Consider the following 70,746-nt stretch of genomic DNA (forward strand, 5'->3'; position numbering starts at 1 on the left):
TATGACCAAAGACTTACTATGTTTGCTAAATCAGAAGTCGTTGCAAGCATGTAAACATTAATTTAACACTGTCCAGCAATATAGAACCATCAATTTAATCATAGGAATGAACTGTGTATAATATTAATTATAATAATTATTCATAATCAATTAGATAAATACAGTAAAACCTGTGACTGTTTGTCACTCATGGGGGCCACATAAGTAAGTTCTTTATAAAAGAATTTACCATGTACAATGGTAAATACACTTAACAAAAATTACCCCCGTGTGGGGGTGACGGTCATCTCTATAATGTTATTTACTATCATAATCGATGAACCGTTGCCAAATATCTCCTAAAATGACAGACTACATAGGTCTTGAAAATGACGACTTTGACAACTTTCGTGACCTCGTGACCTTGACCCTGACCTCGAATCCAGGAAAAAAATATGTCGTTGGGTATCACTCACCGACCTCTACCCACATACCAAATTTCATCAAGATCGGAAGTAAAAAGTTTTCTTTGTACCGGGAGGTGTTTTTGACATCTTCCAGGTTACGTGGCGGCCAAACGGGATGGAAATTCAAAAATCTGTCCGGTTAGATACAAGATAATATTTTTTACTATCATAATCAATAAACAGTTGCGGAATATCTTGTAGAATGGCAGACTCGATAGGTTTTGCAAATGGCGATTTTTATAACCTACGTGACCTCGTGACCTTGACCCTGACAAAAGTTATATCGTTGTGCAACACTCATCGATCTCTACCGACATACTAAGTTTCATCAAGATTGGAAAGAAAAATTGTTGACGGACGGACATACGGACATTTGGTCCGGCTTTAATTAGGGCATCTCGGTAGAGATGACCTGAAAATCCGACAGTGTTGTGCACTTCCCCATACATATATCTACTATGTCCCAAAGTTTCAAGTTCCTATCTCAAACGGTGTAGGAGGAGCTATTTTGACCCCCTATCCACAAAGCACCCCCTACCCCCAAGCACCCTCTGATCATCACGTGTTTAAATAAAAAATGTTGTTAAATGTATAACTCATGAATATGTTTGATTTCAAAAGCTATGACATTTTTTTTTTTAATCGACCCCCATGACCCCAACCCCTCTGGCCCGTCCCCGAGGGGTCATATCAAAAATCCAAAAGTGTTGTGCACTTCCCCGTACATATATCTACTATGTCCCAAAGTTTCAAGTTCCTATTTCAAACGGTGTAGGAGGAGTTACAGGGTAAGACAGACCGACGTACGGAGACAATCACAATATTCCCGCTTTTCTTCGAAAGCGCGGGAATAATAAAACTCAGGTGTTTTATTAGACCCTCGCAGCCAGGGAGAGAGAGCTGGGGGCTGCAGTTCACTTGGGTACCTGCACGTTGGAGGGAGGGGTGCTCCGCGGTGCGGCACCTGCCAATAGTCGTGCGGCTCGTGCCCGCGGAGGAACTCGAGTCGAGTAGTCAGAGTCCCAGGGCGAGAATCAGGGTCACGGACAAGACCCAGCAAAACTCCAACGAATGCCCCACGCAGAGCTGCAACGAATCCTCGAACGAATGATCCCAAAAAAAAAAACCAGAGCTGATTTTCTCCACTCAGAACCCTCTTCAGGTGGGAGGGATTTCTCTCCTCGCCACTCGCCTCCTAATTGGACGGTTGTATCGAGCGATCCGCTGGCCGTCCCTCATTGGACAGGAGCACGGTAGGCGGGGCAACTCACACCATTCTGGGGCGGAGTCGGAACTGAGGCGATTTTCGCTCCGCCTCCCTCCTCACCTTCGGCAACATGCGTCATGGCGACGGTGGAGCAAGACGACGGTGCCGTTGTTATTGTTGTTGTAGTTGATATATTAATTCTAACGATAAAATAACTCGTAACGCAAACACGACATTCCCATTGGACAGAAGGACGGGACCCTGACTATAAACACATACTTATCGAAATAACTAAGCTGAGGTACTGCTGTGTGTTTGTGTGCGAATGGCTGCCAGGTCCGTAACAATATCCCAATATCATGAAGATTTGGCGTTTCCACCCGGGCGCCGCCGATCTTTAATACAAGGATGGAAAAAGGACGAGAAATCCAGTCTTTGAAAAGGTTTTGCAGTGAATTAAATTGTCTGTGTGGAGACACATAAGGGGGTTCAGCATTCGCTTTTTTTGCGTGGATTCCTGTTCGTGTGGAGACTTTTCCGTCAACATCACACAACGTTTGCTTGAGACTTTTCGCTATTGTCCCGTAATAACCCATTTCCTTCATCATGACACAGAAGAACCAATCCCTCCTCCAAAACCAAAACACCATCATCATTGCAATCAGCTTCATCATCATCATCATCATCATCATCATCAAAGGCACACTGATTTTACATAGTACTACCCCCACAGTTTTGGGGCCAACCCCACTAAATTTTCTGTGCAGCGTTTGTGCTCCCACCCGTGCGTAGCACCGGAACCTCATCAGTGTCATTTTGAAAGCCCTTTGTCCGAGGTGAATATTTACTTTTAAAGATGTGTACATATGCATCAGGAAAAAGGTCATTGGTTTGGCGTCGTTTATTGTCACATGTCTTTTCCGAAAATCACTCGGGATTGTGAGTTGGAAAGGTGACCGTGATGGACAACAACCTGCTTATGGTCACATATCTTTTCCACATATCTCACGGGATTGTGAGTTGGAAAGGAGACTGTGATGGAAAACAACCTGCTTATGGTCACATATCTTTTCCACATATCTCACGGGATTGGGAGTTGGAAAGGTGGCCGTGATGGAAAACAACCTGCTTGTGGTCACATATCTTTTCCAAATATCTCACGGGATTGTGAGTTGGAAAGGTGACTGTGATGGACAACAACCTGCTTATGGTAACATATCTCTTCCACATATCTCATGGGATTGTGAGTTGGAAAGGTGACTGTGATGGACAACAACCTGCTTATGGTCACATATCTTTTCCACATATCTCATGGGATTGTGAGTTGGAAAGGAGACTGTGATGGAAAACAACCTGCTTGTGGTCACATATCTTTTCCACATATCTCATGGGATTGTGAGTTGGAAAGGTGACTGTGATGGACAACAACCTGCTTATGGTCACATATCTTTTCCAAATATCTCACGGGATTGTGAGTTGGAAAGGTGACTGTGATGGACAACAACCTGCTTATGGTCACATATCTTTTCCAAATATCTCACGGGATTGTGAGTTGGAAAGGTGACTGTGATGGACAACAACCTGCTTATGGTAACATATCTCTTCCACATATCTCACGGGATTGTGAGTTGAGCAGGTGGCCGTGATGGGCCATGTCCTGGTGATGGTCCATTTTTTTGCATAACTTGCGGAATTGTGAGTTGGACAGGTGACCGTGACGGGCCATGACCTGCTGATAGGAGGTTGAGGCTGTTGGTGGGTGGGGGAGTTGTGGACTTTCAGTGGGGGGCCGTGGGGCTTAGGAGTTGTGGTGGTGGGTGGGGGATTTGTGGACTTTCAGTGGGGGGCGGTGGGGCTAAGGAGTTGTGGTGGGGGGAGGGGAGTTGAAGGATTGGAGTGGGGAGGGATTGCTGTCTGACGGTTGGGTGGGGGGTAAGGACTTGGTTGGGAGGCAGAGGTTGAAGACTTGTGGTTTGTGGTGGGAGTATATGTCAGGATGGAGAGTAAAGGACTTGAAGTCACATTTTACATTTCGTGGAAATTTTTTAATTACGGGTCTCCGGTAGTATCTCATATATTATAATGGTCGTTCCTCTGGTTGCCTGGAGTCGTATCAACACGACTGCAACAGTCCAAAACTTTAGGGTCTTCATTGCCGTTTGATTGCTTCGGGATCGACCCGTGGAAAGGCCTGCGAAAGCAATTGGCGACCAGGCAGTAGGTAAAAGCACGCCAGTCACCGGTGATGTGATAAACCACATCGTTACCGGCTAGGAACTGTTGCACTGCGCGAGAGCCATCGCCACCAAAAGTCCACTGAGCTACAGATTCGCAAGCTGCCCTTTGAGAATCTCGTCCGTGAACTCGCACAGTATTTCAAGCCCAACTTGCGATTTCAGAGCTCTGTGATAGCATTGCAGGAGGAGAACAAAGCTGAACTCGAACGTCTGACTGCACAAATTTGTGCGCGATTCATGTAAAGCATGTCGCGACCATGCCCAAGGACATCCAGCTGTCGTGTACACAGCTTCCGCACCACCCAACTGGTCTTTTCATGATCACAACACCTTTCTTGGAAAGCGTTATGGACCTTTCAGCGAACTCGCCACCTACGAATGCCTTTTTGTGTGTTCGTGTATGTATCTGTTGAAAGAAAATAAACTTTGTGAAATACTTTTTGGTTTGTTTTTAATAAAGATTGGAAAATATGAAGACGAGAAGAGACAGCTTCGATAAAGAAGACAGTGGGTGCTAACTTGGTCTCCACGGGATGGGGTTCAGGATGGTTCATTGGTATATCTACAGGGCTAACAATTAGTTAGGCTCATACGTTGACGAGATGCAGGTGTATGTATTGTACAATACACAGTTCATAAATATTGCGAGCGCTCTATTTGTAGATTCAGTGAGGAGATCGAGTGCAAAGGAAGGATGAAGTATCACGTACGAGGCTTTCCTTACACGGGTTACCGGGTTTACAGGTTAACGGTGATAGTGTATCACTGATGCTGATTAGGGAAAGTTTTAGGTGGTTCTGAAAAGAGCCATTGTGGACAAAGAACGGCGGAGCTCTTGAGCCTTGAGTGACGCCACACCGTTTACTTGCCCTGGCTCTTCTTTGGCAGCAGCACGGCCTGGATGTTTGGCAGGACACCACCTTGCGCGATTGTAACGCCGCCAGCAGTTTGTTCAACTCCTCATCGTTGCGGATGGCGAGCTGCAAATGACGTGGGATGATGCGACTTTTCTTGTTATCGCGTGCTGCGTTGCCGGCGAGTTCCAGGATCTCGGCAGACAAGTACTCCAGCACAGACGCCATATATTCATGTGAATTTCAGATCTCAAAGTGACGAAAGAAATACAAACGGATCCGAGGAACACCTCTCATGGTTTTCCGATAGTCGACGTAGATTTCTACCACGTCCGCTCCTCCACGACATCATCATCATCACAGAGTCGGTGAACGTCGACATTGATTTCTACCACGTCCGCTCCTCCACGACATCATCATCATCACAGAGTCGGTGAACGTCGACGTTGATTTCTACCACGTCCACTCCTCACGACATCATCATCATCACAGAGTCGGTGAACGTCGACGTTGATTTCTATCACGTCCGCTCCTCCACGACATCATCATCATCACAGAGTCGGTGAACGTCGACGTTGATTTCTACCACGTCCGCTCCTCCACGACATCATCATCATCACAGAGTCGGTGAACGTCGACGTTGATTTCTACCACGTCCGCTCCTCCACGACATCATCATCACAGAGTCGGCGGGGTGGGGCGAGGCGTCACGATATTTGCACAATGCGGGTATTATAGAAGGACTTGGACAATGCAACTCTCATCAAACACCTGCCACCTGTCCTTTAATCAAGGTAAATTCAAGGTGGTACAGGGAGAAATATAGTTCAATGATAAAAAAAAACTCCAAGACAAAAAGAAACAACCACAAAAATAAATATCAGCAGATATACTCTGACAAATTGGAGAATGACTAAAGAGCAGAAAGATTTATAAAGATCTTGACAGAATAGGAATTGACAAGGAATGTTCTTTGGAATGGATAGCTTAAAAGAGGTTAAATTTGTTGGGATGGAGAATGTGTAATCATAAATGCCCAAGACCAAGGACACAACCAATGCCTTTAAAGAAAATGATGGGATTGAGCCAATCGGACAAGTGCAGGTTTTCTCGGGTAGAAACACAAAGTACCAGTCACCTCCTTTCGGGATGTCAAAAACTCATGTCAGAACACTTGTACACAGGAAGACATGACAGCGTCTGTGGAGTAATCCACAAGTACATCTGTAAACATTTCAACATTCCGGTTCCACAACAATCATGGAAACACAAACCAAATCCGATCCTTCATAATGAGCATGTCGTGATCACGGATGACAAGATGTTGGAGGGAAGGTGCTCCGCGATGCGGCACCTGCCAATAGTCGTGCAACTCGGCCCATGGTCACACGCGTGCGGCTCGTGCCCGCGGAGTTATAAAAGTCCACTGATGATGAAGCGTGTCACACACATGAACATACACGATCCCATCAAGTGTGGACATTGCAAACAACGCACTGCATCCGGACATGGTGCTCAAACACAAAAAGGAAAAGTCATCATTGTTGATGGACGTTTCTGTTCCCATTGATTTTGGACTAAATTCAACAAAATAAATTCAACTAAACTGGATAAAGTAAATATCATTACGGGAACATCACCACAAACGAGCTACAAACGGAAGCTCTCAGAGGTGGAGTGAAAATCTTGATGGAGCCCTTGGAACGAGGTGATGAGAACGAAGTTTCACAATTTGGTTCATGAATCGTGATCCTTCCCCGAAAAGAGGTGAAGATTTTGAGTTGTTCCCACCTTCTGAAACCCACGAATAGAGAAAAAAACACCGACACACACACACATACATATGCACACACATACATACAGACACACACGCAGGCATACACATACATACATACACACAGACGTACATACACACACATACAGACACACACAGACACACACATACAGACACACACACACACACACACACGCACGCACACACACACACACACACATACAGACACACACAGACACACACATACAGACACACACACACACACACTCAGCAAGGACGTTCTTTTTGCTCTTTTCGTTCATGGACGCGGTGAACAGGCCGAAAGGGGCTCAGGGTTGATATTGGTGGGAGAAACGAGCGAAGGAGGGCGGACAGAGCTTTCCCTCGCAGATCGGATCACATCGGGCTCGGCTTTCAGCCAATGGAGAGCGGAGATTGAAGTTTCCACCAATGGTGGAAGCGGTAGGTGGGGCTTAATTCTTCAGCGAATGAGAAAGGTTGTGAGTCAGCCAATGGCAAACGTCTCGCGACGCAAATAAAAACGAACCACCCGATTAAAATCATCTCACTTCCTTTTTCTGCCGTTTCGTTTCCAGTTTGTTGGTGTTTTTCGCCATGGCCCGAACCAAGCAGACCGCCCGTAAATCGACCGGTGGAAAGGCGCCGCGAAAACAGTTGGCGACAAAGGCGGCGCGGAAAAGCGCTCCAGCCACAGGTGGAGTGAAGAAACCACATCGTTACCGGCCCGGAACTGTGGCGCTGCGTGAGATCCGTCGCTACCAAAAGTCCACCGAGCTGCTCATTCGCAAGCTGCCGTTTCAGCGCCTCGTCCGTGAAATCGCACAGGATTTCAAAACTGACTTGCGATTCCAGAGTTCCGCGGTGATGGCGCTGCAGGAGGCGAGCGAGGCCTACCTCGTGGGTCTGTTTGAGGACACGAATTTGTGCGCCATTCACGCCAAGCGTGTCACCATCATGCCCAAGGACATCCAGCTGGCTCGACGTATCCGCGGAGAGCGAGCTTGAACCGCTCTCGTCTCAAGGCTGTGGGCACAGACTCCACCACAACCAACGGCTCTTTTCAGAGCCGCCACACCACAACCAACGGCTCTTTTCAGAGCCGCCACACCACAACCAACGGCTCTTTTCAGAGCCGCCACACCACAACCAACTGCTCTTTTCAGAGCCGCCATACCACAACCAACGGCTCTTTTCAGAGCCGCCACACCACAACCAACGGCTCTTTTCAGAGCCGCCACACCACAACCAACGGCTCTTTTCAGAGCCGCCACACCACAACCAACGGCTTTTTTATAGCCACCACCAACGGCTTTTTTAGAGCCACCACCAACGGCTTTTTTAGAGCCACCACCAACGGCTCTTTTCAGAGCCACAACACCTTTCCTGAAAGTGTAATCGACCTTTCACACAACTCACAGTGAATCAATGACTGATTTATTTACAAATACAGTATTTGGTGAAAAGAAACAAATAGATCGAAAACAGCTTTTTTTTAAACCAAGAATGGAAAAGATCGACAGGAACTTTTGATGAACGAGACGGTGGAGGCTGTGAGTACGATGGGGTTGAGGATGGTTTGATAAAACCTTTTTCAGGACACAATTGGAGTCCATATGTATTGGAATATAAAAGTAAGTGTTTTATATACCAAGTACAGTTCATGTTATGTCGATATGAGCAGAAGATCGAGTACCATGATATATATTATAAACACGTATTGTGTTCAATGTTTTCTCATCCCCTCGGTGATCGATGCGATTTTCACAAGGTCGGTTCTCATCAGCACCTTTCACATTTCAAGCCGAACATGTTATTCAACCGAAAAATCTCGTGAAAACAAAATCATAAAACCCACGATCGACGTCACAATGCTGGTGCTAAATAATACAAGATACAAAATTCAAAACGCCTAAAGCTCCTTCATGAACGAGTTGGTGGCTCTGAAAAGAGCCGTTTTGTTGTGGATAATGACGAACACCACCCCCAGGATGTTTAACCACCGAAACCGTAGAGTGTACGGCCCTGGCGCTTCAGGGCGTACACCACGTCCATGGCGGTGACGGTCTTCCGCTTGGCATGCTCCGTGTAGGTAACGGCGTCACGGATAACATTCTCCAGGAAGACCTTGAGAACTCCGCGGGTTTCCTCGTAGATGAGACCCGAGATACGTTTCACCCCACCACGACGGGCAAGACGACGGATAGCCGGCTTCGTGATTCCCTGGATGTTATCACGGAGAACCTTGCGATGACGTTTCGCGCCTCCTTTTCCGAGACCCTTTCCTCCTTTACCCCGTCCAGACATGGCGAGAACGTTTCAACCCAAAGCGGAATGAATCAAACAACGAACCTTCACGTGTTTATATGGTGAGAGAACCGAGGGTTTCTATTGGTGGAGAGCTTGATATCACCATTTGACCTTTGACCTTTACCTCCGACATTTAATTATTTTATTTGGGATAAGGGACCCGCACGGGTCCTCTTCCTGACCTTTCACCTCTCGCCACGCACTTCGTCCTTTCGCTTTGACGATCTGTCACTGTCCTCGCTCTGACTGTTCTCTTGTAAAATGAGGTTAAAGTTAAACTGTAATTGACGATTTCATTCTGAACACACTTTGAACTGAGGAACTTTGAGAAATACACAAAGAGCGCACACACCGCCTAAATTAGAAATACGCTTCAACGGCTTCAAGTACTCGTCAGATATTTTGTTGATAGTTTGGATTTTTTTTAAAAAGTAAAACTTCTCCTTTTGTTCGAACAACCGACTGTAACCTCGTTGAACCCTCCATTGTTGTCTCTTGCAAATGTGAAGTCAAGGTTCAAAAGCAACTTTTCACTCTCATCACAGGTATATTTACCCTTCACAATCATCACACAGGTATATTTACCTTTCACAATCATCACACAGGTATATTTACCCTTCACTATCATCACACAGGTATATTTACCCTTCACTATCATCACACAGGTATATTTACCCTTCACTATCATCACACAGGTATATTTACCCTTCACAATCATCACACAGGTATATTTACCCTTCACTATCATCACACAGGTATATTTACCCTTCACTATCATCACACAGGTATATTTACCCTTCACTATCATCACAGGTATATTTACCCTTCACTATCATCGCACAGGTATATTTACCCTTCACTGTCATCACAGGTATATTTACCCTTCACTGTCATCGCACAGGTATATTTACCCTTCACTATCATCACACAGGTAGATTTACCCTTCACTATCATCACAGGTATATTGACCCTTCACTATCATCACAGGTATATTTACCCTTCACTGTCATCGCACAGGTATATTCACCCTTCACTGTCATCGCACAGGTATATTTACCCTTCACTATCATCACACAGGTATATTTCCACTTCACTATCATCACACAGGTATATTTACCCTTCACTGTCATCACAGGTATATTTACCCTTCACTGTCATCGCACAGGTATATTTACCCTTCACTGTCATCGCACAGGTATATTTACCCTTCACTATCATCGCACAGGTATATTTACCCTTCACTATCATCACACAGGTATATTTACCCTTCACTATCATCACACAGGTATATTTACCCTTCACTATCATCGCACAGGTATATTTACCCTTCACTATCATCGCACAGGTATATTTACCCTTCACTATCATCGCACAGGTATATTTACCCTTCACTATCATCACAGGTATATTTACCCTTCACTATCATCGCACAGGTATATTTACCCTTCACTGTCATCGCACAGGTATATTTACCCTTCACTGTCATCGCACAGGTATATTTACCCTTCACTATCATCACACAGGTATATTTACCCTTCACTATAATCGCACAGGTATATTTACCCTTCACTATCATCACACAGGTATATTTACCCTTCACTATCATCGCACAGGTATATTTACCCTTCACTATCATCACACAGGTATATTTACCCTTCACTATCATCACACAGGTATATTTACCCTTCACTATCATCACAGGTATATTGACCCTTCACTATCATCACACAGGTATATTTACCCTTCACTATCATCGCACAGGTATATTTACCCTTCACTATCATCGCACAGGTATATTTACCCTTCACTATCATCACAGGTATATTTACCCTTCACTATCATCACACAGGTATATTTACCCTTCACTATCATCACACAGGTAGATTTACCCTTCACTATCATCAGGTAGATTTACCCTTCACTATCATCACAGGTATATTGACCCTTCACTATCATCACAGGTATATTTACCCTTCACTGTCATCGCACAGGTATATTTACCTTTCACTATCATCACAGGTATATTGACCCTTCACTATCATCACAGGTATATTTACCCTTCACTGTCATCGCACAGGTATATTTACCTTTCACTATCATCACAGGTATATTTACCCTTCACTGTCATCGCACAGGTATATTTACCCTTCACTGTCATCGCACAGGTATATTTACCCTTCACTGTCATCGCACAGGTATATTTACCCTTCACTATCATCGCACAGGTATATTTACCCTTCACTATCATCACACAGGTATATTTACCCTTCACTATCATCACACAGGTATATTTACCCTTCACTATCATCGCACAGGTATATTTACCCTTCACTATCATCACAGGTAAATTTACCCTTCACTATCATCACACAGGTATATTGACCTTCACGATCATCACGCAGGGATATTTACCTTTCACTCTCATCACACAGGTATATTTACCCTTCACTGTCATCACACAGGTATATTTACCCTTCACTATCATCACACAGGGATATTTACCCTTCACTATCATCACACAGGGATATTTACCCTTCACTATAATCACACAGGTATATTTACCCTTCACTATCATCACACAGGTATATTTACCCTTCACTATCATCACACAGGTATATTTAGCCTTCACTATCATCACACAGGTATATTTAGCCTTCACTATCATCACACAGGTATATTTAGCCTTCACTATCATCACACAGGTATATTTAGCCTTCACTATCATCACACAGGTAGATTTAGCCTTCACTATCATCACACAGGTAGATTTAGCCTTCACTATCATCACAGGTATATTTAGCCTTCACTATCATCACACAGGTATACAACTCTTTTGGAGTTGATGCTCTTTTAAGAGCCCGCTCACTCCTCAGCATCGCTCGGACCGTCCCGGGGCCCGATCACTTCGGACCGTTATGTCGCTGGCTGGCAACTTCTCTCCGGCTGGCGACTTTGCTGCCGCCTCCACCGACCCACAACTCTGCACGGCACTGCAGGCTTGACAGGACTCCAGGCTCCAAACTCCAAAGTCCGAACTGCAGACTTCAGACTCAACTTGTCTCTCGGCGTTTCAGCCCAGCCTTTCACTATCATCACACAGGTATATTTACCTTTCACTATCATCACACAGGTATATTTACCTTTCACTATCATCACACAGGTATATTTACCCTTCACTATCATCACACAGGTATATTTACCCTTTACTATCATCACACAGGTATATTTAGCCTTCACTATCATCACACAGGTATACTTACCTTTCACGAGCATCACACAGGTTTATTTACCTTTCTCGTGATATGCCGATTTACCTCAATCTCCAATACGTTCACATACCTATCGAATTCCAATTTAAACGTATCATCTGTTTCTGCTGTCACTACCTTTCCAGGGAAGCCATTCCATACATGAACTGCTGTCTGAGTGAAAGTCCCCTGCCTCACTGCCATCTTAACTCTCCTCTTCTTTACTCTCAGGTTATGGCCCCTCGTCATGTCACTGTCTACTTTGCTGAATAAATCATCTGCACTTATTCTGTCTCTACCCTTTGTCATCTTAAACATCTCTATCATATCTAATCGTAACCGCCTCCTTTCTTCTGCATAAAGCCGTTTCCTTCAGCTGCCTGCGGTGAGGGAGTGAGAAACCCAAAGACTCAACCTCATCGCGGGGGATACGCGTTATGCCGAGGAAGATGACTGATCTCATGTCTGACATTGAGGACCTCCATCTATTGTTGAGAAAGCAGGAGCAGCAAGTCTCAGGTCGAGTGACCTGGTTGGAATCCAAATTGGTGACTAGAAATCAGGCCATTGGAGAAGAGGAAGGATTTCATATTGCAAGCGATGATGGATTCCATAACCTTGCTGATGATTGGGAGAAGGCTGATTGGTCTGTAGTTGCAAGGATCTGTTTTTGCTTGTTTTTTTATGCACAGCATTAATGTTTGCTGATTTCCAAGGAGAGGCAGAAGGCCTTGAGCAAAGGAGAGGGTGATTAGAACAGAGAGAGGGTAAGCAGGAGCAGAGGAGCGGGTTTTTAAGGACACGTGGGCTGATTCCGTCTGGACCGGTTGCAGAATCAGAGTCGAGGTTTCACAGCAAGCTCTCCACTTTGTTAGGAGAAAAGGACACAGAGTCCAGGAACAGCTGGGTGTGACTGGGTAAGGTGGGTACAGAAAGCGATGGGTTTGGGACACAAGATTTATAAGCAAACACAGAGTTTAGGCATTCAGCCTTTTCACGTGCAATGTCAGCTATGCCCCCATTTGAGGTAAGGGAGGTGGTGGAGGGGGAACATACATCAGAAAGACTTAACTAGACACCAGCAGGATTTGGAGGAGGGAGGCAGGTTTGAGAGTTTGGACTTGAGGTTAGAAAGACATCGTTTCCTGGCTCTCCTCAGGGTAGACAAGCACTTGTTCTGAACTTTGTGGAAGGAACTGAGATTGCCTTCAATTGGATTTGCCTTCCATAAGGCAAAGGCAAGTTGTTTCAGGACAACTGCCTCGCCACAAGCTTCAGTGTACCATGGGCGGGAGGAAGGGTGTGACAACTGAAGATGAGATGGGATAAATCTGTTCGTGAGAGAGAGCAAATTTCTTTGAAAAAATTCCCAGGACGAGTTGATGTCAGAGAAAGTAAAGTGTAGAAGGAGACCAGTGTAGACGTTTGATGGCTGCTTGAAGTCATTGCCAGTTGGCCTCAGTGAAATGCCAGCCACGACAGCGCTGATGTTGTTCTCTCATAGATGTTTACTTTGACAAGCATGTGATCAGATGAACTGAGGAAGAACAGCAGATGTTTTAAAGCATGACTTAGGCCGAGCTGGGCCATCTCGTGATGCAATCTCAGGCCAATTGTCTAGTTTCTCTTTGAATGCGTTGGCCACAAGAAACTTGTCCCCATAACGTTGTTCGAGTACCCTTTGCATCCTCAAATGCCTCCGCAGTATTGATCGGAAAGTAACCTGCAACAGCCTCTTTCGCAGCACCCCCAGATATTTCTGGAGATAATAGTGTTGTGGATTCTCACCACTCCGGCGTGCGGGCGACTGCTTTCAGCTAATTGCGGCCGCACGCCCACCGACCGTGACAATCCAGTCGCAGCTCTCGGATCCACACCGAAATCCAGCGACTGGTGTGTTTTTAACCACACCACAACCTTGTCAATGCTCTGCCCACACTTCAGGGTCGATCGCCGAATTGTCGATTTACCTAATTATTCGTGCGGACAGACTACCGAGAGGTTGTACCTCAACGGGACTTGCTCAGAAACAAGCCGCTTTAAGCAGCTCTCTCCGTCTGCGATTGCCGAGCGGTTTATTATCGCCAAGCCCTGTTGGACCCGATTATCTTATCGGCTATTAATAACCAGCTGTTTATTCCAAAAGTAATGATGACAGTTCAATGGAGGAAGGGATGTAATGAGTTGGTGAATATTCAAACAATGACATTTATTTGTAATGCAGGCACGTATGCAATGAATGGGGGTAAGGGACAAGACACGAGCAAAAAGACCGACAGCCGTTGTCTATTTACTATATACATGCACTTAACAACAATTCTACTTATCGGACAAGGTGCCACAGACTTCCATGCAAAAACCCAGAAAGAAAAGAGAGAACTGGGCCCGTAGGCCTTTAATGTTCCTCGGAGCTTTGAAGACCGAAGGAGCTGCGCGAGACCGTGCAGGTTACCTGCCACCCTCGTGGTGACTCGCTGGGCCCTGGTTCGGCGACCCTCGGTGTGTCTCGTCGTCAACACGGCAGCTGGTGTAGCGGCGACTTGGTTGGTCCAGGCCTAGCCGTGCGGCCTCGTCGATCAGGCCTGGCCGACGACGCCTCAGAGGAGCCGACGGGCCTTGCTCTTTTGGAGTTGATGCTCTTTTAAGAGCCCGCTAACTCCTCAGCATCGCTCGGACCGTCCCGGGGCCCGATCACTTCGGACCGTTATGTCGCTGGCTGGCAACTTCTCTCCGGCCGGCTGTGGAGCCTCGCGTTGCAGACACACACAAACACAAACACACACATACACACACACACACACACACACACACACACACACACACACACACACACACGGAAAACCCGACAATAACGGATATCTAGCAAATCCCAACAGAAAGGGCTGAAAACATAACCTCCTTCACCTTCAGTGGCGGAGGTAAAAATAAAAGCACTACGGAATCAGGTATGGTTAAGATCAATCACATCACTGTGCTCAAACATATGGGCTATACATTGCAAATATTTAAACCCATCTCACCATAGATAAACACAGCAGAATGGGTTAAAATCAGCTTCGATCCTTCTAGGCACACGCACGAACCTTTCACTTTAACGGCAGCAAGCTATTATCTACCGTAAGGGGTTTCGTAATCGCAGGTTCGTTGGTTGTCTTACGCAGACATAGACTGATAGACACAAGGAGTAGTGTTCGTACAAAGTCCTTGGCCGTTTATTCATTCCCAAAGAAGCTTCGAGAAAGTAATTTAATCACTTCGAAAAGCTCTGAAATCTCCGTGAAATTGTAAAGGAATGATGTTGTTTTGTGACAACACTTCAGAAATTCATTACAGTTCGACTATAAATCAAACGAACAGGAAACAGACCTCAAATGGCATCGAAATACGTTGTGCAAATGGCACGAATGTACATGACGTGCAATGTGTTTACATGAAAAGGTGTACAAGATACTGTTAGGAATCTGGAAGCCATTTGCACACAAACAGACAGCAGCCCCCGCAGTTCAGTTATTTCGATAAGTATGTGTTTATAGTCAGGGTCCCATCATTCTGTCTAATGGGAAATACATGTGTGTGCTGCGAAGTTTCTTTATCGTTAGTTTTTTTTTTTACATCTTGAAGCCGCACAACGCCAACAAATCTTCTTCGCTCATCACCTCAGGGCTGGCTCATCACCTCGGATCATTCAGGGGGAGGGAAGGGGAAAGAATCGTCTCGCTCACCAGAAAGTCGTCCGTGAAGCGAAAACGTCCTGAAATGCGTGCGTGCGTGTCACGTCCGCCGCCAGCACCCAGCTTTGCCGTGCACCCTCTCGCGGGGCAGCCTTGAATGCCAGTCGAAGTCTGGAGGGCACCGATATCATCCGTCGCGGGTTTAGACCCTGGTGTTGTAGGTGATCGACCCGTGCCTCAATCGGTGGTGGCGCTGTTCACACCCACACCACACGCTCGCTTGCCCAAGCACTGGGAAGGACGAATTATTTTGTCGGCGCTTGTCAGACACCCACTTCTTGCTCGCTTCTCTCTCCTTTCGCTTTTTCTTTTACGTCTTTCGCTTTTTCTCCTCACGATTTTCTCCTCACGCTTTTCTCTTCACACTATTTATCTCCTCTTTTCTCCTCAGAACGTACCTCTCGCTTGTTTTTATATCTCCGGGCCGTCTCCGCCGGTCAATCCGGCCCAAGCTCACCCTGCCCCACTGGTGCATGGTTTCCATGACGACCCATGCGCTCAAAAAAAAGGCGGGCGTCAGAGCTTGCGAAAGAATGTTGCTGAGGAAAAATGAAGGCAGGCTTCAGAGCTCGTGAAAGAAATGTGTGTAAACGTGTCTGTCGTAAAGAAAAAAACTTCCAATAAGAGAGGGGATCTATTCTTTGCCCTTCTCAACGCATCACATTTAAAATCCCATTAGACATGGGGATGAGGCTAATCTGAACATGTATTTAAGGAAATAACTGTCTGAGGACCTGGATGTGTGTATGCATTCATCAGACCGGATTCTAAAATCCGTAACACCACCCCTTTCCCTATCCCAGACTCATCCCGAGTCGTCCAACAGCTGGCGACATCGGTTGAATTTTTTTTTTTTAATTACAACATTGCAATTAGCACTACCTTGTGACATGCAGGTGAAGTTACCCCCGACCTCGTACGTTTTAACTCTACCCTTCAGTGTGTGTGACAATTTAAACTGAATATGTCCCACCTGATGCGTTGGGAACAACCTCACTGACACGCAGACAACCTTATGCTGCACCGAAATTGCCGGAATTTTTGAAACTACAACACATAACCGGTGGGCTTTAGTAATTGACACAACTATATACAATTTCTGACCCAGGTCCTAGAGAAATGCAGAAGAAAAATTGTGGAGAGGGGGGAGCACCTGCTGATTCTTGCCACCTTCATGCTCTTCACCAGCACACCTAACAAAATAAACCGGCAGGCCAGTGACCGGCATACAGGCCAAAAACGTTGTGGCCTTCTAAACAAAAATGACCAAGAAGCAGCAACAAGGATTGAGTCACTTCCTCGACAGAGCTGCATTCGTGCAGTTCATGGCCATGGTGATACGTGGCAAAACAAGTGAAGCAAACTGGCATGAGCCTGGTATGTGGCTGGAATGAGCTGGTATAAAGCTGGAATGAACTGGTATAAAGCTGGTATGAACTGGTATAAAGCTGGTATGAGCTGGTAGGAAGCTGCTCTGAGCTGGTATGAACTGGTGGGAGTTGGTGGGAAGCTGGTATAAAGCTGGAATGAGCTGGTGCAAAGGGTATGCAACAAAGGAGCAGTCCATAAGTGTGGTGGCATGCTGCTACAGTAAATGCAGTTCAACAAAATAAAACAAACAAAACCACCATGATAACTGGAACGGTGTCACCTGGCATGAGGCTGCAGCAAGTAACAGTCCACAGAACAAATGTGGGTGGAACACAGGTCACAGAGCAAATGGTGAAGTGAGGTGAGTGATGTCTTGATGTAGAACAGGTGATCCAGCAAGGTGAGCGATGCCTTGATGCAGAAAGGCTTGATGGTCCTGGGGCAGTGGCGAAACAATGCGAAACAGCAAGGCAAAAAGCAAACAGCACGAAAATAAAAAGGTAATCCAGGTAATGCCAAACACCAGGTCTAACCAATCTGGTCAGCCGGTCCCTGGTGTGCACATACTTGGGGCAGTGGCGGTGGTGCCGGGAGAGAGAGCTCGAGGTTGGTCCTACTCGTCCGCACCCATCCGTCTTAACCATATCCACTACCCTAGTCCCCCTCTTTTTACAATTCGTCACGAAGTCTCATCTCCTATATCCCACTATCCCCATTGCCAAATTCGTACCCAATCCCCCCAAGGTTCCATGGGAAGGAAGAGCCGAACTACATGCAATCTTACACTTACATCGCGACAAATCTCGTTCTCGAGTCCGGCAGGAGGGCAAGTCCAGCAGCCGGCGATCATCCCGCCAGTGGATGGTGCGAAGGGGTCTTCATCAATCCTAACTACGCTAATATTGTTGCACTTTTAAACTTTCCCCGGGGTTATACCCTGCCAAGAGGCTTTTGTTAAACTATGGTGTTCTAAAAACCCAAATTCCCATCGCCTACGTGTTGGTGCTCTCACAATTTTGGGCCTTGCCCACCAAATTTTCTTTCTGTGCCATCGCACAATTTTGTGGCTGGGTAGTGTGGCTCCAATAGCAGGTCTGCCCACCTGCATACTCACCATGAGCACCCCCGGGTCACGAGCTACCTCCGAGCTTGCCTGCTCCTCACCCTAACATGGGAGATGCCCTCACTGGCACTCCCCCCCTCGATGCCCACTTGGCATTTCGGCGCCCCGGGTCCCACTGCTCGGACACCCGGTCCCATTGAACACTACACTGGCACGGCAGGCCCCTCTCCTCGGGTACCTGTGTCCACGAATACACTAATGGCCCCCTGGACCTACCTACGGCCTCACCTGGCCGACAAGCCCCCAGCGCCCGGGGTGCCTGCTTCATCCGAACACTGCACTCACAAGCCACACCCCCAGCCAGTCAATTATCTCCTGCACGCTTCACAAAAAAATGATTAAAAAAAAAAACTTTCCATAATCAGCACCAACCGCATAACGACATCCATGTGTAAATTTACCTAATCCCTTTACCTAACTTTAAACTAACCCCCGGGTTTCCTTGGGTGAGATCCACTCCTCCCATTCAATCCTTCACACCATGCATTCTATTACTCACACTCATAATTCATTTATCACACACAAACACATTTCCACTCACCGACACATCATCACCTAACTAATTTCCCCTAACTAACTCGTGCACCCTCGTCTTCCCTTATACTGTTGTGGGCTGGGGTTCGGTGGCGATAAACGACCACCAGGTGCAGCAGCAGAGTCGTCTCCCACCGAACACCCGGAATTAGAAGGTCGTCACCCCGGATAACTCCGGAGTCGATGGGCCACTTAAAAGACCGTGATCGCCAATTCTCTGACGAAGTGGGGTAGGGTCAATATCCAAATTTCAATATACCAAGTACCCACGTCGTCAAATTACCGGGGAAATCACACCCTCGGTCGACTCTGTCCGAACCGAGTCGCAGGTACCGACTCGGATCCGGCGTAACCGAGCAGAGTTACCAGAGCTGCGCCGGTCCCAATGACAACTTACGGCACCAACGGCCTTACTATTTCTCAATACGCACCATGCTAGGCCAATGAAAGAAAACATGAATAACGAACTGGAACATTTAACACGGGGGTTTATTTATAACAATAATCGGAGAGGGGAGCACACAAAGAGCAGAGTTATCCGAATATGAAAATGTAATGTACAATGAACACAGGGCACTTAGACAGTTTCAACTTACAGGACGGCACCACACACACACACACACACACACACACACACACACACACACACACACACACACACACACACACACACACACACACACACACACACACACACCCAAAAGAACTGGACCCCGTCGGGTCTTTATTTCGGCCTTTCAGCTCAGAGGGAAGGCAGGCTGAGGGCACGGGCCTATTTTTGCACCTGTCCACCTCGTGCGGTCTGGTCGAGCTTGTCCGGTGGCGGGACTCGAACCCACCGCCAACAACGCGGCACCAAGCACCAGGGACCAGGGACGATGCAACGGACGCCAGCCAGCACGGGAATGGACCAGATGGGCACCCGAGGGTAGACGACAGCACCAGCAGGCAAGACGAGGCTTCTTCTCCTTCTCTTTCTTTATGACAGGGTGAACCATCTCTTTTTCTTTCCCCTCCCCCGCGGGTCGAGGGCAATGCTCTGAGGTACTTGCCTCCCGATTGGACGAGGGGTTGTCGGGCGACTCGTGGCCCTCATTGATTGGATGAGCTCACGGTGGGCGGAGGGAACCTCACCCCTGTACATGACATGCTGTACATGGGCGATGGATGGCAATGGTGCGAAAACAAAGGATGAAGATTTAAAGATATAACAACTCTGAAGACGACGATGGTTCACGAGCGGTATTTGACGATGTAGATTGTTTCAGAAGTGAAGGATGAGACAATGTGATAATGTTTGGCCAAGTTATAAAAATGATCAACATGATGTGGTTCGAGTGACGGGTTATTAGCTGCAAAATGTCAAAAACCCGGTTTCGTTCAACAACTTTCAAAATTTGACCTTTGCATAACCTCCAAAGGTTACAAACAATGTTGTGGACATTAAAATAAGGAAACAGGATACGTGCTATAGCTTATTGGAGTTAGTTCGTTGAAGAAGGTCAAAAACCCGGTTCAATTCCCACAACTTTGAAAATTTCACCTTTGTGAACTTTAAAGGTCAAAGGTCAAGGATTATGACCTTTGGTGCAAAACTTCCTCTGGAACATTCCAGGAACAATATTACGTCATATTGGCTATATGGCATTTCGCACTCCTCAGATTATCCATACTTTGATGAAATCAGCGTAAAAACAAACTTGAAGGGGGCGCCACGGGCAAGGTGTTCGAGATAGAGCAAAATGGTTTCAAGACTTTAGGTGGGGAATGACCTCAAGATTATGCATAAAAAAATATTGTCATCCAAGGTCTCAAAGTTTGGGTGGTCATATGATTTTTGTCAAATTCGAAATTTTCTAAGTTCATGACCTTGTGACCTTGACCTTGGGACGAAAATGAAAAATGGAGCTCCGTGGGGCTATGCAGGTGCCATTGGGCCAAACAAATACCGAAACCCCTGCCAGATTCGACAAACCCCCTAGAAGATGAAAATTGAAATCGGCTACCCCCTAAAAACACGTGTTTTTGGGGCGTGGCTCTGCCCATAATGGGCGCACCACGCCCATTCTCAGGAAAACACAACTCCATCATGATATAAACCTCCCACCAAAATTTTACCAGGATCAGATCAAAACCCACGGAGCGATGCTCGGGAGAGACACACATTAACGAATATAGTGGTGACTTATTTTTTTTGTGAAAATATTTTTTCACTTTTTTCGTGAACCAAAAAACCTGACTATAAAAGTAACTCTTAGCGCACACACGAAATTCCCATAAGACAGGACAGGACCCTGACTATAAACATACTTATCAAAACAACTGAACTGCGGGGGCTGCTGTCTGTGTGTGTGCAAATGGCTTCCAGATTCGAAACAGTATCACGTGCAAGGCTCTCCTGACTCGCGACACCGGATTTACAGGTAAACGGTTATCGTGTATCGTTGATGCTGATTCAGGAAAGTTTTAGGTGGCTCTGAAAAGAGCCGTTGTGGAGGAAGAGAGCGGGAGAGCTCTTGGACCTCGAGTGAGGCCACACCGTTTACTTGCCCTGGCTCTTCTTTGGCAGCAGCACGGCCTGGATGTTTGGCAGGACACCACCTTGCGCGATCGTAACGCCGCCCAGCAGTTTGTTCAACTCCTCATCGTTGCGGATGGCGAGCTGCAAATGACGTGGGATGATGCGACTTTTCTTGTTATCACGTGCTGCGTTGCCGGCGAGTTCCAGGATCTCGGCAGACAAGTACTCGAGCACAGCCGCCATATAGACGGGAGCGCCGGCACCGACACGTTCGGCGTAGTTTCCTTTGCGGAGAAGTCTGTGGACACGGCCCACGGGAAACTGCAGTCCGGCACGGGAAGAACGTGTCTTGGCCTTGGCTCGAGTCTTTGCACCACCCTTACCACGTCCAGACATGATGTTTTCACTTTACACCCGACGAGGAACCGAAAAATGAACCACAAATAAAACAAGTCAGGACTCACTCACGACACGTTTAAATTACAGAACATCTGAGGAAATACTGAGATGTCGGACTTTATGTAATGGAGATCGGATCAAACGTGGCACACGCCCACTCTGGTTTCATCCAATAGCAGAGAGTCTTGCTCGACCAATACCAGACTGCGTTCCGCCTCCAAGGCGATGTGATCCATTTATTTACATACCCACACCCCTTATAAGAGAAATTCGTTTGGTCGACCCAACGTTCGTTATTGTCTCAGCGATCATTTAAAATCGTTATTTTACCCTCTGCCGGTGATGCCTCCTCGGAACCTCCAGGCAGCTCGAACCAAAGAAGGGATCGAAGAAAACCGCTTCCAAATTGACGAGAAAGTCAAACCGTAAACGCCGCCATCGCAAAATGGGAAAGCTTCGGTATTTACATCTACAAGGTTCTCAAACAAGTTCACCCCGACACGGTGTTTCTTACAAAGCGATGAGAATCATGAATTCATTCGGAAACGACATGTTCGAGCGGATCTCGTCCGAGGCGTCTCGTCTGACACATTACAACAAGCGTTCCACGGGGACATCGCGGGACATCCAGACGGCAGTGCGCTTGGTCCTTCCCGGGGAGTTGGCCAAACACGCCCAAACACGCCGTGTCCGAAGGGACGAAGGCCGCGACCAAGTACACCGACTCCAAGTGAGCTGCTCGGACTCGCACCACGTGGTTATAATCCCAATCCCTAAACGGCTCTTTTCAGCCATTCAAACGTTTCTTGAATTGAATTCGACTTTAACTTCTCGTGTCCTTGGTGGAGGAGCCACGTCACGTCATATGTGAGGTGGTTCATGTGAAAGTCCATTTCAGGTAATAATGTGGATAATAGTAAAAGGTGGAACCGTGATGAACATTAACATGGATTGTTCTTCATGTGGTTTACAATCCCCTCAGTTATCGATACAATCTTTACAAAACCGCGACCCACCACTACCTCTTACATGTGAAGCGGAATATTTGACCCATTCACCTCGTGAAAACCAGAACAGCAATAATAATAAACACCACGATCCACATTACACACAAATAATACAAGATACAAAGTTCAAGACGCCTGAAGCTCCTTCATGAACGAGTTGGTGGCTCTGAAAAGAGCCGTTTTGTTGAAGTTAATGACGAACACCACCCCCAGGATGTTTAACCACCGAAACCGTAGAGTGTACGGCCCTGGCGCTTCAGGGCGTACACCACGTCCATGGCGGTGACGGTCTTCCGCTTGGCATGCTCCGTGTAGGTAACGGCGTCACGGATAACATTCTCCAGGAAGACCTTGAGAACTCCGCGGGTTTCCTCGTAGATGAGACCCGAGATACGTTTCACCCCACCACGACGGGCAAGACGACGGATAGCCGGCTTTGTGATTCCCTGGATGTTATCACGGAGAACCTTGCGATGACGTTTCGCGCCTCCTTTTCCGAGACCCTTTCCTCCTTTACCCCGTCCAGACATGGCGAGAACGTTTCAATCCAAAGCGGAATGAATCAAACAACGAACCTTCACGTGTTTATAAGGTGAGAGAACCGAGGGTTTCTATTGGTGGAGAGCTCGATATCACCATTGGATCTTTGAACTTTGACCTTTACCTCCGACAGTTAATTATTTCATTTGGGAGGATTATGTGCTCTTCGTGACCTTTCACCTTTCACCTCTCTTGCCGCGCCCTTCGTCGATTCGCTTTGACGATCTGTCACTGCACTCACTCTCCCGGTCCCTTGGGGTTGATGGATCCAGAAATTCATGATTTCATTCTGTCCACAACTTGAACTGCAGAACTTTGGTAAATAAACAACGAGCACACACATCACCTCAGTTACAAATACGTTTCAAAGTAATCGAAGGATATTTTGTTGATAATTCAGATTTCAAGAAAAGTAAAACTTCTCCTTTTGTTCGAACAACCGACTTTAACCTCGTTCAACCCTCCATTGTTGTCTCTTGCAAATGTGAACTCGTGAAGGATCAAACACAATGAATGTTCGTGTCGTTCAAACAGTGATTATCACAACCTTTCGCGATTATCACTTCGGTTCATTGAAACATAAGGTAATTGGACACAGGAGAAGGCCATTCGGGCCATCATGCCTGCGCTACATCAACACCAGACCAATTCATGTATTAAACAAATTTTTTTTTTACAGATTGTTTCTTTCCGGGGAGGGGGGGGGTTGGTGGGTGAAGGCGTTTCCACATTGAAAAACACATCATTAACCACACAACCCTTGACGAGATTCCCCACTGGCAACACTCACCACAGATGAACACAATCACCCATCAAGCTGCTAAAATATCTACTTCAGTTCTCCCTCAACTTCCCTCTACCCCCCTATCTCCAAAACTTCCAGGTACCTATCCAATTTCAATTCAAACTTATCGACTGTTTCCGTGACCACGACCTCCCGTCCAGACCATTCCACGCATCAACTACTCCTTGAGTAACAGACCTCTGCCTTACTCCCGTCCAAACCCTCCTAAACTTGTACAAGACCGTTGAAGTTGCTGCATCCTTGTACCAACCTTGGACGTCAGCATTGTTCATCGCCGTGTGCTGTTGGTAACCAAGTATTTTGTCATTCGTGCTGGTCCATGACAAGATGACCTCGATACGAGCCTCGGAAAAGCGGTGTTTTTCTTGTTTGTTTGAATGTCTTGCAAAGGTGACCACAGACAGGTGTACATTCACCTTGAACTTTATGACGTTTAAGTCATATCAAGGAAGGTATTTTCCCTCGTGAAAATCACAGCTTGAGTGAAGAAACGTCTTGGTCGAAGCCCGAGAACGTGTCCGAGTAAGCAATGTAGTGTCAAGCAGATCTTCGATTTGCCGTGTCGGTCCGTGTAACACGACAAAAGGTCCAGAGAATTGAAAAAGTACTTCTCGCCGTTTGCCAGCATGTACTTGTACCTGAAACGGTTGTGCACATTGTGTATGGAATTATCATTCATGTGAATTACAGAGCTCAAAGTGACGGAAGAAACACAAACGGATCCTGGGAAACGCCTCTCATGGTTTTCCGAGCGCCGACGATGATTTCTACCACGTCCGCTCCTCCACGCCGTCACTATAACAAGGGCGGCAGGGGGAGTCCACACACTACTTGAACGATATTCTCGTGATATTTGGATCTTCTTCTTCCGTCATATTGTTATTGCTGCGAAATGCCGGAGACTGTTCCACTTTCGACAGAACCTTTGGCTTCACCTTCCAAGCGAGCCAAGACCAACACTGGCTCTTCGAGGAAGACAAAGAAGCCTGACGGCACCCTATCGGAAAAGATCCTCAAGGTGGTAGGATCGAGCATGGACAGAAAAGGTCTGTCGCTGGTCGCTTCGAAAAAGGCGCTGGCAGCAGATGGCTACGATGTCCATCGTAATGCCGTACGTATCAATACGGCTGTGAGGAGGCTTGTTGCAAGTGGAAAGCTTGTGCAGACCAAGGGAACGGGCGCTGCTGGCTCGTTCAAACTGAACAAGGACGACAGTGCCAAAGTGAAGAGGAGCACCAAAGTGAAGAGCACCAGAGTGAAGAGCGCCAGTGCCAGGAAAGTTGCAAAGACCCCAACCAAGGCTAAAGCGGCCAAGAAAACAACCAAAAAGCCAGTTGTGAAGAGGACGGTACGGAAGGTATCTCCCAAGAAAGCCCAAAAATCTCCCGCCACCTCTTCGAAGCAATCCAGGAAGACATCTGTCAAGGTGAAGAAAAGTGTAAACAAGACCAAGGCATCGAAACCAAAGTCCAAGCCTGCAACGAAGGGGTTAAAGAAGAAGGCGACACTCAAAAAGAAGTGAAGGGATGAGCAGAGAGTCGAGGTGAAGTGTCTCGAGTTCATCCTCGTTTCATTTTCTCAAAACCCACAAAGGCTCTTTTCAGAGCCACCCACAACGTTCGCTTTAAAGGAGCTGATTCGATGGTTCATAAAATCACGAGTGGGGTATGCTGGCACACAACCTGCAACTACTCGGGTGCATCCTCCGTGCACAGATAATTGATATAAGATTAATATATTTCATCAAGTGGTTTGTGTAGGAGATTTATATTCAAGAACACCGGGTTACAATGAATTGAAATCCAAGAGACAAACAAAACTGCAAATTCATCCATAATTTAATGAAACAATTAACAAAACATGGTGTCATGTGACCTAACACCCAATATAGTTAAATATGTGACATTCAAAGTGTGCTCTTTACTAGTACTTAATTAATAAATTACTAATTACTCAAATTGCTCAGTAATCAGCAATATTTAACTCCAAAACTTCATACAGATCATAGGTCAGAAACATACAAATTGGAATCCTTTGTGATTCTTTACAATGGATGAAGCTCAACACGAGCTGAGTCAAAGGCCTGGAGGGTCTGTAACCAAAGGGTCTTTGGTCTATGTGGCCCAATGTATCGCAACAATGGCCCAACAATAAATGAAACATCCCGTTTGGCCTTGACACAGGTCGTGACTTCCGGTCTTTATTGCCCAAAAACAAGCAACAAAGTCGGTGGCAAATCCAGGCTCACGGACAAATCCGCAGGGAAGGCTTGGTGTTGGTCTGGAGGAAGAACGCAGCTTGGTGTTGGTCTGGAGGAGGAACGAGGCTTGGTGTTGGTCTGGAAGTGGAATGAGGCTTGGTGTTGGTCTGGAGGAGGAACGAGGATTGGTGTTGGTCTGGAGGAGGAACGAGGCTTGGTGTTGGTCTGGAGGAGGAACGAGGCTTGGTGTTGGTCTGGAAGCGGAATGAGGCTTGGTGTTGGTCTGGAGGAATAACGTAGCTTGGTGTTGGTCTGGAAGAAGAACGTAGCTTGGTGTTGGTCTGGAGGAGGAACGAGGCTTGGTGTTGGTCTGGAGGAGGTACGAGGCTTGGTGTTGGTCTGGAGGAGGAACGAGGCTTGGTGTTGGTCTGGAAGCGGAATGAGGCTTGGTGTTGGTCGGGAGGAGGAACAATTCGTGGTGTTGGTCTGGAGGTGGAACGTAGCTTGGTGTTGGTCTGGCAAGGGTGTCAACCATTTGGTCACACAAAACACTGCCCAGAGACAACCGAGGAGTTTTGGAATACTCAAGACTTCTGGTAATCTCAGTTCCGAGCTGTTTAAATTTAAATTCCACTGTTTAAATTATTTTACAATTCAAATAAAGTTACGAACTCCGCCCAGAAAGTCCTGAAATTAAATTAAATGAATTCATCGGAATTGAGCACAAACTGCAGAATTGAGCTGAACATCAGTTCTGAATGTGAAAAGAAGTGTCCGGACGTCGCCGGGCGGTGTTGAGTTCGACACCAACCATTGGATAGATATAACGAGAGTAACTCTTGATCTCAAGTCTATTTCATAAAATCCTTCATCTCATCCGATGATGTGACGTCCTGTAATTTAAATAAACGTGTAGTGAGGTGTGACTTGTTTTATTTGTGGTTTATCTTTCGGTTCCTCTTTGGAAGAGCCAGTGCAAGTAAACTGTGTGATCCCACTCAAGGCCCAAGAGGTCTCCCACACTATTCCTCCACAACGGCTCCTTTCAGAGCCACCTAAAACTTTCCCGAAACACCATCAGCGACACACTATCACCGTTTACCTTTACCTGTTAAACCTGGTGCCACGTGAGAGGAGAGCCCAAATACGATGTTTTGTCCTTCCTTTACACTTGGTCTCCTCACTCCGAACACGCAACATTTATGAACCGTGCACTGTACACATACAGTATATGCATCTCTTCAATGTATGAACCCCAGTATTCAATAATTTAGCCCTGACGATATTTAATGGAACCATCCTAAACCCTCGTCACATGGAGACACTGCCAGTCCGTGTCTTGTCCATCAAAACTCCCTCTCCGTGTCTCCATTTATTCCCGTCTTTGTTTAAAACAAACCAAAGTTCTTCACAAATCATATTTCCATCTGATCCATGTACACAAAGGTATTCATTGGTTGTGAGTTGTGTGAAAGGTCGATTACACTTTCAAGAAAGGTGTGGTGGCTCTGAAAAGAGCCGTTGGTTGTGGTGGAGTCTGTATCCACAGTCTTGAGACGAGCGGATCAAGCTCGCTCTCCGCGGATACGTCGAGCCAGCTGGATGTCCTTGGGCATGATGGTGACACGCTTGGCGTGAATGGCGCACAAATTCGTGTCCTCAAACAGACCCACGAGGTAGGCCTCACTCGCCTCCTGCAGCGCCATCACCGCAGAACTCTGGAATCGCAAGTCAGTCTTGAAATCCTGTGCGATTTCACGGACGAGGCGCTGAAACGGCAGCTTGCGAATGAGCAGCTCGGTGGACTTTTGGTAGCGACGGATCTCACGCAGCGCCACAGTTCCGGGCCGGTAACGATGCGGTTTCTTCACACCACCTGTGGCTGGAGCGCTTTTCCGCGCCGCCTTGGTCGCCAACTGTTTTCGCGGCGCCTTTCCACCAGTCGATTTACGGGCGGTCTGCTTGGTTCGGGCCATGGTGAAAAAACACCAACAAACTGGAAACGAAACGGCAGAAAATGAAGTGTGGTAATTTTAATCGGGCGGTTCGATTTTATTTGCGTCGCGAGACCTTCGCCCGTTTGCCATTGGCTGACTCACAACCTTTCTCATTCGCTGAAGAATTAAGCCCCACCTACCGCCTCCACCATTGGTCGAAATTTCAATCTCCGCTCTCCATTGGCTGAAAGCCGAGCCCGATGTGATCCGATCCGCGAGGGAAAGCTCCGTCCGCCCTCCTTCGCTCGTTTCTCCCACCAATATCAACCCTGAGCCCCTTTCGGCCTGTTCACCGCGTCCATGAACGAAAAGAGCAAAAAGAACGTCCTTGCTGAATGTGTGTGTGTGTGTGTGTGTGTGTGTGTGTGTTTATGTCTGTGTATGTGTGTATATATGTGTGTATATATGTGTGTGTGTGTGTGTGTGTGGCCGTGTGTGTGTTTATGTATGTATATGTGTGTGTGTGTATATGTGTGTATGTGTGTGCGTATGTGTGTGTATATATGTGTGTGTGCATATGTGTGTGTATGTGTGTGTGTGCGTATGTATGTGTGTATGTGTGTGTATATGTGTGCATGTGTCTGTGTATGTATATGTGTATGTGTGTGTGTGTGTGTGTGTGTGTGTGTGTGTGTGTGTGTGTGTGTGTGTGTGTGTGTACATGTGTGTTTGTTTGAGTGTATGTGTGTATGCATGTGTGTTTGTGTGTGTATATGTCTGTGTATGTGTGTATGTATGTGTGTGTGTGTGTGTGTGTGTGTGTGTGTGGCCGTGTGTGGGTTTATGTATGTATATGTGTGTGTGTATATGTGTGTATGTGTGTGCGTATGTGTGTGTATATGTGTGTGTGCATATGTGGGTGTGTGTGTGTGTGTGCGTATGTATATGTGTATGTGTGTGTATATGTGTGCATGTGTCTGTGTATGTATATGTGTATGTGTGTGTGTGTGTGTGTGTGTGTGTGTGTGTGTGTGTGTGTGTGTGTGTGTGTGTGTGTGTGTGTGTGTGTGTGTGTGTGTGTGTGTGTGTGTGTGTGTGTGTGTGTGTGTGTGTGTGTGTGTGTGTGTGTGTGTGTGTGTGTGTGTGTGTGTGTGTGTGTGTGTGTGTGTCAGTGTTTGTTATCTCCATTCGTAGGTTTCAGAAGGTGGGAACAACTCAAAATAACCTCTTTTTTCAGGGAAGGATCACGATTCATGAACCAAATTGTGAAACTTCGTTCTTATCGCCTCGTTCCAAGGGCTCCATCAAGATCTTCACTCCACCTCTGAGAGCCTCCGTTTGTCGGTCGTTGCTCCCGGAATGATATTTAAATATTCAGTCAGGGTTTTCTTTATCGTTCCTGTAGCTCATACGATCACTGGTATAATTTCAGCTTTTTCACAGTTACAAGTTCTTTTAACCTCATTTTTCAGATCCTGGTATTTGGTGATTTTCATGATTTCTGTTGAATTTAGTCCAAAGTCAATGGGAACTGAAACGTCCATCAACAATGATGACTTTTCCTTTTTGTGTTTGAGCACCATGTCCGGACGCAGTGCGTTGTTTGCAATGTCCACACTTGATGGGATCGTGTATGTTCATGTGTGTGACACGCTTCATCATCAGTGGACTTTTATAAATCCGCGGGCACGAGCCGCACGCGTGTGACCATGGGCCGAGTTGCACGACTATTGGCAGGTGCCGCACCGCGGAGCACCTCTCCCTCCAACGTCTTGTCATCCGTGATCACGACATGTTCATTAATTATGAAGGATTGGATTTGGTTTGTGTTTCCATGATTGTTGTGAAACCGGAATGTTGAAATGTTTACAGATGTACTTGTGGATTACTCCACAGACGCTGTCGTGTCTTCCTGTGTACAAGTGTTCTGACATGAGTTTTTGACATCCCGAAAGGAGGTGACTGGTACTTTGTGTTTCTACCCGAGAAAACCTGCACTTGTTCGATTGGCTCAATCCCACCATTTTCTTTAAAAGCATTGGTTGTGTCCTTGTTCTCCCACCAATATCAACCCTGAGCCCCTTTCGGCCTGTTCACCGCGTCCATGAACGAAAAGAGCAAAAAGAACGTCCTTGCTGAATGTGTGTGTATGTGCATCTTGGGCATTTATGATTACTCATTCTCCATCCCAACTAATTTAACCTCTTCGAAGCTCTCCATTCCAAAGAACATTCCTTATCAATTGCTATTCTGTCAAGATCTTTATAATTCTTTCTGCTCTTTTGTCATTCTCCCATTTGTCAGAGTATATCTGCTGATATTTATTTTTGTGGTTGTTTCTTTTTGTCTTTGCAATCATTGAACTATATTTCTCCCTGTACCACCTTGTATTTACCTTGATTAAAGGACAGGTGCCAGGTGTTTGATGAGACTTGCATTGTCCAAGTCCTTCTATAATACCCGCATTGTGCAAATATCGCGACGCCTCGCCCCGCCGACTCTGTGATGATGATGATGACGTGGAGAAGCGGACGTGGTAGAAATCAACGTCGACGTTCACTGACTGTGATGATGATGATGTGAGGAGCGGACGTGGTAGAAATTAACGTCGACGTTCACTGACTGTGATGATGATGACGTGAGGAGCGGACGTGGTAGAAATCAACGTCGACGTTCACAGACTCTGTGATGATGATGTCGTGGAGGAGCGGACGTGGTAGAAATCAACGTCGACGATCGGAAAACCATGAGAGGTGTTTCCTCGGATCCGTTTGTGTTTCTTCCGTCACTTTCAGATCTGAAATTCACGTGAATGATAATTCCATGCAAAATGTGCACAACCGTTTCAGGTGCAAGTACATGTTGGCAAACGACATTTTCAATTCTCTGGACCTTTTGCCGTGTTTCACGGACCGACACGGCAAATCGAAGATCTGCTTTGACAGAACATTGCTTACTCGGACACGTTCTCGGGCTTCGACCAAGACGTTTCTTCACTCAAGCTGTGATTTTCACGAGAGAAAATACCTTACTTCATATGACTCAAACGTCATAACGTTCAAGGTGAAATGTACACCTGTCTGTGGTCACCTTTGCAAGACATTCAAAAAAACAAGAAAAACACCGCTTTTCCGAGGCTCGAGTCGAGGTCATCTTGCCATGGACCAGCACGAATGTCAAAATACTTGGTTACCAACAGCACGCGGCGATGAACAATGCTGAGAACATTTTCTTTATCCAAACGTGACCGATCGTTGACCCCCGTTTCTCCCTGTTCTTGTGTCGTGCTTCATGTGAGGTCCTGGTTGTGTCCCGATCTTGTAAACGAAACTGTTGCGATTTCTCATTGACACTTGACTGGTCAAATTCATTGCATGGCGTCCAAGGTAGGTGCAAGGATGCAGCAACTTCAACGGTCTTCCACGGGTTTAGGTGGGTTGCGATGAGAGTAAGGCAGAGGTCTGTAACTCAATGAGTAGTTGAGGCATGACATGCTCTCTCATGAAAGGTCGTGGTAACGGAAACAGTCGATAAGTTTAAATTCGAATTACATTGACACCTGGAAGTATTGAAGATAGAGGGGTATCGGGATGTTGACAGGACATTTAGATAGCATGGATAGATGATTGTGTGCATCTGTGATGAGTGTTGCCTGTTGGGTCTCGTCAAGGGGACTGTGGTTGATGTTGTATTTCCCCATTCCTGGGAAATAATAAAACAACAGAAGAACAAACATTTTGAATTTTCTTTTTTATATGAATTGGTCTGGTGTTGATGGAGCGCAGTCATGATGGCCCGAATGGCCTCCTCCTGTGTCTAATAACCTTGTCTTTCAATGAAACGGAGTGATGATAGCCGAGTGATGATCACTGCTTGAACAACACGAGCATTCATTGTGTTTGAACCTCAACGAGTTGACATTTGCAAAACAACAATCGAGGGTTCAACGAAGTTAATGTCGTTTGTCCGGATAAAAGAAGGAGTCTTACTTTTCTTAAGGAGAATTGCCAATAGCTGAGAGTATCTATCAAGGAGGTGAGGAAGGGCTTTTGCAGAAGATCCAGGTTGGAGTGGAGGAAGTAAAGGAACAACTCGGTAATCTAAGAGAATATAAGGCTCCTGGTCCAGATAATATGCAACCGAGAGTATTGATGGAGGTGGCTGAGCAGGTAAGCGAGATGTTAACGGATATTTTCAATAGATCATTGGAGTCAGGAAAGGTACCGGAGGATTGGAGAGTATCAAATGCAACACCATTATTTAAGAAAGGATCCAGAGAAGAATTGGGAAACTATAGACCTGTTAGTTTGACTTCAGGTGTGGGGAAGGTTTTGGAGTCATTAATTATGGACCAGATGAGGTACCATTTAAATAATTACAAACTAATTAAAGGTAGTCAGCATGGGTTTATCAAAGGTAGTTCCTGTTTAACAAATCTTTTAGAGTTCTCTGAAGCAGTGCCTGATTATGTGGATGAGGGAAAGGCAGTGGACATAGTATATCTTGACTTTGAGAAAGCATTTGATAAGTTACCACATCGGAGGTTGTTAGCCAAAGTGAGGGCTTGTGGGGTGGCTGGTCAGGTGGCTAACTAGACTGCAAACTGGCTTAGTGGTCGGAAGCAAAGAGTGGCTGTGAGTGGGAGGATGTCTTGCTGGGAGGATGTAAGTCACGGAGTACCTCAGGGATCAGTACTCGGGGCATTACTATTCATTGCTTACATCAACGATTTGGATAATGGGGTAAAGAGTAAGCTCTCCAAATTTGCAGATGACACAAGGCTTGGAGGTAAGGTGGATAGCAGAGGGGCTGGTGAACAGATTTTGGAAAGTTTTGATACTTGTTTAGATTGGGCAAAAGATTGGCAGATGGAATTTAACCTGAGCAAGTGTAAGTTGTTGGGGATGGGAAAGAACAAATAAAATAGAGATTACAGGATTACAGGATTACAGGAGAATGCTATCCGTGACGCAAGGGGTAATTTTGGAGCGTGTCACACAGGAGAAGGATCTGGGGATGGTAATAGATACGGGATGTAAGCCGGCAACACAATGCTGGGCTGGTGTGGAATTGCTTTCCCTTTTTACCTTTACATGTAGGTAAAGCAAATCGGGTTTTATGTTGTATTCAGAGGGGAATAATTTATAAATCAAAAGAGGTGGTGTTAACGTTGTATAGGAATTTAGTGAGGGTCACATCTAGAATATTGTGTGCAGTTCTGGTCACCACAGTTCCAGAAGGACATATATGCCACCGAGAAGGTTCAATGCAGGGCTACTCGATTGATTCTGGGCCAAGCTGGACTCACCTATGAGGAGTGGCTGAAGGAGACAGGGCTTTATTCACTATAACAGAGGCGGTTGCGAGGAGATGTGATGGAGATGTTTAAGATAATGAAAGGTACAGATAAAATATGGGCAGATTAATTATTATTCAACAGAGAAGACAGTGATAGGACCAGTGATAGGGTAGCCTGAGAGTAAAGAAGAGGAGAGTTAAGATGGTAGTAAGGCAGGGGACTTTCACTCAGAGATTAGTTAATGCATGGAAAGGTAGTGGCAGCAGAAACAGTAGATAAGTTTAAATTAGAATTAGATAGGTACCTGGAAGTTATGGAGGTAGAGGGGTGTGGGGATGTTGAGAAGATTTTTCGGTAGTTTGAGCATTGCTGGGTGATTGTGCACATGTGTACAGAGTGCTGTTGGTTGGGGTAAGTCCGGGGAGGGTGGGGGGTTGTGTGGTTGATGTTCTGTTTTTAACCAAGCCCAAAGGGGAAGAAGCAAAAATACAAAAACTACAGAAACTAAAATAAAATTTAAAAAAACAACAACAAAAAACAATTTTTCATGTATTTAAAAACTTTTTTTCCATTTTCTTCCTTGGATCTTGTGTCGATAAATGAGTGTGGTGTTCACACAGGAATGATGGGCTGAATGTCCTCCACCTGTGTTACATTTCCTTGTATTTAATATCCAAACGATCAACAAAATATCCTTCGATTACTTTGAAACGTATTTGTAACTGAGGCGATGTGTGTGTTCGTTGTTTATTTTCCAAAGTTCTGCAGTTCAAGTTGTGGACAGAATGAAATCATCAATTGCTGGCTTTGTAAGTAAAACCTCCTTTCGTAAGATTCCGGGTTCATTTGAGTTCGAGTGAGTGTTTCACAAAGCGGAACGAGGAAGTGCGCGGCAAGAGAGGTCAAAGGTGAAAGGGCACGAAAAGCACGTGCGCACAATCTTACCCCCAGAGAAAATAATTAAATGTTGGAGGTAAAGGTTAAAGGTCAAAGATCAAATGGTGATATCAAGCTCTCCACCAATAGAAACCCTCGGTTCTCTCACCATATAAACACGTGAACGTTCGTTGTTTGATTCATTCCGCTTTGGGTTGAAACGTTCTCGCCATGTCTGGACGGGGTAAAGGAGGAAAGGGTCTCGGAAAAGGAGGCGCGAAACGTCATCGCAAGGTTCTCCGTGATAACATCCAGGGAATCACAAAGCCGGCTATCCGTCGTCTTGCCCGTCGTGGTGGGGTGAAACGTATCTCGGGTCTCATCTACGAGGAAACCCGCGGAGTTCTCAAGGTCTTCCTGGAGAATGTTATCCGTGACGCCGTTACCTACACGGAGCATGCCAAGCGGAAGACCGTCACCGCCATGGACGTGGTGTACGCCCTGAAACGCCAGGGCCGTACACTCTACGGTTTCGGTGGTTAAACATCCTGGAGGTGGTGTTCGTCATTATCCACAACAAAACGGCTCTTTTCAGAGCCACCAACTCGTTCATGAAGGAGCTTCAGGCGTCTTGAACTTTGTGTGTAACGTGGAATAAATGGTGTGAATAGCTCGGTTTGTTACTTCAAAAATCAAAGATTTTTCAAGGATATTGGTTTTTTGATTTTATCGTCTACAGGTCCACAATTCCAAACCGGTCGTCATGAAACTTTACTAAGTTGTGGAGGTACTGTAGTCCCAACTGAGAAGCCTCTTGATTTTCAGGGTAAAGGTCATCTTGAGGTCAGGTTTTTAAAAAATAATTTTTCATCCGATTCACTTGAAAATTGAACAAGATTTTCTCATTGCATCGCTGGATCGGGTAAGGAACTTTTTCAAATCAAAGGCCAAACTTCCAACATCAAATTTTAACTGAAAAATCGTCAATTTACATCCGATTAACTTGATAATTAAACGGTATTTCCATAATCCATCACTGAATAGGAAAAACTAATATTTCGTTGTCAAAAGGTCAACTCAAATTCAAGTTTTCAAAATCTTCAATTTAAATCTGAGAAATAATCAATTTTCATCCGATTGACCTGAGCTTTGATTCAGAGTATCAATTTTAATCTTCATGAAACGGATAATTTGATGTATCTATGGCAACGTTTGGAGTGGGGGGGGGGGATTTTTCAAGTGTTGTGCTCTGGATGTCTTTTTCTTATTCTTATTACTTTGGTTTTCACGAGGTGAATGGGTCAAATATTCCGCTTCACATGTAAGAGGTAGTGGTGGGTCGCGGTTTTGAAAAGATTGTATCGATAACCGAGGGGATTGTAAATCACATGAACAATCCATGTTAATGTTCATCACGGTTCCACCTTTCACTTATCTACATTATTACCTGAAATGGACTTTCACATGAACCACCTCACATATGACGTGACGTGGCTCCTCCACCAAGGACACGAGAAGTGAAAGTCGAACTCAATTCAAGAAACGTTTGAATGGCTGAAAAGAGCCGTTTGGGGATTGGGATTACAACCACGTGGTGCGAGAAACACGTGGTGCGAGAAACACGTGGTGCGAGACCGACGTGGTGCGAGAAACACGTGGTGCGAGACCCACGTGGTGCGAGAAACACGTGGTTCGAGTCCGAGCAGCTCACTTGGAGCCGGTGTACTTGTTCGCGGCCTTCGTCCCTTCGGACACGGCGTGTTTGGGCGTGTTTGGCCAACTCCCCGGGAAGGACCAAGCGCACTGCCGTCTGGATGTCCCGCGATGTCCCCGTGGAACGCTTGTTGTAATGTGTCAGACGAGACGCCTCGGACGAGATCCGCTCGAACATGTCGTTTCCGAATGAATTCATGATGCTCATCCCTTTGTAAGAAACACCGTGTCGGGGTGAACTTGTTTGAGAACCTTGTAGATGTAAATACCGAAGCTTTCCCATTTTGCGATGGCGGCGTTTACGGTTTGACTTTCTCGTCAATTTGGAAGCGGTTTTCTTCGATCCCTTCTTTGGTTCGAGCTGCCTGGGAGGTTCCGAGGAGGCATCACCGGCAGAGGGTAAAATAACGATTTTAAATGATCGCTGAGACAATAACGAACGTTGGGTCGACCAAACGAATATTTCTTATAAGGGGTGTGGGTATGTAAATAAATGGATCACATCGCCTTGGAGGCGGAACGCAGTCTGGTATTGGTCGAGCAAGACTCTCTGCTATTGGATGAAACCAGAGTGGGCGTGTGCCACGTTTGATCCGATCTCCATTACATAAAGTCCGACATCTCAGTATTTCCTCAGATGTTCTGTAGTTTAAACGTGTCGTGAGTGAGTCCTGACTTGTTTTATTTGTGGTTCATTTTTCGGTTCCTCGTCGGGTGTAAAGTGAAAACATCATGTCTGGACGTGGTAAGGGTGGTGCAAAGACTCGGGCCAAGGCCAAGACACGTTCTTCCCGTGCCGGACTGCAGTTCCCCGTGGGCCGTGTCCACAGACTTCTCCGCAAAGGAAGCTACGCCGAACGTGTCGGTGCCGGCGCTCCCGTCTATCTGGCGGCTGTGCTCGAGTACTTGTCTGCCGAGATCCTGGAGCTCGCCGGCAACGCAGCACGTGATAACAAGAAAAGTCGCATCATCCCACGTCATTTGCAGCTCGCCATCCGCAACGATGAGGAGTTGAACAAACTGCTGGGCGGCGTTACGATCGCGCAAGGTGGTGTCCTGCCAAACATCCAGGCCGTGCTGCTGCCAAAGAAGAGCCAGGGCAAGTAAACGGTGTGGCCTCACTCGAGGCCCTTAGAGCTCTCCCGCTCTCTTCCTCCACAACGGCTCTTTTCAGAGCCACCTAAAACTTTCCTGAATCAGCATCAACGATACACGATAACCGTTTACCTGTAAACCCTGTGAAAAGGGGGGGGGGGCAGAAAAAGGAGGTGGGAGAGCGAGAGGAGGGAACAAATCGTGGGGGAAGGGAAAACAGACGTTGGAGCGTTTTGCTCGGGGTTATTAACCTGTAGTCCATGGACCCCTTTGTGGTCTGTAGATGGGCTTCAGAGGGTCCGTGAACCAGGCACATAAAAATTATTTAAAATTTATTTTCCCTTGCTTTTTATAAAAAGTTTTAGTTTTTGTCTGTGTACAGGATATGTATTTATTCTTGCTTATGAAGACGAGTATATATCTGTAAGATAGGTTGAAATGGGATGCCACTGAATGTACACAGTCAGGTAACATACAGTCGTCATCGCCGTCAAGTTATGACTTCTAGAATAGTTCCCATCGATAGAAATTGGAAGAAAATGTACCCTGCCCCAGATTTTAGCACTGGCCGCAAGACCTCATGTTTACAGTTTGGTATCGTCGTCTGCACGACCGCCACCAAGTGCCACTCAATAATGAAGTCCTTATTTCTCACTTTCCACAGCTTGTCACGACTCAGGAATCTTCTCATATACTGGTGAGGTTTAATACTTTATCTTACAGTATCTTCATTTCCATGGTTTTTTATACGCCCGATATATATATATATATATATATATATATATATATATATATATATACATATATATATATATATATATATATATATATATATATATATATATATATATATATATATATATGTACGTGTCCATAAAAAAAAATAATAAATAAATAAACCACACAGGCCGTTTCTTCACTCTCACGTGCCCGTACGTGCGTGACCCGGAAGTTCGAAATTATTCCCAGTCGCGATTATTCGCAATTTATTTTTAATACCCAATTATTCAATTTGTGCCAACGTATTTTACCTTTTCGCAATGTCGTGGGCAATGAAAAACAAAAAGAGAAGAGAGAGAAAAAAATTTACTTCCTGGTTCGGAGCATACCAGCACTCTGATGTTCCCGAAATTTATACACCGTCTAATATGAAAACGATCATAACTTGGGCCATTGTGTTTATCTATAAATGCGCATAAGAAATCGAGAAATTATTAAAATACACGAAGTCATCACTCTCCGGAAGTCCGTACGTTGTAACCCGTAATGGGGAACGTGGCTGTGCTTCCCTTCCCCATCGGCCACGCCCACACAACAAAGTGTCTTCCCATTGGTTTGGTAAATAAATGGCCATAACTTGGGAAGCACTTGTCCGATTAATATTAAACCTTGAAAAGGCACATCCTCAGGTCCCCAGCAATATACCTGGCAAGTTTCAAATAGATCAGACCAGAGGTTGTCGAGAAACAGCGGTCACACACACACACACACACACACACACACACACACACACACACACACACACACACACACACACACACACACACACACACACACACACACACACACACACACACACACACACACACACACACACATTGCTGGAATTATAGATAGATTAAAATATCGGTGCGTATTATGTGATACCGGTCGTCCGTCCGTTCCTGTCCGCACTCTAACTCCCAAAGTTTTCAACTTTCACGTTTCATATTTGGTACATAGGTACAGATTGTGGAGACGGAGACTGTGGAGACACATACGTCCGTCATCTAAAGTGGTTGCCATGGCAACCAGGATGCTGTTTTCCATGTCGTCGCACAATTCTGAATATACCTTCTTGTTTTATTTTAAGAGGCAGCTCCATGAAATTTTATCACATGATAGAGGACTTCCTTCTGAATCTAGAAAGTGTTCACACATTCTTGTAGCTACTATATTGGTCAAGATATGAGGGAACATGTGTCCGTTTTAGGGGTCTGAACACCATCATTTTTGCACATCCACGCTAGAAGCTCATTTCAAAATTGAAAGACCAATCGTTAAAGCCTTCACACATTCTGAACTACCCCTCCATTAGGACTTGCATGCAAATTTTTCAGCTTCCTACACCCTTTCTCAGGCCATCAAACAGGCTCCTGCAAGTGGAAAAATCACTCGTATGACAGACAGGCTGTGTAAAATGATTGATTTTCCCGCATAATGTTTTTATTTTAAGAGGCAGCTCCATGAAATTTTAACACATGATAGAGGACCTCCTTCTGAATCTAGAACGTGTTCACTCGTTCTTGTAGCTACTATATTTGTCAATATATGAGTGAAAATGTGAGCATTTTAGGGGTCTGAATCCCATCATTTTTACACATCCATGCCAGAAGCCCATTTTGAAACTTCATCACTTAGAGGCTCCTGCTTTGCACACAATGTACAACATGTATGTTAGAACTGGCATGCTAGATTTCAGCTTTCTATCCCATTCCTAACCCCATTTAACAGGCTCCTGTAAGTGGAAAAATCATTCATACTAGCCGAAACCCCGTCACAGACGGATTCCGTTCATTCATCCACCCTCACCAGGTCACCCACACTCGAGGGACATGGACTAGACAGGGCGTGCTTGCCCCCGCCTACTCATCCCCTGCCCCGTTCCCCCCCCCCGCCATCAATTTGCTTACCCCCACCCAAAAATTTAATTACCCCGCCCCGCCTCTTCACTCCCACCCCCCGTCTCTTGATTCCCCGCACCACTTGCCCCGCCCCCTGTCCACCCCCTCACACTCAACCCCGCCTAATTCATCCCAGCCCCCGCCTCTTTACTCGCTGCCCCCGTCTCTTCATCCCCCGCCCCCGCCTCTTCACTCCTCGCCCCCGTCTCAACAAAAAGTGTTTATTCTGCTTCAGAGTTGAAAGTTGACTCTTGCCACTATGTGCGATGCACTCTTACAGGTACGAAATCTCTTTCAGTCCAGGTCACAGTACCGAGAAAAACGTGACGCGACCGCTAGGAGGAGCACAAAATTGGTCCTTCAGTATTAATATATAGAAGATACAATGTTTCTTGTTACATTTTTGTGTCAAATTCACATTCTGAGGTAGTCAGCATGTGCAGAAGAGGGTTTTACATTGCAGACACTATTTTCGAGGAGTGGAATTGCACCTCTCAGCGGTAACGGTCTGTCGACGACAGACGTAATGACATCAGCGAATGACCGATGATGTCATGACGTCCTGACGCCTCTCAGCAATGACGTCACATCGCCATGTAAACGAATGTAAAACGAAAAGTGGTTATTCTGCTTCAGAGTTGAAGTTTGACTATTGCCACTATGTGTGATGCACTCTTACAGGTACGAAGTTTCTTTCAGTCCAGGTCACAGTACCGAGAAAAACGTGACGCGACCTCCAGGAGGAGCACAAAATTGGTCCTTCAGTATTAATATATAGATGACAGGCCATGTAAAATGATTGTTTTTCCCGCATCATGTTTTTATTTTATGATGATAGAGAACCTCCTGCTGAATCTAGAAAGTGTTCACTCGTTCTTGTAGCTACTATATTTGTCAAGGTATGAGTGAAAATGTGTCCATTTTAGGGGTCTGAATACCATCATTTTTGCACATCCATGCCAGAAGCCCATTTTGAAACTTCATCACTTAGAGGCTTGTGCTTTGCACATAATGTACTACATGTATGTTAGAACTGGCATGCTAAATATCAGCTTCCTATACCATTCCTAATCCAATTTAACAAACTCCTGTAGGTAGAAGGGTCACTCGTGTGACAGGCCGTGTAAAATGATTGTTCTTCCCGCATAATGTTTTTGTTGTTGGAGGAGGCAGCTCCATGAAATTTTGGCACATGGTGGAGGACTTCCATCTGAATCCAGAAAGTGTTCACTCATTCTTGTTAATAATGTGTCGGTGAGGTGTTTTTATTATATATATTTATATATATATATATATATATATATATATATATATATATATATATATATATATATATATATATATCGGGGCGTATTATGTGATACCCGTCGTCCGTCCATCCGTCCGTCCGTCCGTTCCTGTCCACACTCTAACTCCCAAAGTTTTCAACTTTCACATTTCATATCTGGTACATAGGTACAGACTGTGGAGACGGTGTGTCGTGACATACGTTCGTCATCTAAAGTGGTTGCCATGGCAACCAGGATGCTGTTTTCTATGTAGTAGCACAATTCTATATATACCTTCTTGTTCGGGCGTATATTGTGCTCACTTGAGCTCTTGTTCCCTTATACAATTATACTGTATATTCAATTACCCATCAATATATACTGAACAAAAATATAAACGCACCAAGCGATTGTTACTATTTTACCTCGAACTCATTAATACTAAATCTTCACAACAATTTGGTTATAGAATCCATGACAATTGAGCATTAAATTTCAAAGAGTTCCTTGAGAATTCTGGCGACAGTCTTTGCGCTACAACAGCCGACACAACCGAGGTGTCACTGTCAGAGTTCACACAGTCAGTAGCGGGTGTTGGCCTCCCTCAAGCGGTTTCGCACCGTCTGGGCTGAAATGCGCCTGTTATGCAGCCCGACAGTCTCATCGGCAGTCCTCGTGGCCGGTCGGAGTCGATCCCGGAGATGTTGCAGCCTCATGTGACGATCCTGACCGGCGGTGGTCACACGTGGTCGCCGGGCATGTGGGCGGTTCACGGTGCTTCCAGTCTCTCTGAGGCGCGTTCTCAGGCGGCTAATGGTGGAGTGGTGGACATTGAAGTGTGCTGCAACGGCCCGTACTGACGTCCCAGCATTCAGCATGCCAATGGCACGCTCCCTCAAGATTTGTGACATCTGTGGCATGTTGACATTTGGCACCAGTCCACATTTTGGGGAGGCCTTTTATAGGGCAAGCTATAGGGAGTGTTTGTGTCCTGGTCACGCTCACTGACCATCACTCTGTCAAGCCCCATGGTGCTCATGGGAAGGATTACTCAACGTGTGAGTCCACACACTCAGAGTGGTCAATTTCAATGGGAACATCTGTCTTGAGCAAAACAAAGGAACCATTGCTCAAACATATCATCGGTTTGACCATTTTTCCATAATGGCAATCTTGACTTAGATATTTAGGTTGGTGCGTTTATATTTTTGTTCAGTATAATTTTTTCCATCGACCTACGTCACACACTGGCTCTGATTTTCCTTCCTGCTTGTCATGTTTTTATCTGCATTTATTTTCGACATTACAATATACTGTATATCTTTCATCCATATTTTAATAGATAAATAATGCATGAAACTGAATATAAATATTGGGGTACCATGTTTTTCTCCATTTCCTTCCATTCGAAGATAATTACATACCCCATACCCAGGTATTATCATTAATTTGGAGTAGAATCAGTGAGCTTATCTCATATTTCAGGGGACTCTATCTTAATGTATGCTCATGTTGACATATCATGTACCCAGGATGAGTGAACAATTCCTTTGAGCATGCCATTGTTGTTGCCTTTTGACCCAGTCACGAAAAATGTGTTTTTGTTTTGTTTCGTGTGTGACCAGCAGTTGATCCTGCAGATCCGAGATTTAATGAAAAGCATGCCTCAATTATGTTTCGTACACACAGCTGGCCTAAACTTATAAATTTAATTTTTGTTCACTGGTTACTGCTTTCCATATAAATTACGTTTTATTTCTTTTATTATTATTTCTTTTTTTTATATTTTTTTGCAGACCGAGCTTAAGTTGGAAATGTCGACGAAAAAGAAGTACGATTAAGCCTACGTACCCTTTGGTTTTACTTACATCACTGAACGTGATGGGACACAAAAGCCACAGTGTTTCTTGTGTGGCAAGGTTCTTGCCAATGGAAGCATGAAGCCACACAAAGCTGAAGGAGCACCTCACGTCTGTCCATCCTGAAAATACATCGAACAGTGTGGATCTTTTTCGTGCAAAGAAGGGCTCGATTTGAAAAGGTTAGAACTTTGCCAAAACTTGGAATTGCCCCAACACAATAGCCTTGTCTTGAAGCATCCTACAAGGTTGCTTATCGCATTGCCAAACAAAAGAAGCCACACACAATTAGAGAGACTTTAGTAAAGCCATGTGCCCTGGACATGGTCAAGCTGGTTTGTGGATTGGAGCCGAGGAAGAAAATTGAAGCAGTGTCTTTGTCAAATGATGTCATACATGCCAGAATAGTTGATATTTCTTGTAATATTTTGAAGCAGTCATGGAGGAATTGGCAGCTATGCCATTTCCCTTCAGTATGCAACTGGATGAAAGTACTGACATCTCTCAGTGTAGCCAGCTCCTTGTTTTCATCCGTTATGTGCATGCTGATGCCATCAAAGAAGAATTCCTATTTTCTGAGCCCTTTTTGGAAACTACTAAGGCCATTGACATCTTAGAAATGTTGAAAAATTTATTTGCCAAGCAAAACTTTGACTGAAAGAAAAATTTGGGTACTCTGTGCACAGATGTAGCACCTGTGATGCTTGGCAACACATCTGGTTTTACTGCTCTGGTGAAGAAAGAAGCTCCTCACGTCATCGTGACTCACTGTTTTCTACATCGGCATACACTGGCATCAAAGAGTCTGCCAACAATCCTGAAATAAGTCTTGTTTACTGTCGTAAAAGTCGTCAACTTCATCAGAGCCAGGGCTCTGAATCATCGCGTTTTCAAGAGGTTTTGTCATGAATTGGGAGCAGAATATGAAGTTCTTCTTGACCATACAGAAGTTCGCTGGCTTTCCAGAGGACAAATCTTGAAGCGCTTGATGGAACTTAGGGCAGAAGTTTCACTTTTTTTTGAGAGAAAAGAAAGTCCACTCTCGGAACAGTTTGACAGGGAGGAATTCATTCACGGCTTGGCTTATTTGACGGATATTTTTAGCCATATGAATGTGGTAAGTCTTTCGATTCAAGGCCCTGCAGTCACCATTATGGATGCTGCTGAAAACATACAAGCTCTTTTGACCAAGCTGCCACAGTGGAAGAGGAAATTGGAGGCAGATGACGATGAAAACTTTCCAATGCTGGAGGAAGTGATTCTGCAGGATGGAGTCGAGACACAAAGCCCTGTCAATTTCTCTGCAGGCAAAAATGTGCAGACACCTGGAAACACTGCAGAACTCTTTTGAAGGTTACTTCTGCTCAGATGACCTTAAAGTTCAAACGTGGATTCGTAATCATTTCCTTGCTGATATAAACTGTATTACTGATGCAGACCTTTCCAAAGATGACCTCATTGACCTGAGGACAAAGGAAATTATACGATATAAGTTCAACTCGAAGAGTCTTGGAGAATTTTGGTGTTCCGTGACACAAGCCTACATTCGTCTGGCAAAGTGAGCTATGGGAGCTCCAATTCCGTTTGCAACCTCATATCTATGCGAGTCAGGATTTTCAGCACTTGTTTCCATCAAAACTAAAAGTAGAAATTGATTGGATGTCAAACATGACATCCGTGTTGCCTTGTCAAAGACCACTCCACAATTTAATCTTCTTATTGCAGCCAAACAACAACAGCCTTCGCACTGAAATGTACTTTTCAGCAGAATTGGTTTATTTTTTGTTTAATTTGCACAATTTGGATATATTGTTGCGGGGCCGGGTATCGGTGATGAGCACGACCACTAGATGGAGCTGCATGGTCGACTCCGCCGAACACCCGGAATTTATAGGTCATCACCCCGTATAACTCCAGAGCTGTTAGGGTTCCTTATCAGACCGAAGTTCGCCAATATGTCGACCACGTGGGGTAGGGTCGATTGCCAATTTCAATTTACCTAAATACCCACGTCGTCCAAACTACCGGGAAAATTCACCCTCGACGGCACTCGTACGGAACGAGCTGCGAGCGTGCTCGAACCGTGTGCGACCCGAGCGGACGGTCACCGAGCTTCCATCGGTCCAAATGTCCCTTTACAGCAGCAACAGCCTGGCTAATTCTCCAATACGCACCGTGTTAAACCAATAAAAGAAATACAAAAACGAACCGATACATTTAACACATGGGTTTATTGAAAATGGGGCAGGGGGGCACGCAAGCAGAGTTATCCGAATAATAAGAGGCACGTATGTACAGCAAGGCACTTAACAATTTATTACTTGCCAGACTGGTGCCACAAACGCACACACACCCAAAAGAAACGGTGGCCACAGCCTTTATTGAGGCCTCCAGCTCAGATGGAAAGGTGAGCTGAAGACCAGATTCTGCCTCGGACCTGTCCACCTCGTGTGGTCTTTGCGCTGAGTCGAACCGGGCACCAGCGGGAGGCGAGCCGAATCCAGACACCAGCAAGCCGCGAGCGGCCTCCCGAGCTCCGCTCAGCGCTCGTGCCGGCAAACAAAACCTCTCCTTGGTATCTTCAAAGAGACGGCATATACCCCTTCCCGTTCCTATGGGCGGCAGGATCTCCCAATCTCTCCCTTGGTGTTGTCGGCAGAGACGTGGCGTGCAACCCTCGCGGCTCTCGTGGGGGATGGTGTCTCTCAAGCTCTCTCGCTCATGAGGAGGAGGAAGAGGATCTCGGTCCAAATGCGCCGCACCCTTATTCACCCTGTCTCGGGAGGGGGGGGGCCTACTTGCGACCCTCCTTCTCTCACTGGCTGGTTTTGGCGTGCAAATCGCTCTTAGTCTCTCCCATTGGCCAGTTTTGGCGCGCAAAATCACTCTTTGTCCCTCTCACTGGCCAAAACGGGCGGCAAGCTCCTTGATTGGCCCGGGGGCGTGGTGGCGTCATGCGGAGCCCTTTCCTCCTGTCGCGAGATCTGATTGGCCGGGCGATGGTCATCCCACTCGTTGCACGCCGATTGGTTGAGGGCAGCCGCGTGGCTCCTCCTTGATCTCCGCCCACCATGACGTCGGCCAGAGAGAGGCGAAGGAAGCGAAGTGAAGGTGAGGTTGATGCGGTGTGGTCGGCGTTGATGTTTGTGTGTAAAAATAAAAGAAAATCACTAACTATCAAAATAACTCCACAGCGCATGAACATTTAATCACCCATTAGACAAGGGTCAGGACCCTAACTGGCAACATATACTAAGGCCGAGGTCATATTTGCCACGGCGGCCATGGGGTCTCCAAAATCTATGGCCACTAGCAATTATACGGCGGCCGCAGTATTTCCACGGTCACACAATGTAGCAGTCACATATGTTTTTATTTTTCGGGGAGCTGCATGGCGTATTTATAAATTGTGGAGACCGAAAACGTGGGGTTGCCGTACGGTCTTTGATTTGATGTCGCACGGTGACCTTAGGGCGTTCCTGCAGCGGCCATATAATTTTCAAGGCAGACGCAAGGTGCCCGCAAGGCGACCACAGGGGGACCGCAGGGGGGGGGCGAACGTGCAACCAGACGGACGGTAACGAATGGGTTAAATTTTTTTTTTTAACCAGTTTTTTTTTTCGGCTTGTCGAATTGCTACAGCGAAGCTAGAAATGAAAAAAGTTATAACTCCACGTTATAATTCCACGGCGACCCTACAGCCTGTAAAATATAGGCATATGGCGTAGGGCCACCCTGAGGCCACTTCAGAAACTCTGCGGCCGCCGCACGTTTCTGTCAATTCAGAGGGCATACAGCCGCCGTATCCTCGCCGTAGAGCAAATGTGACTTAGGCCTTAGGTCTTAGAAATTGTGGAGACCGAAAACGTGGGGTTGCCATACGGTCTTTGATTTGATGTCGAACGGTGACCTTAAGGGGGCCCTGCGGCGGCCATAGAATTTTCAAGGCAGACGCAAGGTAGCCTCAAGGTGCCCGCAGGGGGCCTTAAGGCGAACGTACGGACGGTAACGAATGGGTTAATTTTATTTTATTTTTACCAGTTTTTTTTTTTCGGCTTGTCGAATTGCTACGGCGAACGTAGAAATGAAAAAAGTTATAACTCCGCGTTATAATTCCACGACGACCTTACGACCTGTAAAATATAGCCATACGGCGTAGGGCCACCCTGAGGCCACCGCAGAAACTCTGCGGCCACCGCACGTTTCTGTCAATTCAGAGGGTGCACGGCCACCGTATCCTCACCGTAGAGCAAATGTGACTTAGGCCTTACCGATATAACTGATCTCTAGAACCTGTATATTGTGCTCTCATGTCTTCCAGATTCACAATATGATTTGTGAAGAACTTTGGTTTGTTTTTAACAAAGAGTGGAATAAATGTAGACACGGAGAGGGAGCATTGATGGACAAAACATTGGGACTGGCGGTGTCTCCATGGGACGAGGGTTTTGGATGGTTTTAATAAATGTCGCCAGGGCTCAATTATGGAATACTGTGGGGTTCATACATTGAAGGGATGTACATATACTGTATGTGTACCATGCACGATTCATAAATATTGCGTGTTCTGTGTTCGGAGTCAGGAGACCGAGTATAAGGCCAAAAAAAAAAAAATGTTGCATTGGCGTAACGGGTCACTGAAAAATAGGGTAGGTCGGTCGGGATCTTTTTTTTTATTTTTTATTTTTTTTCCTAATAAATCCCTCCCAAAATCTCCCCCGGCTCGAGTACCACCCTTTTTGTCGGCGGGTTCTGTCCGAAACACTTCCGGGTTTTTGCGATCGCGATCGCAATCGACAAGATACTTGAAAACGATAGCAAAACAACAAAAATAGCAATAAAATAGGGTCGGCGGAATTTTTCGATAGCAAAAAAACAAAAAAAAAACGTAGGGTCGGCGGAATTTTTAGGGTCGGGCGGGTTACGCCAATGCAACATTTTTTTTTTTTGGCCTAAAGGAAGGACAAAACATCGTGCACGGCCTGGATGTTAGACAGGACACCACCTTACACGATTGTCACGCTGCCCACCCAGTTGTTCAGCTCATCGTTGCGGATGATGAACTGGACCCTTTCCACGACCCTGATCATGTACGATGACGTTTCCACTTTGCACCTGAAGAGGAACCGAAAGATAAACCACAAATAAAACAAGTCATGCCTCACTACACGTTTATTTAAATTACAGGACGTCACATCATCGGATGAGATGAAGGATTTTATGAAATAGACTTGAGATCAAGAGTAACTCTCGTTACATCCAATGGTTGGGGTCAAACTCAACACCGCCCGGCGACGTCCGGACACTTCTTTTTACATTCAGAACTGATATTCAGCTCAATTCTGCTGTTTGCGCTCAATTGCGATGAATTCATTTAATTTATTTAATTTCAGGACTTTCCGGGCGGTGTTCGTAAGTTTATTTAATTTGTTAAATCATTTAAACAGTGGAATTATAATTTAAACGGCTTGGAACTGAGATTAACAGTAACGGTCGTCTCTGGGTGGTGTTTACTGTGACCAAATGGTTGACATCCTTTCCAGACCGACACCAAGCCTCGTTCTGCCTCCAGACCAACACCAAGCCTCGTTCTGCCTCCAGACCAACACCAAGCCTCGTTCCGCCTCCAGACCAACACCAAGCTGCGTTCCACCTCCAGACCAACACCAAGCCTTCCCTGCGGCTTTGTCCGTGAGCCTCGATTTGCCACCGACTGTGTTGCTTGTTTTTGAGCCATAAAGGCCGGATGTCACGACCTGTGTCAAGGCCAAACGGGATGTTTCATTTCTTGTTGGGCCATTGTTGCTATACACTGGGCCACACAGACCAAAGACCCTTTGTTTATGGACCCTCCAAGCCTTAGACTCAGCTAGTGTTGAGCTTCATCCATTGTAAAGTAAACAGGTCTGAAGACGACGATGGTTCACGAGCGGTATTTGACGATGTAGATCGTTTCAGAAGTCAAGGATGAGACAATGTGATAATGTTTGACCAAGTTATAAAAATGATCAACATGATGTGGTACGAGTGACAGGTTATTAGCTGCAAAATGTCGAAAACCGGGTTTCGTTCAACAACTTTCAAAATTTGACCCTTGCATAACCTTTAAAGGTCACAAAACAATGTTGTGGACATAAAATAAGGAAACAGAATACGTGCTATAGCTTATTGGAGTTAGTTCATCGAAGAAGGTTGAAAACGTGGTTCGATTCCCACAACTTTGAAAATTTGACCTTAGTTAACTTTAAAGGTCAAAGGTCAAGGATTATGACCTTTGGTGCAAAACTTCCTCTGGAATATTCCAGGAACGATATAACGTCATATAGGCTATATTGCATTTCGCACTCCTCGGATTATCCAGACTTTGATGAAATCAGCGTAAAAACAAACTTGAAGGGGGCGCCACGAGCAAGGTGTTCGAGATAGAGAAAAAAATGGTTTCAAGACTTTAGGTGGGGAATGACCTCAAGATTATGCATAAAAATATTGTCATCCGAGCTCTCAAAGTTTGGGTGGTCGTCTGATTTTTATGTCAAAATTCGCAATTTTCTAAGTTCGTGACCTTGTGACGAAAATGAAGAATCGAGCTCCGTGGGGCTATGCAGGTGCCATTGGGCTAACCAAATACTGAAACCCCTGCCAGATTCGACAAACCCCCTCGGTGAAGATGTAACTTGAAATCGGCTACCCCCTAAAAACACGTTTTTTGGGCGTGACTCCGCCCATAATTGGCGCACCACGCCCATTCTCAGGAAAACACAAATAGATCATGATTTAAACCTCCCACCAAAAGTTTATCAAGATCGGATCAAAACCCATGGAGCTATGCTCGGGACAGACAGACAGACAAGCCGGTAGGCGGACATGGGTAGTCGCCTACCCAATAGAACCTGACGCGATGGGCCCGTTCGATGTTGAATGACCTGAGGATTAAGCACAAGAAAATTCATGATTCAAGCTTCAAGGGTTAATGCTGCAGATTGTTTTTTCGTTAAAATACCCCCACATTTAGAGGTTTTTCGGCCGTTGCTCGGCAACGGAGGGGTCCGTAGCAACGGTTCTTTCTCACACATAACTAGGACATATCATGAACTTACCATACCAGTTTCATGTATATCTGACTCATAATCTCTGAGATATAACGAACTTCGTTTTTTTTATTGTTTTTGACCAGGGTTCATTCAAAGTCTATCTTCTCCGACGGTTTTCATAGGATCCGGCTGGAAATTTTTGACAATATGCCTGAATGTACTGCCCACAGTCGCCCGATTTTTGATTTTCGAAAAAATAATTTTTTTATGATTTTTCAAAGCTGTTGGGCAACGGTGGTGTCCACAGCAACGGTTCTCATTTTTCACACAACTAGGTAATTGTATGAACCTACCAAGCAAGTTTCGACTCGATCGACTACCCAACAGACAGACAGACACACACACACCAACAATGAATATAGTGGTTGTTATGACTCTTCACCCGGCCGAGTAATGACAGAGTCGAATGAGGGTTTTCGAATGATACGATTTATTTCAGAAGATGGCACTACGCATGCGGAATGCAGCCCAAAGGCCCTTCAGTCAGGTGCCCCCGGACCACATTGAGATTCTTACTTCAAAACAGTTGTATATATAATCACACAAAAGCAGAAATGGGTGTGGACTACAAGTGTGTGCTTAAGGGATAAAGAAATAAAGAAATAAATGCGGCAGTGGGCTTCTTTCCCCCTCCTAGGGGCCCTCAGGAAGTTGGATCAGTCAATCCTCAGATTCGCAACCCAACAGTTCATCTTGCAAACTAATAACTTTCTAAGACTCCTACACCCCTACACTGGCACCTGCTGACAGCAAAGGCGAAACTCTGGTGATGACTAAGAACAGGAATGTGTGGGATATCAGCATACACAGTTTTCCCAAGGACATGCTGTTGTGCAGCTGCAGAGCCATAAAGAGTTATCAAAGACATAGTGAAAACAGCATGATACATTTAAAGCAACATTTTAAAGCAAGGTTTGAATAATACACAATTACAAGCAAGGTTAGAATCCCGACAGCTGATTAACACACAGCTAATGGTCCAAAATATGACCACCTAGCATATCATCATAACAGTTTCCCTCCTTGGTCATATTTTGACCATACCCAGCCACACCTGATACTCACCAACCGAGTGGACCCCTATTTGGTTCCTGTAGCAGCTACCCCTAGGCCCCGTGCCTGCCAAGCGGGATTTGCAAATGCCGTGGATAGCCATCAACATTCCCCAAATGAGAAGTCCCCAACTGCCGGTGGTTCAGGTTAGCTTCTGTTGCCTTTTATCTTGCCCACTGCCACAAGTCTCCCATTAAGTTGTCATATACAAATTTGATGTTAAGTCCACACAATATTAAAGGCACTACAAGTCTATACAATATTAACAGCAACATTATTATTTAGGCAATTATACTCAACACTAATTACAACAATAATATTTACAATATGCAAATGTATTAATGGGTGAGCAGCACTGTGAGCGCTCAAGGCATGGTGTAAGCTCCTTTCTCAACTTGCGCTAGAAGACAAAAGAGTCTCATGAGATGCATATTTACATATAAGGGTCATACAAGTATTTTCCATACATTCCTTCACTATCTGGTATTGTCCATTTTCCACGATTATGCATATGCTAGTCAAAACACTGCCACATCTATCATAAACCTCCATCAGCATTTTACTTGTAGATTTCCTTTCTTTCTTGTTACAACTTCCTGTATCTTCGTGTGTAGTGAGATGTATGAGTCCATGTTTGGCTTACCTTTTCACTTGAAAGTTCGTTGAGTAATCAGTAATACCTGGAAGAGTCTTCCCCAGGGCGCCCTCCGCCAGAACACCTTGTTGGCTCCTCAGCTGGTGGGGGTCGGGTCTGGTTGTGGCCCCATACAGAGGTCCTCGGGGTCTTCCTCCATGAGTTCGCTGTTAATTATTATGATGGCCTGGGTGATGGGTGAGGCTTCACAGCATTTCTTTAGACAAATGGAAATGAGACGTTTGATCAGAAATACTCCAAAAATGATTCCCATGATGATTAGGATTGCTGCCCCTACCAGGCACAGTAACCAGTCTCCCCAGTCATGAAATATAGATCTCCACCTCTGCGTAACCCTCCTTGCGTTCCACTCGATCGCTCGTGAGAGCTTCAAGCCTTATAGGTGAAAACACCTATAAGTGAAATGTGTTCTTCTCTGGGAGGTTACTGTATTTTCACAAGATTTCACAACTGTACTCCAAAAGGGTTCTTTCGGGGCCCATGGAACTTGGGTAATTAGAGATGAGTGTTGACCGCATATGAATCCCTATTTGTGCAAAGTGCCCCCACTGGGTTTTTGTCATGCGTTTTGTTCTGCCAAGCCACTTCTGTCTTTTTCTGCATTTTCTGACGTCCCCCTTTGCCACGGAGGTGTATACGGTTTCTTTGGCTTGAGTGTGTTGCCTAGTGATAGGTCCCCCCCACAAAGGAGTAGTGTCAGTACCAGGAGTTGCATGTTGTGTCGTCAAAGGTTCTGTCACTGTCTCCGTTACTACAAGGTTTACAGCATGCCACTGCACTGAACACTGCAGTCAACTGCAACATAATGACAAGTATTTGTGTAAAAGATTATTTTTAAATGATACCCACCATGACTAGAGCTTGCAGGACTGGAAGTTGCTCTGGATGCGTGGTGAGTGGATGTGAAGGCCAGAGACCTTACTGTACACTACTGTAGATTTTGATCAGGCAAGCATACCTTCCATCCATCTCCTTGTCTGACGGCCTGTAAAGTGTTCTGGTGTTCGTTGCCCCATCTTGTGGTTCTGGGGCGCATCTCAATCTGTTCACCATTCTTCCTAACTCCCCTGCACTCTGTCTGTTACTAACTGCCATTGAGATGTACGGTGTTAGTCCTTCTCTGTGCTTCATTAGTTCGCGCTCTCTGTGGCTTGTTTCACCTCCACCGCCGCTCCTTCCTTCCCCGATCCATCGGTTGGTTGTCATCAGAGAGCGTTTGACGGTGTAATCTCTATGTGCTTTGGCCACGTATTCATAATCCTGCCCTGTTTCATCGTAGTCAACAGTGAGTGCAGTGCAAAGCCAATTCCATTCCTTCCAGATCGATGTCGTTGCTCAGCAGCAACCATTCCTCTACATCCCTTTAATTCCGCTTATGCTTCCCAAATCCAATGAATTTATCCTGACAGATAGAGGCTCATATAAAGACAACAGACATGCTTTTCTGTCCGCTTCCAAACAAACATCTCGACCCTGACAGGCAGAGAATCGAAACGCTCCTCGTCAAGGCCCACGATGGCTGCGTGTTCAAACAGCACGAGCCCCGCCCGTAATTTTTCCCAAAACACACTGCTATCCTCAAGTGCGTAGCCTACCAAACGTCCTTGTTCTTGGATGTCTGACATGTAAACTAGGACAAATGTGTCCAAGAGCCACGTCCTAAAGGTTTTGTCTTCACCAGAATAATAATAAGAACAACGCGGAACTCTTAGAGCCGGCGTTTACTACGCGAGACGCGGCTAAAAGATAAACCCACTTTAAATAAAATCCGTTCCTTGTTCAAAGCATTTAAATCCTCCTTTCCATCTGTTGTAGTAATCAACAATAAACCTTTTCGATCGGCTTTATTCTCACAAAACCCATACGCATCTACAAATAACATAAATATACATAGGGTAAGAATAACAAAAATACAATAACTTGTACACATAATACTGAAGGCAAACTCCATACTCTAATCCCAATTACATTCCTCAGAGTACACCATTCCTAATACAGTATACTACATACCATTACTGTTCCAGCACGACCCTCCACGGAGCACGCGGCATACAGTCATCACCAGCCACCGACCCCCATACACAGTGCTGCCACATCCGCCCAATCTCCGTTGCCGCTAATCACAGTACGGCACTTCATTACCACAACACCATCCATCCTAAATCCCTCGGTCCTGCGCCTCTTCTGCGTCTCGTTTTTTTTTCTCTTTTCCTCTTCCGGTCACGAAGCCCAATCAACAACAACAACAACAACAACAACAACAACAACAACAACAACAACAACAACAACAACAACAACAACAACAACAACAACAACAACAACAACAACAACAACAACCGGAACAAACATATATATATATATATATTACAGCCTTGTTTCAAAGCATTGTCGCTTCCATGTACCGATAGCGCGTGCACTCGCCTCGAAACACAAAATCGAGCGATCCTTTGAAACGTCAATGTCCTTATTAATTAATTTTACCACAAAGCTATCTCTTTAAAATCTAGTTTGTCCACCATATTCAAAATCAGCCGCCTCGAGAAATTCTTGTACATTGCTCCGACAAGCAGGCACATTCACAGCAGGGTGTTAATTGCACTTTCAAGTTTGACAAAGCGCGCTGGGCCCATGCGTGGATTACGTCATCACGCACTCACATGAGCAATACGTCTTATCAGCGCGTTGGTTTTTACCATCAAACTCACGGAACAAATATTTGACGACATCTCAAATACGTTCGTTTTAAATCGGAATTTTACAGAATCCTATGAAGGGCGTCCCCATCTTGTAAAATGTGCTGATCCATTTCGTAAACCCTCACGATAAGCTGTCCTTGACGGGACGATTTCGTGCTTTCGTCGCGCCTGTTAAATCCTATGGCACGTCATGTGACTCGCAAAACCCCATAAAATAAGTTTTTTCCCAGATTTACGAAAGTCAAGCATAAAACATGCTTAATGACCCCAACAATGAAACCAGAATTGAAACTGACGTTAAAACGAACCCGTAACGTCGATCAGCCTTACGAAACATGCAAAGTGGAAACAGAACTGAATTTCAATTTGAAATCAAAATGATGCTCCGTGGAGACCATCCATTTATCACGTACAGTGTTCAAAGCCAAAACAGCATACAGAGTTTATCGGACCATGAGAAAATCCGAACGTTGGTCCATTTGACATCCCATTTGACAAACTGTCTGCTGAAGTGGTTTTAATTATTCAATTCCCCATCCAGTTCACACACACACACACACACACACACACACACACACACTCTCTCAATGACATTTTCCCATCACTGAATTAACAACACGTGCAGAATCGGTCATCATGGTCCTTCCTCCAGATTTGGTGTGCGCAATTCACCTCGTCCAAAGTCTTCACATTGACGATGACGACCAATCATTATCTCCATACAAACATACAAGTTGTTCCACACATACAAGTTCCAGGTTGGAACACTCAACTTACGTCTAACACAAAACTCAACCTTCCCCACCACATTGTATTCACAAATACATCCAAACAGGTAACTTCTACAAACAGCCCTTCTCCTGGCTCATTAACTTTGTGTTTTTTCCCCGTTGGTTCAAGATTCCCTCTGAATCGAATCGCTTACGTCCTGTCTCACTTTGTGACTCCGTTAGCCACGCTGCAAACGCTCTCCAGTGTTTTCCACTTTCACCGATAACTTTAAGTGTTGTTCCTTTGGGTAACTCTATGTTCTTTGCAGAGTTATTCCCCATCTTTTGTTCTTATCTTACCAACCGCCTAATAGCTGTAAATCGTTTCTCCTTTTACACCGGGACCGAGATCCCTTTCGACCCTCCGCCTAATAGCCTCAAACCCAATGAAGGCCTCTAACCTTCCCTCTCTTGGTACAGGATTCCAACCTGTTTCCTCCTTATTTCACACGGATACCTTTATCCTCGACCCTTACCGGTTCTAACATACGGCCTGCCAGCCCTCTTTGTGCCCTTCAAACAAACCGCATTCGAATCACCTCATATGTTTTACCGTTACAGTTCTTGATCCGAGCAGATCCTGGAGCTGCGTCCAGCGGGGCACTGCCCACCAAGTGTACAGTTTTCACCCTAACTAGGGCTCCCTGTCTTAGGTGCCCTATACGTGCCAATTTCACGTACCTTTAGCTGAACCCTTGTGATCGCTGTACACCAAGTGGAGTCCCGCCGTCCACACCGCCAGCATCAGTCGCATCCCCATCCTCGTCGCCAATTGTTATGACTCTTCACCCGGCCGAGTAATGACAGAGTCGAATGAGGGTTTTCAATGAATACGATTTATTTCAGAAGATGGCACTACGCATGCGGAATGCAGCCCAAAGGCCCTTCAGTCAGGTGCCCCCCGGACCACATTGAGATTCTTACTTCAAAACAGTTGTATATATAATCACACAAAAGCAGAAATGGGTGTGGACTACAGAGTGTGTGCTTAAGGGATAAAGAAATAAAGAAATAAATGCGGCAGTGGGCTTCTTTCCCCCCTCCCTAGGGGCCCTCAGGGAAGTTGGATCAGTCAATCCTCAGATTCGCAACCCAACAGTTCATCTTGCAAACTAATAACTTTCTAAGACTCCTACACCCCTACACTGGCACCTGCTGATAGCAAAGGCGAAACTCTGGTGATGACTAAGAACAGGAATGTGTGGGATATCAGCATACACAGTTTTCCCAAGGACATGCTGTTGTGCAGCTGCAGAGCCATAAAGAGTTATCAAAGACATAGTGAAAACAGCATGATACATTTAAAGCAACATTTTAAAGCAAGGTTTGAATAATACACAATTACAAGCAAGGTTAGAATCCCGACAGCTGATTAACACACAGCTAATGGTCCAAAATATGACCACCTAGCATATCATCATAACAGTGGTCACTTATTTTTTCGTGAACCAACAATCACAAAGGATTCCAATTTGTATGTTTCTGACTGATGATCTGTATGAAGTTTTGATGGAGTTTAGTATTGCTAATTACTTAGCAATCCGAGTAATTAGTAATTTATTAATTACGAACTAGTAAAGAGCACACTTTGAATGTTATATATTTAACTATATTGGGTGTTGGGTCACATGACACCATGTTTTTTTAATTGTTTCATTAAATTATGAATGAATTTGAAGTTTTGTTTGTCTCTTGGATTTCAATTCATTGTAACCTTGTGTTCTTGAATATAAATCTCTTTCACAAACTACTTGATGAAATATTCTAAATCTTATATAAATTATCTGTGCACGGAGGATGCACCCGAGTAGTTGCAGGTTGTGTGCCAGCATACCCCACTCATAATTTTATGAACCATCGAATCAGCTCCTTTCAAGTGAACGTTGTGGGTGGATCTGAAAAGAGCCTTTGTGGGTTTTGAGAAAATGAAACGAGGATGAACTCGAGACACTTCACCTCGACTCTCTGCTCATCCCTTCCCTTCTTTTTCAGTGTCGCCCTCTTCTTCTTTAACCTCTTTGTTGCAGGCTTGGACTTTGGTTTTGATGCCTTGGTCATGCCCTTCTTCACCTTGACAGATGTCTTCCTGGATTGCTTCGAAGAGGTGGCGGGAGATTTTTGGACTTTCTTGTGAGATATCTTCTGCACAGTCCTCTTCACAACTGGTTTTTGGTTGTTTTCTTGGCCGCTTTAGCCTTGGTTGGGGTCTTTGCAAATCTCGTGGAACTGGTGCTCTTCACTCTGGTGCTTTTCCTCACTTGGGCACTCTCGTCCTTGTTCAGTTTGAACGAGCCAGTAGCGCCCATTACCTTGGTCTGCACAAGCTTTCCACTTGCAACAAGCCTCCTCACAGCCGTATTGATACTACCGGGGTTACGATGGACATCGTAGCCATCTGCTGCCAGCGCCTTTTTCGAAGCGACCAGCGACAGACCTTTTCTGTCCTTGCTCGATCCCACCACCTTGAGGATCTTTTCCGAGAGGGTGCCGTCAGGCATCTTCTTTCCCATCCCAAACACCTTACACTTGCTCAGGTTAAATTCCATCTGCCAGTCTTTTGCCCAATCCATACAGGTATCAATACTTGCCTGAATCTGATCACCACCCCCTCTGCTGTCCACCTCACCTCCAAGCTTTGTGTCATCTGCAAACTTGGAAAGCTTACTCTTTACCCCATTATCCAAATCGTTGATGTGAATAATGAATAGTGATGGTCTGAGTTTATTTCTTTTATTTCTAAATAAATATAACCCTAACCCTAACAGCCAAGCGAAGCGAAGCGATGAGCAGGGAAGCGCAGCCAACCCTAACAGCCAAGCGAAGTGAAGCGATGCGCAGGGAAGCGTGGCGATGTGCAGCGAGGCGAAGCGCAGCACAGCTCGGCGTTAGTGCGAAAAGGGAAAAGGACATCACAAAATGGGCGAGGTGGGAAAAGGGGCCCACAAGGTGCTCCACAAGTTCTCTCCGAGAGCGGAAAGTGGCAGAAAGTGGCGGTGGTAAGAACAGCTTGGAGGAACAACGACAAGAAGCTTGGAGAAGAAAGAAAGAAGCTTGGAGAAGAAGCTTGGAGATAGTCTTTTTTTACTCTTTTTTTTTTTTTGCTCCTTTTATTTCTCCTGCCCCCGCCCCACCCTTCGCGGCGCTTGGGTGGGGGGAGGAACATTCCAGAGAAATTGGGGCGGGAGTTGGTTTCCAACCGTCAAACTTGTTTACCGGAGGAGAAATTGGGGTGGGGCTGGTTTCGTTGATCCTTTAGTGGCGTGGTTGTTGAGATGGCGTGGTTGTTGTGTGATGGCGGTTGAGACGTGGTTGGTTCAAAATAAAGATAGAACAGAAAAACGGCTATCTCAAAGCGTCGCAGCCCGAATGAATCACAAATTCCCTCGAGACAACGGGTTTGAGTTAACTACACATGTACTTAAGAGATATCTCGCCTACGGGCCCTGAATGGTGGTTTGCGAATTACCACAGTCATAACACTACCCCCTCCCCTTTTTACAGACTCGTCCCGAGTCGCCGAATTTTTGTGTGCCATCATGTGTAAGTTCTCCCCAAATATGTTTTACCTTTGGATCCCTGAGTGCGATATTCAGTGTATTCGTGTCCCCAAAATAAATAACCTACGGGCTGAGTAACTAACTAAACAAAGCCACTCATACAGACGACTTAAATAAATTGCCGGCGCTAAGACTCACATGCCGGGGGCGAACTCATATTTACAATTCACAACTTAACAACTTAACCTTATAATTTACACTATTCCATGGCCCAAGATGGATGGACTCTGTAAAGAGAAAAGTTAGCAGGGAGCCAGGCTGTTCGCACGCAGTTTCTGGCTCATGCAATAATGCAGGTGACAGGGAATGTAGCCGGCTGCACACACGCAGTCCAAGGCCTCCCCCTCTTAACATGGACGCAGTGAACATAATGGCGCATGAGCTGCGCAAATGCAGTCTCCGTGCCAGCTCAAGTGGCACATGCAATGAACGCAACGGCGCATGAGCTGCGCAACGCAGTCTCCGTGCCAGCTCAAGTGGCACACGTAATGAACATAACGGATGGATGGATGGATGGATGAATGGATGGATGGATGGACGCATACAGGGTGCACGGGCTGCCACTGCAGGCCCATGTTGTAGCTGCCAACAGGGCAGTCCTCGCAAACTGCGCGACGATCCTGGAGCACATGGCAAGGAACAAGGGGGGTGAGGGAAATGCAAACAGAATGGGGGCAAAAGATGATGAGGGCAGTAGGCATGGATGGCAAAGGTGTGCAGGCAAGGCATGGCAAAACAGGGCCGCTGCAGCAAACACAGCCGGCAGACGATCCGACCGGCACAGGCCTTTCAGTAAACAGCCAGCCGATGAAGTGGGCCGGCATAGGCCTTGAAGTAACACAGCCAGCCGATGAAGTTGGCTAGCCTTTGCCTTTCAGTGAAGGTTGGTGGAGGGAGTGCGGTGGTGCTGGCCACTCGAAAGGCGGGCTCGGACCTACCGACTGTCTCCCTCCCAACCTATCGCCTTTGCCTGTCTCTGTCCATACTCACCCCCTTAATTTGTAAAACCCAATTTAGCCCCAACGTATTTTTTGGGGTTTTTATTTTTACTTTCACACGACTATAACTCGTCCCCGAACCCCCTTTATCGACTTTGTTCAGCTAACCTATCCTGTCACCTAGCCTACTCCCAACCCCAACGTTTCCTTCCTGGAGGGGAATAAGGGAGAACAAGCGTCCTGTGTCGAAGCCCAATTCAAGCCTCAGGATGGCCTCCTCAGACTTCAGCGATCTAACCCAAAGTGGGTCCAGCGGCCCACAACGAGAGCGAAGGGATGGATGGTGCGGAGGGGTACACTTCCTATCTACCCTAACCATTATTACTTAACTTTTAAACTATCCCGGGGTTTTCAACAAGCGCCTCTCGCTTAAACTATCGGTTCTAACAACCAAGATTCCCGTCGCCTGTGTTGGTGCCCTTGCAATTTTCGGGCCATGCCCCCCAATTTTCTTCCCGTACCCTCACACGGTCTCACGGCTGGGACGCGTGGCTCCCTTGGCAGGAACTACTCTCTGCCGATTCTCCGACGATGGCACCCCCGGGCACTACACTGCCTCCGAGCCTACCAGCTCCCTAAACACCGGGGAGTGCCCTCCATGGCGACTCCCCTGAAACGCTCACGTAGCAGGCTGGCGCCCCGGGCCCCTTTCCGAGGGTCGCCCATGCCCAGTACACTGCCCCCGTGGCATATGGCGCCCCGGGCCCCCACCCACCACGCTATCCCAGCCCCCCATGGGTCCTTGGCCTACCACGGCCAACTAACCCAGTGCCCGGGGTACCCACTCAGCGATACTCACCGTTCGTAGCCACGCTCCCAGCCCGTCAACAGGGCTCCAGCACCCCTCCAAAACAGGTTTCGATTATACTTCCCCACCAACAACAAAACGACCTCCATTTTCCAATTTGTCTAACCCAGCCAACTCGCTCGACACTGACCCCGGGGTCCCTTGGGCGAGAATCACTTCTCCCCCCAATCAATCATCGCACCATGCATTCCCCATTCGCTCCATACACACAGGCTTGCTGGCCTCACTCACTCAACATGTACATTTTCCATTCCATTTCACTCCATAGCTGAAATCTGCCATTCTGCTCACTAAATCCCCTAACTACCTCATGCTCCCACGTCGTCCCTTACACTACAGCACGTTCCTTTTAACCTACGTAGCTAAGCTACGTCCCCTCTACACACTCAAAGTGTGTCACTGTCTTCAAATATCCCATTTTCCAACTTAAATCACAACTAAAATCCCTCCAACTAATCCATTCCACGGGCCCCATGAGGACTTACCCCTGCCCCATGAAGCCGGTCCAGCTAAGCTAACGCATTCCCCTAACTAGTGGTATCCTGTGCCCGGGCCAAGGGGTCTTCCACCCCTTGCCCGGGAATCCTGTTCACCCGAAAGCGAGGCCTGCTTTGCTCAATTTTTTTTTCCTCGCGCAGCACTAGCGCGGCAACTCGCAATCTGCGCTCTTTTACATGACGTCATGGCAGCTGTTAACACACCTCGTCCCTCTTGGACGGTAACATCCGGTAGGGATTCACCCTCCTGCCGGATTCCAACCCTACGTGCAGCCATGACGTCATCCTGAGCATTTCAAAGCAAACCTCGCGTTTCGAGGGGTTCCCCACACGAACACATGTGCTCTGCCCATCCGTGACCTGTGTCGTGCACTCTGCGAACAGAACACACTGCACAGGCCACATAGAGCTTCACACACACACACACACCCGCGTGGAGAACCCATCCGGTCCAAATCCATTATCCAGCCTAACCTTTGTCCATCTGCGGGATCGGCAACATCTACCGCTGGCGTTTACGGTCCGGGCTTCACTCCCGCAAGCGCGCACGTGGCGGCCTCGTGCGCTGCACGGCCCGAACCTCGCGCTTGCCGCTGGGTAAACCCGGCGCGGTGCTCAAAATATCTCCGGCCGCTACCCGGCCTTTGTCCCTCTGTGGCCGTCGTCTCCGTCGCACTCTCGCGCTCAAGCTCCCTCGTGCCACGAGGCTCACACACCTCGAGATGGCATTCACCCAGAGAAACGCAGCTGCATGTTCGCGCATGCCCACCATCATCTCCCTCACATACTGCTCTCTCACACACATGGTCTCTCTTGCACTCAGCCGTTCACTCACGCACACCATACCACTCACACACACGGTGACTCACGCGTGGTGTCTCACTCACACCTGGAGTGCTGGGAGGCATGCACTCTGGCACACTCGCAACCACACCACACACACGGGGGCGCACTCACACCTTTCACCACACACACCGGGACAATCACACTGGGGAATCGGGTCACCTCTCGGGCTCCCGGGGCCTCCATACCCCCCAAGCTTCGTATGCACCTGTCCGCAGCACTCGCCCCCTCTAACCCGCTTGACACGACCGAACCCACCTGGTCGAGATCAGCTTCAAGGGAGAATAGTGTCTCCCTCCATTCCCAAAGGAGGCTATCCAGCTGCTTGCACCGGGTCCACACACGTTCTGCCATCTCGCCCCCACTACCTCAATGTGTGTACTCGTCCCCAACCCCGTCCTTATCGTGCAGTCTCTCCTCTATTTTTTTCTGTTTCTTTCTGGCTCCTTTTTCCTTCCCATCTGAGTCGTTCTTCCTCTCTGAGCCCCATTAGCTCTTTGTTCTCCCTCCGGAGCTCCTCAATCTCCGCTGACTCCAATCTTGCTCTCTGTTTTAGTTGTTCAATTTCAAACTCATTGTTCTTGTTTTCTACCCCACAGTTTCTCCTGCTCTTCATTCTCCAATCTCATCGTTTTTCAATTGGCTCATTTCCTTCCTGTTTCATTCGCTGTTCTCTCACTACTCTTCCTCGTTTCCTCTCCTGTCCTTCCTTCTTCAGTTTCATTTGGTTTATCTCCTTTGGGTGTTTCATTTGCTGCTCTCTCATTACTCTTCCTTGTTTCCTCTCCTGTCCTTCCTTCTCCAGTTTCATGGTTTGCTTCATTTGGTTAATTTCCCTTTTGTGTTTCATTCGCTGTTCTTTGTCTATCTCCTCGCACTCCAGCCTCGCCTTTTCTTCCAATTGGTCAACCTCGGCTTCATGTTCTTTTTGTTTTCTATCCCATTGTTCCTCTCGTTCTTCCCTCTTCAATCTCGTTGTGTCCTTCAATCGCCTCATTTCTCCTTCCTGCTTCAGTTGTTCTTCCCTCATCATCCTCAACTCGTTTTGTAGTTCTTTCTTTGTCTTCGCGTTTCTGTAACTCAGCTTTCTTTTCAAATTCCTTTCTCATGTCCACACACTCCAACCTGTTTTTTCCTTTTGTCGTTCAGTTTCAAGTTCATCCTCTTTTTGTTTTTTATTCCACTGTCTTTCTTGTTCCTCATTCTGCAATCTCGTTATTTCCTTCAATTTCCTGATTTCTTTCTCCTGTCTCATTCCCTGTTCTTTGTGTTTTCTATTCCACTGTCTCTCTTGTTCCTCATTCTGCAATCTCGTCATTTCCTTTAATTGACTGATTTCTTTCTCCTGTCTCATTCCTTGCTCCTTCACTTTCTCCTCGTACTCCAACCTTGCTTTGGCTTCAAACTGTTTGATCTGTACAGTGTGGTTCCTCAACGTTTCATTTTCCGTTCTCTTCCTTTCCTCTTTTAACATCTTCAGTTCGTTTTGTAATCCTCTTTCTTTGTTTTCGTGTTTCAGTATCTCAGAAGTTTTTTTTTCTAATTCCTCCCTCAATTTGCATGCTTCTTCACTCATTTCATCAACTTCTTTCCACTGCTTCCCTCCTCAATTCGTCCCTTTTTTACTGTATTCCTTTAGTTTTTTCTGCCATTCCTTTCCCATTCTTATCTCCCCTTCCAGGATTTCTCTTTTAAACTGGCTTGCCCTTACCTCTCGCTTCAGTAGTTCCAATTCCCCATGTTGTTTGCGTTTTTCCTTTCTCCTTCCTCCCTCATTTCTCCCTGCAGTTCTTCGAACTGTTCTGACTTTTCCAGCAATTCCTCCATCCTTTCCTCCAGCTGTCCCTCTCCTCTTTTTTATCTTCCGTTCTAGGCTTTCTCTTTCCTGATTGCCTGTTCTTACCTCTTCCTTCAACTGTTCCAACTCCCCATCGTGTTCACATTTTTTTCTCTTCCAACTGTATTTCCCTCACTCTCCCCTCCAGTTCTTTGAACCGCCTTGCCCCCTCCAATATTTTTTCCATTAGTAGTTTTACTTCCAAATCGTGCTCCTTTTGTTTGTTTTCGAGCTCGGTTTTCCATTCTTCCTCTGAGCTGTTCCTATCCTGGGAGATACCAATTTGCTCTTCCTCTTTCCTTTTATTCTGTTCACTCGCCTTTTGTAGCAAAAACCCACGCAACCAATGTACTAACGTCGTTTCCTTATGGAGCTTCTCGACTGTGCTGGCCAAGTCCTCTTCCAGCTCCTAAATTTGCTCCTGTGCATCGGCCAATCGTTGTGCTTCCGTCTGCACACAATCCTCATGAACCCAGTCTGTGTTGGTCAAGTGATTTTCCAACCCCCGAATTCGTTCCTGTGCCTCCTCCAATTCAATCCGCAATGTACTGCCGTCGCCCTGGCTCGCCTGCCATGCCCACGTGGTTTGAAACAGTTGTTGGGAGCGCTCGCCTCGTGTCGTGCCGTTCGAAGCGCCATTAAGAGCGGCCCGCTCACGCCTCGTGCCGCGCTGAAGTGCGGCCGCGCCGCCATCTTGTGACTCCGTTTGCCGGCAAAGTCCGTGCTCAGAATATGAGGGTGAGCTCCCCCATGGATTGCAATTAGCAGTGGAGTTATAAAAAGAACCATCCCGGGCCATGGATTCCACATTCAAACACATACCTAATACCCCCGGCTCCCGCTCGCCTTGAAACTCCATCTTATTTCTCGGAAGGGATTAAATTTGGCTCGCTCATAATTTCGGGGGGAACGAGGGGGGGGGTTGCTTTGCACAACCCTGGTCCGATCCCCGTAAATTTAGTTGGAGACCGAGGTGGATTTGAATCCCACACTCCTGTACACCAATGTTACGAATTTCGCCCGCCCGGCCACGTCGCCCACCGGAACGGACAATTCAGTCGTGACCCTCTTGGAACTACCGCCAAGGAGCTAGCCACGGGTGGGGGGTTTAACCTCACCACAACCCAGTCCGCATTCTACCCGCGCGAAATAGGGTGAATCGCCGAATGTCGATATACCTAAGTACCCGCGCGGGTAGCCTACCGAGGAGTTGTACCACGCCGCAGGTCGACTCCGGACACGAACCACTTAAGCGGCTCGTTCCGTGGTGCAGGGATAACCGACCGGAGTTATCGCCGACCTCGACGGTTCAGTTTATTTTCTGGGTGTCTTAACCCACGACCAATCCCTTACGTGATGCAAGATGGCACTTTCAATGGGGAAAGAGACGACGAACGGGATACATTTCACACAAGCACATTTATTACAAAGCACATATTGCACACACAACACAAGCAAGGAATCATGCAATATACAAGCAACAAATAGAATGCAAAAGCAATACGACCGACGATAATTATTATTTACAAGCGCTTACACAGTTTCTACTTGGCAGGACACGGCGCCACAGCATGCATACAAAAACAAAGAAAGACCTCCCTCACAGGCAAGGGGGTAGACGGGGTCCGTTGACCTTTATGGCCATGGGCCGTGGATGACCGAAAAGGCCCACGAGACCGAAGGGTCTTACCCGCACCCTCATGGTGCGACGGTGGGCAGGTCGCGACGTCTCGTCCCCACGGCAACTAGCGTAGCCGCGCCTGATCTCGGGCCTTGCAACAGTGGGCAGGTCGTGACGCCTTCTCCCCACGGCCACGAGGACAGCCGCGCCTGATCTCGGGCCTTGCAACGGTGGGCAGGTCGTGACGCCTTCTCCCCATGACCAATAGGACAAGACTTCCACCCGACCGCCCCAAGTCTGTCTACGACAACCAAGACTACCAAGACTTCCACACGACTGCCCCAAGTCTCTGCGATACATGCCCTTTTCCAGGCGCTCCTCTTGCCCTTTTATTTCTCCTGCCCCGCCCAGCCCTTCGCGGGGCGTGGGTGGGGGGAGGAACATTCCAGAGAAATTAGGGCAGGAGTTGGTTTCTAGCCGTCAAACTTGTTTACCGGAGGAAAATTGGGATGGGGCTGGTTTCGTTGCTCCTTTCGTGGCTTTGTGGTGTGGATGGCGTGGTTGTTGAGATGGCGTGGTTTAGGTGGCGTGGTTGTTGAGATGGTGTGGTTGTTGAGATGGTGTGGTTGTTCCAAAATAACGACAGGTAAAGAAAAATGGCTAACTCAAAGCGTCGCAGCCCGGATGAATCACACATACTCCCTCAAAACAACGGGTGTGGACTAACTACACATGAACTTATCGATATATCTAACCTGAGGACCTTTCTGGTGTATTGCAAATTTCCACAGCCGTAACAGTATCATGTGCCAGGATCTCCTGGCATGTGGCACCGGATTTACAGGTAAATGGGGAGAATATATCACTGATGCTGATCCGGGAAAGTTTTAAGTGGCTCTGAAAACAGCCGTTGTGGAGAAAGAGAGCGGGAGAGCTCTTGGACCTCGAATGAGACCACACCGTTTACTTGCCCTGGCTCTTCTTTGGCAGCAGCACGGCCTGGATGTTTGGCAGGACACCACCTTGCGCGATTGTAACACCGTCCAGCAGTTTGTTGAACTCCTCATCGTTGCGGATGGCGAGCTGCAAATGACGTGGGATGATGCGACTTTTCTTGTTATCACGTGCTGCGTTGCCGGCGAGCTCCAGGATCTCGGCAGACAAGTACTCGAGCACAGCCGCCAGATAGACGGGAGCGCCGGCACCGACACGTTCGGCGTAGTTTCCTTTGCGGAGAAGTCTGTGGACACGGCCCACGGGGAACTGCAGTCCGGCACGGGAAGAACGTGTCTTGGCCTTGGCCCGAGTCTTTGCACCACCCTTACCACGTCCAGACATGATGTTTTCACTTTACACCCGACGAGGAACCGAAAAATGAACCACAAATAAAACAAGCCAGGACCAGTGTGACCACTCCTCATTTTCATAAATGCCAAGGTGAGCCAATGAAAAAAGCCAATAATTCACAAGGTTTTCCGAAAAGCGATGATAATAGAAAACCTATAGAAAACCAAGACGCCAAGGTGAACAACGAAGAGCCAAGATGTTGTGAAAAAAGCCAAGGAGTGGTCACACTGGTCAGGACTCACTCACTGCACGTGTACATTACAGAACATGTGAGGAAATACTGAATGTCGGACTTCATGTGATGGAGATCGGATCAAACGTGGCACACGCCCACTCTGGTTTCATCCAATAGCAGAGAGTCTTGCTCGACCAATACCAGACTGCGTTCCGCCTCCAAGGCGATGTGATCCATTTATTTACATACCCACACCCCTTATCAGAGAAATTCGTTTGGTCGACCCAACGTTCGTCATTGTCTCAGCGATCGTTTAAAATCGTTATTTTACCCTCTGCCGGTGATGCCTCCTCGGAACCTCCCAGGCAGCTCGAACCAAAGAAGGGATCGAAGAAAACCGCTTCCAAATCGACGAGAAAGTCAAACCGTAAACGGCGCCATCGCAAAAGGGAAAGCTTCGGTATTTACATCGACAAGGTTCTCAAACAAGTTCACCCCGACACGGTGTTTCTTACAAAGGGATGAGAATCATGAATTCATTCGGAAACGACATGTTCGAGCGGATCTCGTCCGAGGCGTCTCGTCTGACACATTACAACAAGCGTTCCACGGGGACATCGCGGGACATCCAGACGGCAGTGCGCTTGGTCCTTCCCGGGGAGTTGGCCAAACACGCCCAAACACCCCATGTCCGAAGAGACGAATGCCGTGACCAAGTACACCGACTCCAAGTGAGCTGCTCGGACTCGCACCACGTGGTTCTCGCACCACGTGGTTCTCCCACCACGTGTTTCTCGCACCACGTGGTTCTCCGACCACGTGTTTCTCGCACCACGTGGTTCTCCGACCACGTGTTTCTCGCACCACGTGGTTCTCCGACCACGTGTTTCTCGCACCACGTGGTTCACCGACCACGTGTTTCTCGCACCACGTGGTTCTCCGACCACATGTTTCTCGCACCACGTGGTTCTCCAACCACGTGTTTCTCGCACCACGTCGTTCTCATCCCAATCCCCAAACGGCTCTTTTCAGCCATTCAAACGTTTCCTTAATGTAGTTCAACTTTAACTTCTCGTGTCCTTGGTGGAGGAGCCACGTCACGTCATATGTGAGGTGGTTCATGTGAAAGTCCATTTCAGGTAATAATGTAGATAATAGTGAAAGGTGGAACCGTGATGAACATTAACTTTTATTGTAATTCATGTGGTTTACAATCCCCTCGGTTATCGATACAATCTTTTCAAAACCGCGACCCACCACTACCTCTTACATGTGAAGCGGAATATTTGACCCATTCACCTCGTGAAAACCAAAGTAATAAGAATAAGAAAAAGACATCCAGAGCACAACAGCCTGGTGTTGGCGCAGTTGTTAGGGCAGCGGCTTGGGATCCAAAAGGTCCTGAGTTCAAGCCCCGTTGGGCCACTGAATTAATACACCAGGGGGTTGACTCAGCCTGTCATCCTTCCGAGGTCGGCGAAATGAGTACGAGTATACTGGGCCGGTGTATACCCCGGTTAAAATAGGTGTACCATATCCCTGTGTCGTAAGAGGCGACCAGGGTTGCGTCAGGAAGGGCATCCGGCGTAAAACACGTGCCAAATCACTATGTGGATCATATGGATGATCCGCTGTGGCGACCCCTAACGGGAGCAGCCGAAAGAAGAAGATCCAGAGCACAACACTTGAAAAATCCCCCCCCCCCCCTCCAAACGTTGCCATGGATACATCAAATTATCCGTTTCATGAAGATTAAAATTGATACTCTGAATCAAAGCTCAGGTCAATCGGATGAAAATTGATTATTTTTCAGATTTAAATTGAAGATTTTGAAAACTTGAATTTGAGTTGACCTTTTGACCTCGAAATATTAGTTTTTCCGATTCAGTGATGGATTATGGAAATACTGTTCAAATATCAAGTTAATCGGATGTAAATTGACGATTTTTCAGATAAAAATTGATATTGGAAGTTTAGCCTTTGATCTGAAAAATTTCCTTACCGGTCCAGTGATGCAATGAGAAAATCTTGTTCAAATTTCAAAACAATCGGATGAAAAATTATTTTTAAAACCTGACCTCAACATGACCTTTGCCTTCAAAAACCAATGGACTTCTCAGTTGAGACTACAGTACCTCGACAGCTTAGTAAAGTTTCATGACGACCGGTTTGGAATTGTGGACCTGCAGACGATAAAGACAAACGAGCAGACAGAACAAAATCAAAAAACTAATATCCTTGAAAAATCTTTAATTTCCAAAGTAACAAACCGAGCTATTCACACCATTTATTCCACGTTACACACAAAGTTCAAGACGCCTGAAACTCCTTCATGAACGAGTTGGTGGCTCTGAAAAGAGCCGTTTTGTTGTGGATAATGACGAACACCACCTCCAGGATGTTTAACCACCGAAACCGTAGAGTGTACGGCCCTGGCGCTTCAGGGCGTACACCACGTCCATGGCGGTGACGGTCTTCCGCTTGGCATGCTCCGTGTAGGTAACGGCGTCACGGATAACATTCTCCAGGAAGACCTTGAGAACTCCGCGGGTTTCCTCGTAGATGAGACCCGAGATACGTTTCACCCCACCACGACGGGCAAGACGACGGATAGCCGGCTTCGTGATTCCCTGGATGTTATCACGGAGAACCTTGCGATGACGTTTCGCGCCTCCTTTTCCGAGACCCTTTCCTCCTTTACCCCGTCCAGACATGGCGAGAACGTTTCAACCCAAAGCGGAATGAATCAAACAACGAACCTTCACGTGTTTATATGGTGAGAGAACCGAGGGTTTCTATTGGTGGAGAGCTCGATATCACCATTTGATCTTTGACCTTTAACCTTTACCTCCAGCATTTAATTATTTTCTCTGGGAGAAAGATTGTGCGCACGTGCTTTTCGTGCCCTTTCACCTTTGACTTCTCTTGCCGCGCACTTCGTCCTTCCGCTTTGTGAAACACTCGAACTCAAATGAACCCAGAATCTTATGAAAGGAGGTTTAAGTTACAAATCCAGCAATTGATGATTTCATTCTGTCCACAACTTGAACTGCAGAACTTTGGAAAATAAACAACGAACACACACATCGCCTCAGTTGCAAATAGGTTTTTTTTTTTTTTTTTTTTTTTTTTTTTTTGTATACCTTGGTCGAGGCTCGTATGAGAGCTAACACACAACTCACAGCAAGGAGGCATGAGACAAGAGGGGCGGGAGTGGAAGGGACAAAACAGTGGGGAACAGACACATTAGGTGAACTGTGGAAGGGAGAGGGATGGGGGTGGGACGGGGAACATGGCGAAGAGAAGATGGACATTTCAGGGACTTTCAGGAAGGAAAGTAGGAGAAATGAAGGAAGTGGGCTTGGGTGGATTATCGGGGGTAGAAAAGATCGAGGATTTGGATGGGGGAAGATAAGAGGTGGTGGTGAACAGCTGTTTTGAAAGCCTGGAGGGAAGAATGGGAAAGAATAGAGTGAGGAAGTTTATTCCAAAGGCGGGAAAAAAGAGGAATGAAAGAGTGAAGATGAGCAGTGATTTGTGATTTTGGTAGTTTTACCAGAAGGGGGTTGTTGGCGGACCTTGAGCGCCCTGTGGAAATGTGGTGGGGACAAATCGCAGAGAGAGCAGGGGGGCAAGGCTGGAGAGGAGTCGGTAGAAGACAGAAAGACCACCGACCAACCTGCGGTGATTGAGTGAGAGGCCCAAAAACTCAGCTTCATTGCGGGAGATGCCGATGATCTTAAATGCCCTGGTTTCGACAGCG

At 46.4% G+C, this 70,746-nt stretch overlaps 10 protein-coding genes and 5 pseudogenes across 10 annotated transcripts; 6 read left to right on the forward strand and 9 right to left on the reverse strand.

Annotated features, from left to right (window-relative positions):
- Positions 1-4,409: 4,409 nt before the first annotated feature.
- Positions 4,410-5,164, reverse strand: LOC147008582 (histone H2AX-like; annotated as a pseudogene).
- Positions 5,165-7,103: 1,939 nt separating this feature from the next.
- On the forward strand, positions 7,104-7,819 carry LOC147008583 (histone H3). The gene has a single exon (XM_085863650.1). The coding sequence runs from the start codon at positions 7,134-7,136 to the stop codon at positions 7,542-7,544; it is 411 nt and encodes a 136-aa protein (XP_085719776.1). The 5' UTR covers positions 7,104-7,133; the 3' UTR covers positions 7,545-7,819.
- A 137-nt stretch (positions 7,820-7,956) lies between these two features.
- On the reverse strand, positions 7,957-8,974 carry LOC147008584 (histone H4). The gene has a single exon (XM_085863653.1). It carries the CDS (start codon positions 8,841-8,843, stop codon positions 8,532-8,534), a length of 312 nt encoding a protein of 103 aa, XP_085719779.1. The 5' UTR covers positions 8,844-8,974; the 3' UTR covers positions 7,957-8,531.
- Positions 8,975-19,411: 10,437 nt separating this feature from the next.
- LOC147008585 (histone H2AX) lies at positions 19,412-22,279 on the reverse strand. Its single transcript, XM_085863651.1, has one exon. It carries the CDS (start codon positions 21,768-21,770, stop codon positions 21,396-21,398), a length of 375 nt encoding a protein of 124 aa, XP_085719777.1. The 5' UTR covers positions 21,771-22,279; the 3' UTR covers positions 19,412-21,395.
- On the forward strand, positions 21,882-22,507 carry LOC147008586 (histone H2B type 1-L-like; annotated as a pseudogene).
- Positions 22,508-22,862: 355 nt separating this feature from the next.
- Positions 22,863-23,320, reverse strand: LOC147008587 (histone H4). Its single transcript, XM_085863658.1, has one exon. The coding sequence runs from the start codon at positions 23,308-23,310 to the stop codon at positions 22,999-23,001; it is 312 nt and encodes a 103-aa protein (XP_085719784.1). The 5' UTR covers positions 23,311-23,320; the 3' UTR covers positions 22,863-22,998.
- Positions 23,321-24,943: 1,623 nt separating this feature from the next.
- On the forward strand, positions 24,944-25,955 carry LOC147008588 (histone H1-like). The gene has a single exon (XM_085863644.1). The coding sequence runs from the start codon at positions 25,018-25,020 to the stop codon at positions 25,645-25,647; it is 630 nt and encodes a 209-aa protein (XP_085719770.1). The 5' UTR covers positions 24,944-25,017; the 3' UTR covers positions 25,648-25,955.
- A 1,861-nt stretch (positions 25,956-27,816) lies between these two features.
- Positions 27,817-28,408, reverse strand: LOC147008589 (histone H3). The gene has a single exon (XM_085863646.1). It carries the CDS (start codon positions 28,299-28,301, stop codon positions 27,891-27,893), a length of 411 nt encoding a protein of 136 aa, XP_085719772.1. The 5' UTR covers positions 28,302-28,408; the 3' UTR covers positions 27,817-27,890.
- Positions 28,409-34,632: 6,224 nt separating this feature from the next.
- LOC147008590 (histone H4) lies at positions 34,633-35,041 on the forward strand. The gene has a single exon (XM_085864622.1). The coding sequence runs from the start codon at positions 34,669-34,671 to the stop codon at positions 34,978-34,980; it is 312 nt and encodes a 103-aa protein (XP_085720748.1). The 5' UTR covers positions 34,633-34,668; the 3' UTR covers positions 34,981-35,041.
- A 1,075-nt stretch (positions 35,042-36,116) lies between these two features.
- On the forward strand, positions 36,117-37,409 carry LOC147008591 (histone H2AX-like). Its single transcript, XM_085864621.1, has one exon. It carries the CDS (start codon positions 36,883-36,885, stop codon positions 37,255-37,257), a length of 375 nt encoding a protein of 124 aa, XP_085720747.1. The 5' UTR covers positions 36,117-36,882; the 3' UTR covers positions 37,258-37,409.
- LOC147008592 (histone H2B 1/2-like) lies at positions 36,145-36,754 on the reverse strand (annotated as a pseudogene).
- Positions 37,410-56,730: 19,321 nt separating the features above from the next.
- Positions 56,731-64,663, reverse strand: LOC147008593 (uncharacterized; annotated as a pseudogene).
- A 474-nt stretch (positions 64,664-65,137) lies between these two features.
- On the reverse strand, positions 65,138-67,280 carry LOC147008594 (histone H2AX-like). Its single transcript, XM_085863604.1, has one exon. It carries the CDS (start codon positions 66,797-66,799, stop codon positions 66,425-66,427), a length of 375 nt encoding a protein of 124 aa, XP_085719730.1. The 5' UTR covers positions 66,800-67,280; the 3' UTR covers positions 65,138-66,424.
- LOC147008595 (histone H2B 1/2-like) lies at positions 67,110-67,718 on the forward strand (annotated as a pseudogene).
- A 1,510-nt stretch (positions 67,719-69,228) lies between these two features.
- On the reverse strand, positions 69,229-69,741 carry LOC147008596 (histone H4). Its single transcript, XM_085863605.1, has one exon. It carries the CDS (start codon positions 69,695-69,697, stop codon positions 69,386-69,388), a length of 312 nt encoding a protein of 103 aa, XP_085719731.1. The 5' UTR covers positions 69,698-69,741; the 3' UTR covers positions 69,229-69,385.
- Positions 69,742-70,746: the final 1,005 nt, after the last annotated feature.

The sequence above is a fragment of the Eptatretus burgeri genome, chromosome 18, assembly GCF_056783735.1.
Source record: "Eptatretus burgeri isolate ZD-2024b chromosome 18, Ebu_testis_v1, whole genome shotgun sequence".
Taxonomy (NCBI): domain Eukaryota; kingdom Metazoa; phylum Chordata; class Myxini; order Myxiniformes; family Myxinidae; genus Eptatretus; species Eptatretus burgeri.

What these genes read in the sequence shown, in the direction of transcription:
- LOC147008590 (XM_085864622.1), top strand. Translation starts at nt 34,669, where the DNA reads ATGTCTGGACGGGGTAAAGGAGGAAAGGGTCTCGGAAAAGGAGGCGCG.
- LOC147008594 (XM_085863604.1), bottom strand. Translation starts at nt 66,799, where the DNA reads ATGTCTGGACGTGGTAAGGGTGGTGCAAAGACTCGGGCCAAGGCCAAG.
- LOC147008584 (XM_085863653.1), bottom strand. Translation starts at nt 8,843, where the DNA reads ATGTCTGGACGGGGTAAAGGAGGAAAGGGTCTCGGAAAAGGAGGCGCG.
- LOC147008583 (XM_085863650.1), top strand. Translation starts at nt 7,134, where the DNA reads ATGGCCCGAACCAAGCAGACCGCCCGTAAATCGACCGGTGGAAAGGCG.
- LOC147008591 (XM_085864621.1), top strand. Translation starts at nt 36,883, where the DNA reads ATGTCTGGACGTGGTAAGGGTGGTGCAAAGACTCGGGCCAAGGCCAAG.
- LOC147008596 (XM_085863605.1), bottom strand. Translation starts at nt 69,697, where the DNA reads ATGTCTGGACGGGGTAAAGGAGGAAAGGGTCTCGGAAAAGGAGGCGCG.
- LOC147008585 (XM_085863651.1), bottom strand. Translation starts at nt 21,770, where the DNA reads ATGTCTGGACGTGGTAAGGGTGGTGCAAAGACTCGAGCCAAGGCCAAG.
- LOC147008589 (XM_085863646.1), bottom strand. Translation starts at nt 28,301, where the DNA reads ATGGCCCGAACCAAGCAGACCGCCCGTAAATCGACTGGTGGAAAGGCG.
- LOC147008587 (XM_085863658.1), bottom strand. Translation starts at nt 23,310, where the DNA reads ATGTCTGGACGGGGTAAAGGAGGAAAGGGTCTCGGAAAAGGAGGCGCG.
- LOC147008588 (XM_085863644.1), top strand. Translation starts at nt 25,018, where the DNA reads ATGCCGGAGACTGTTCCACTTTCGACAGAACCTTTGGCTTCACCTTCC.